Source organism: Lepisma saccharinum, chromosome 22, assembly GCF_977018435.1.
Source record: "Lepisma saccharinum chromosome 22, izLepSacc3.1, whole genome shotgun sequence".
NCBI lineage: Eukaryota > Metazoa > Arthropoda > Insecta > Zygentoma > Lepismatidae > Lepisma > Lepisma saccharinum.
In genome coordinates, this window is record NC_139250.1 from 7799029 (window position 1) to 7871117 (window position 72089).

General features: G+C 37.6%; 1 protein-coding gene across 1 annotated transcript; it reads left to right on the forward strand.

The window, feature by feature from the left end:
- Nucleotides 1–17733: 17733 nt before the first annotated feature.
- LOC146004661 (knirps-related protein-like) lies at nucleotides 17734–53456 on the forward strand. Its single transcript, XM_083143574.1, has 4 exons — nucleotides 17734–18163; nucleotides 36334–36463; nucleotides 41098–41175; nucleotides 49959–53456. The coding sequence occupies exons 2-4, from the start codon at nucleotides 36452–36454 to the stop codon at nucleotides 50925–50927; spliced, it is 1059 nt and encodes a 352-aa protein (XP_082999700.1). The 5' UTR covers nucleotides 17734–18163; nucleotides 36334–36451; the 3' UTR covers nucleotides 50928–53456.
- Nucleotides 53457–72089: the final 18633 nt, after the last annotated feature.

The window sequence follows — 72089 nt, forward strand, 5'->3', positions numbered from 1 at the left end:
GAGAATGTCTAGGAGTTTCTCACTCTCTAGGTAGGGGACAGTCAGAGTTTATCTCGTTTATCACTCTATAGGAAAGAGCCTCGGATTTTCTCACTCTTTACGTAGGGGACGGACAGAGTGTCTCGTGTTTGTCACTCTGTAGGAAAGAGAGCGTATCGGATTTTCTCACTCATTAGGTAATGGGCAGAGAGTCACGCGTTCCTCACTCTGTAGGAAAGAGAATGTCTAGGAGTTTCTCACTCTCTAGGTAAGGGACAGTCAGAGTGTATCTCGTTTTTCACTCTATAGGAAAGAGCCTCCGATTTTCTCACTCTTTACGTAAGGGACGGACAGAGTGTCTCGTGTTCGTCACTCTGTAGGAAAGAGACTGTCTCGAATTTTCTCACTCCCTAGGTAATGGACAGAGAGTAACGTGTTCCTCACTCTGTAGGAAAGAGAATGTCTAGGACTGTCTCTCGTTTTTCACTCTATAGGAAAGATCCTTGGATTTTCTCACTCTTTACGTAGGGGACGGACAGAGTGTCTCGTGTTCCTCACTCTATAGAAAAGAGAGTGTCTCGGATTTTCTCACTCCCTAGGTAATGGACAGAGAGTCTCTCGTTCCTCACTCTGTAGGAAAGAGAATGTCTAGGAGTTTCTCACTCTCTAGGTAAGGGACAGTCAGAGTGTATCTCGTTTTTCACTCTATAGGAAAGAGCCTCGGATTTTCTCACTCTTTACGTAAGGGACGGACAGAGTGTCTCGTGTTCGTCACTCTGTAGGAAAGAGAGCGTATCGGATTTTCTCACTCCCTAGGTAATGGACAGAGAGTAACGTGTTCCTCACTCTGTAGGAAAGAGAATGTCTAGGACTGTCTCTCGTTTTTCACTCTATAGGAAAGATCCTTGGATTTTCTCACTCTTTACGTAGGGGACGGACAGTGTGTCTCGTGTTCCTCACTCTATAGAAAAGAGAGTGTCTCGGATTTTCTCACTCCCTAGGTAATGGACAGAGAGTCTCTAGTTCCTCACTCTGTAGGAAAGAGAATGTCTCGAATTTTCTCACTCCCTAGGTAATGGACAGAGAGTCACGCGTTCTTCACTCTGTAGGAAAGAGAATGTCTAGGAGTTTCTCACTCTCTAGGTAGGGGACAGTCAGAGTGTATCTCGTTTATCACTCTATAGGAAAGAGCCTCGGATTTTCTCACTCTTTACGTAGGGGACGGACAGAGTGTCTCGTGTTTGTCACTCTGTAGGAAAGAGAGCGTATCGGATTTTCTCACTCATTAGGTAATGGGCAGAGAGTCTCTCGTTCCTCACTCTGTAGGAAAGAGAATGTCTAGGAGTTTCTGAATCTCTAGGAAAAGGACATCAGAGTATCTCTCGTTTTTCACTCTATTGGAAAGATCCTTGGATTTTCTCACTCTTTACGTAGGGGACAGACAGAGTGTCTCGTGTTCCTCACTCTATAGAAAAGAGAGTGTCTCGGATTTTCTCACTCCCTAGGTAATGGACAGAGAGTCTCTAGTTCCTCACTCTGTAGGAAAGAGAATGTCTAGGAGTTTCTGAATCTCTAGGAAAAGGACATCAGAGTATCTCTCGTTTTTCACTCTATAGGAAAGATCCTTGGATTTTCTCACTCTTTACGTAGGGGACAGACAGAGTGTCTCGTGTTCCTCACTCTATAGAAAAGAGAGTGTCTCGGATTTTCTCACTCCCTAGGTAATGGACAGAGAGTCTCTAGTTCCTCACTCTGTAGGAAAGAGAATGTCTAGGAGTTTCTCACTCTCTAGGTAAGGGACAGTCAGAGTGTATCTCGTTTTTCACTCTATAGGAAAGAGCCTCGGATTTTCTCACTCTTTACGTAAGGGACGGACAGAGTGTCTCGTGTTCGTCACTCTGTAGGAAAGAGACTGTCTCGAATTTTCTCACTCCCTAGGTAATGGACAGAGAGTAACGTGTTCCTCACTCTGTAGGAAAGAGAATGTCTAGGACTGTCTCTCGTTTTTCACTCTATAGGAAAGATCCTTGGATTTTCTCACTCTTTACGTAGGGGACGGACAGAGTGTCTCGTGTTCCTCACTCTATAGAAAAGAGAGTGTCTCGGATTTTCTCACTCCCTAGGTAATGGACAGAGAGTCTCTCGTTCCTCACTCTGTAGGAAAGAGAATGTCTAGGAGTTTCTCACTCTCTAGGTAAGGGACAGTCAGAGTGTATCTCGTTTATCACTCTATAGGAAAGAGCCTCGGATTTTCTCACTCTTTTCGTAGGGGACGGACAGAGTGTCTCGTGTTTGTCACTCTGTAGGAAAGAGAGCGTATCGGATTTTCTCACTCATTAGGTAATGGGCAGAGAGTCACGCGTTCCTCACTCTGTAGGAAAGAGAATGTCTAGGAGTTTCTCACTCTCTAGGTAAGGGACAGTCAGAGTGTATCTCGTTTTTCACTCTATAGGAAAGAGCCTCGGATTTTCTCACTCTTTACGTAAGGGACGGACAGAGTGTCTCGTGTTCGTCACTCTCTAGGAAAGAGACTGTCTCGAATTTTCTCACTCCTTAGGTAATGGACAGAGAGTAACGTGTTCCTCACTCTGTAGGAAAGAGAATGTCTAGGACTGTCTCTCGTTTTTCACTCTATAGGAAAGATCCTTGGATTTTCTCACTCTTTACGTAGGGGACGGACAGAGTGTCTCGTGTTCCTCACTCTATAGAAAAGAGAGTGTCTCGGATTTTCTCACTCCCTAGGTAATGGACAGAGAGTCTCTAGTTCCTCACTCTGTAGGAAAGAGAATGTCTCGAATTTTCTCACTCCCTAGGTAATGGACAGAGAGTCACGCGTTCTTCACTCTGTAGGAAAGAGAATGTCTAGGAGTTTCTCACTCTCTAGGTAGGGGACAGTCAGAGTGTATCTCGTTTATCACTCTATAGGAAAGAGCCTCGGATTTTCTCACTCTTTACGTAGGGGACGGACAGAGTGTCTCGTGTTTGTCACTCTGTAGGAAAGAGAGCGTATCGGATTTTCTCACTCATTAGGTAATGGGCAGAGAGTCTCTCGTTCCTCACTCTGTAGGAAAGAGAATGTCTAGGAGTTTCTGAATCTCTAGGAAAAGGACATCAGAGTATCTCTCGTTTTTCACTCTATTGGAAAGATCCTTGGATTTTCTCACTCTTTACGTAGGGGACAGACAGAGTGTCTCGTGTTCCTCACTCTATAGAAAAGAGAGTGTCTCGGATTTTCTCACTCCCTAGGTAATGGACAGAGAGTCTCTAGTTCCTCACTCTGTAGGAAAGAGAATGTCTAGGAGTTTCTGAATCTCTAGGAAAAGGACATCAGAGTATCTCTCGTTTTTCACTCTATAGGAAAGATCCTTGGATTTTCTCACTCTTTACGTAGGGGACAGACAGAGTGTCTCGTGTTCCTCACTCTATAGAAAAGAGAGTGTCTCGGATTTTCTCACTCCCTAGGTAATGGACAGAGAGTCTCTAGTTCCTCACTCTGTAGGAAAGAGAATGTCTAGGAGTTTCTCACTCTCTAGGTAAGGGACAGTCAGAGTGTATCTCGTTTTTCACTCTATAGGAAAGAGCCTCGGATTTTCTCACTCTTTACGTAAGGGACGGACAGAGTGTCTCGTGTTCGTCACTCTGTAGGAAAGAGACTGTCTCGAATTTTCTCACTCCCTAGGTAATGGACAGAGAGTAACGTGTTCCTCACTCTGTAGGAAAGAGAATGTCTAGGACTGTCTCTCGTTTTTCACTCTATAGGAAAGATCCTTGGATTTTCTCACTCTTTACGTAGGGGACGGACAGAGTGTCTCGTGTTCCTCACTCTATAGAAAAGAGAGTGTCTCGGATTTTCTCACTCCCTAGGTAATGGACAGAGAGTCTCTCGTTCCTCACTCTGTAGGAAAGAGAATGTCTAGGAGTTTCTCACTCTCTAGGTAAGGGACAGTCAGAGTGTATCTCGTTTATCACTCTATAGGAAAGAGCCTCGGATTTTCTCACTCTTTTCGTAGGGGACGGACAGAGTGTCTCGTGTTTGTCACTCTGTAGGAAAGAGAGCGTATCGGATTTTCTCACTCATTAGGTAATGGGCAGAGAGTCACGCGTTCCTCACTCTGTAGGAAAGAGAATGTCTAGGAGTTTCTCACTCTCTAGGTAAGGGACAGTCAGAGTGTATCTCGTTTTTCACTCTATAGGAAAGAGCCTCGGATTTTCTCACTCTTTACGTAAGGGACGGACAGAGTGTCTCGTGTTCGTCACTCTCTAGGAAAGAGACTGTCTCGAATTTTCTCACTCCTTAGGTAATGGACAGAGAGTAACGTGTTCCTCACTCTGTAGGAAAGAGAATGTCTAGGACTGTCTCTCGTTTTTCACTCTATAGGAAAGATCCTTGGATTTTCTCACTCTTTACGTAGGGGACGGACAGAGTGTCTCGTGTTCCTCACTCTATAGAAAAGAGAGTGTCTCGGATTTTCTCACTCCCTAGGTAATGGACAGAGAGTCTCTCGTTCCTCACTCTGTAGGAAAGAGAATGTCTAGGAGTTTCTCACTCTCTAGGTAAGGGACAGTCAGAGTGTATCTCGTTTATCACTCTATAGGAAAGAGCCTCGGATTTTCTCACTCTTTACGTAGGGGACGGACAGAGTGTCTCGTGTTTGTCACTCTGTAGGAAAGAGAGCGTATCGGATTTTCTCACTCATTAGGTAATGGGCAGAGAGTCACGCGTTCCTCACTCTGTAGGAAAGAGAATGTCTAGGAGTTTCTCACTCTCTAGGTAAGGGACAGTCAGAGTGTATCTCGTTTTTCACTCTATAGGAAAGAGCCTCGGATTTTCTCACTCTTTACGTAAGGGACGGACAGAGTGTCTCGTGTTCGTCACTCTGTAGGAAAGAGACTGTCTCGAATTTTCTCACTCCCTAGGTAATGGACAGAGAGTAACGTGTTCCTCACTCTGTAGGAAAGAGAATGTCTAGGACTGTCTCTCGTTTTTCACTCTATAGGAAAGATCCTTGGATTTTCTCACTCTTTACGTAGGGGACGGACAGAGTGTCTCGTGTTCCTCACTCTATAGAAAAGAGAGTGTCTCGGATTTTCTCACTCCCTAGGTAATGGACAGAGAGTCTCTCGTTCCTCACTCTGTAGGAAAGAGAATGTCTAGGAGTTTCTGAATCTCTAGGAAAAGGACATCAGAGTATCTCTCGTTTTTCACTCTATTGGAAAGATCCTTGGATTTTCTCACTCTTTACGTAGGGGACAGACAGAGTGTCTCGTGTTCCTCACTCTATAGAAAAGAGAGTGTCTCGGATTTTCTCACTCCCTAGGTAATGGACAGAGAGTCTCTAGTTCCTCACTCTGTAGGAAAGAGAATGTCTAGGAGTTTCTCACTCTCTAGGTAAGGGACAGTCAGAGTGTATCTCGTTTATCACTCTATAGGAAAGAGCCTCGGATTTTCTCACTCTTTACGTAGGGGACGGACAGAGTGTCTCGTGTTTGTCACTCTGTAGGAAAGAGAGCGTATCGGATTTTCTCACTCATTAGGTAATGGGCAGAGAGTCACGCGTTCCTCACTCTGTAGGAAAGAGAATGTCTAGGAGTTTCTCACTCTCTAGGTAAGGGACAGTCAGAGTGTATCTCGTTTTTCACTCTATAGGAAAGAGCCTCGGATTTTCTCACTCTTTACGTAAGGGACGGACAGAGTGTCTCGTGTTCGTCACTCTGTAGGAAAGAGACTGTCTCGAATTTTCTCACTCCCTAGGTAATGGACAGAGAGTAACGTGTTCCTCACTCTGTAGGAAAGAGAATGTCTAGGACTGTCTCTCGTTTTTCACTCTATAGGAAAGATCCTTGGATTTTCTCACTCTTTACGTAGGGGACGGACAGAGTGTCTCGTGTTCCTCACTCTATAGAAAAGAGAGTGTCTCGGATTTTCTCACTCCCTAGGTAATGGACAGAGAGTCTCTCGTTCCTCACTCTGTAGGAAAGAGAATGTCTAGGAGTTTCTGAATCTCTAGGAAAAGGACATCAGAGTATCTCTCGTTTTTCACTCTATTGGAAAGATCCTTGGATTTTCTCACTCTTTACGTAGGGGACAGACAGAGTGTCTCGTGTTCCTCACTCTATAGAAAAGAGAGTGTCTCGGATTTTCTCACTCCCTAGGTAATGGACAGAGAGTCTCTAGTTCCTCACTCTGTAGGAAAGAGAATGTCTAGGAGTTTCTGAATCTCTAGGAAAAGGACATCAGAGTATCTCTCGTTTTTCACTCTATTGGAAAGATCCTTGGATTTTCTCACTCTTTACGTAGGGGACAGACAGAGTGTCTCGTGTTCCTCACTCTATAGAAAAGAGAGTGTCTCGGATTTTCTCACTCCGTAGGTAATGGACAGAGAGTCTCTAGTTCCTCACTCTGTAGGAAAGAGAATGTCTAGGAGTTTCTCACTCTCTAGGTAAGGGACAGTCAGAGTCTCGTGTTAGTCACTCTGTAGGAAAGAGAGTGTCTGGGATTCTCTCACTCTCTAGGTGAGGGACAGTCGGAGTGTCTGGAGTCCTATCTTCGTAAGGGGCTGTCAGAGTTCCTAGTAACTCCCTAGAAAAGAGTGTTTCTGTGATTTTCTCACACTCTGGGTAACGGGTTGCTTTCCTAACAGTGTAGATAAGAAAATGTCTTTGATTTTATCACACTCTATGTAAGGAACAGTCAGAGTGTCTCTGATTTCTTCACCCTCTATGAGAGTGTCTCTAGCATCCTTACTGTTTAGGAAAGGTACAGTTAGTGTGCTGAGCATTTTTAACTCTGTAGTAATGTACTCCCAGAGTGGCTCATTGAATAAAATCTTGATAAATCCAGTAACGTGTAAGTATGAATGACCTGTGTGAAGGAAGTGCTGGCACGGAAGGGGTGAATGACATGCGCAAAGAATGAAATGTATGGAAAAAGGGGGGTTGTAGGGTGCAGCATACCATGAAAACTTATTGGTTTTAAGCAAGCTAAGGCTCTGCCAAGCGAAGGCTCAGCAGGATAGTGACCTTTATATGTAGTACAAATAGGAAGCAGACGTACCATACTATAAAGATAGGAATTGGAAGGCCATGCAACTGAATTAGTGCTTGTTTGATTTGATTTATTTTGCTTTGCTTTTCTGCTACTATTGGCAAATCGCGAGGTTGAGGATGAGTGATGAAGGGGCACTCACAAAGAGCATCCATGCCCAGGTCCGTATTCGAACCCAGACCCCTGGCGTCTTATTGAGCTGTGTTAACCACTACGCCACGGAGGTCGGCTGAAGGAGTGCAACCACCACCAAAACACAACAGCAGAAAAAATATATCATGTTCTTCTGCTGTTGCCCTCATTACCACAACACCGCATATGTATCCACACCAAAGAGGAACATCCCACGTCAAGAAGCTCCCCCATCGACAAGGGCCACCCACAAACAGGGCCGGACGTAGGAAGAAGGACAAAACAGGCTCCTTTCAAGAGGACCATCTCGGAGCACCACGCACCCAATGCAGGATTCAATTAGAGCACACTTGAACCCAGTTTGCACCCCCCACGGCTCCGCCCGACGTGAGACGTTTCAAATCGAGAGGACGTTGGGAATAAAGAAGTGGTCCATTGTTATCCATGGGAAATGCCTCTCTCGTTCTCTTAGCGTGCCCAGGAAAAAAAAGAGAGCTCACATATTCTTTATCTTGCATATCCCGTCTTTGCATATCGTGAGCGCGGTTGCGGCTTTATTTGCACAAAAGCTGCGAATCTCGAAATGGCATAGCAAACAGCCGCTTTTCCCGTGCACGATGACAATTGTTCTGTTGTTTTTGCTTTCCTCAAGCAAGTTTTGTCGGGAAAAAAGAGCGGAGTTTCATATACTGGACGCCGACAATTCACACAATAGGGGCTTGTTCCAAGTCAAGGGTAATGTAGATATTTGTTGGGCAACAACTGCAAGCAACAATTAGTCTCATTCATATGAAACGCTTTACAAAAATGAGGAGCAGAGTTTCAAGGTAGAGCTGGAAAAAGACATCAGATACGAGGGTAAGTCAGTATATAAGTCGCAAAATGGGATGCATGTATAGTCGACGCGCTAGGTACGTTAACGACCGGCTTTGAAGTCCACGGAGCGCGCCCACCACCTGCAACAATCACATTCAACGCACAGTGTTGCCACACATCTACTCTACGCCACCTTGTCCCTCCGCGCACAAGCACCTTCCCACGGTCTCCACGTTGAAGTTGCAAAGTACGGCAACAGCGTATCCGCAGTCATGTGACGGAGACTCCACGTGGAGTAGACGAGCAGAATGACAGCTGCGCCCATTGGCTGAAGGTTGAGTGTGATTGAACGAAAACAACTCGCCCGCTATTTATCCCCGCCAACGTTCGTGGCGGCGGCTGTCTTCAGTTCTTCGACGTTAACGTAAACGCGTGGACTATACATACATGATTTTTGGCTTATTTTTACAAATAACACATTTAGACACTTATCCCGTCACTTGATCTGTTCTTGGAAAAGGTTTCCGACTGCTCGTTGACAACGGCTTCATCATCACTGGGTGCTAAGTCTGGGGTATAAGGGGGATGTTCCAAACCGTTCCAGCCAGAAGTGTTCAACAGTTTCTGGCCGTGTACGGGTGGGTATTGTCATCGAGGAGACGCCTTCGGGACGTACTACGAATGGACTGCTGCAGTTTCTGGAACGTAGCAGGATATGAGATGTCGTTTACAGTTTCACCAAGAGTCGTGCCACTCGTAACTCCCATTAGACTACAATATATCGGCGGTTGAAGTGGAAATTGTTAAGAGTTCCGCTGTCCTTATAGTATCCGGCGCGGTAACAGCCTTTATGGCAGTGGCCCTCTGTTGCCGCGCATCCCTACGAAGGAACCCGCGGTCAAACAACCAATTACGCCCACCGCTTGGGTAAGATGTGACAACGTTAAAATTCCCCCTCCAGAAAGCAGCCAGTAGGGAAACAGGATTCTGTCAAAATAACGGTTCTGCGCTGTGATTGCACACCGGTTCCTACGCAGTCCCAAGAATAGATGGAATGCTGTTTTCTCGGGCTTTGGGGATATATGGAGGGATTCTTGTGTGGTTGAAAATGGTGACGAAGAACGTCTTACCCACTTTATGTAAATTTTCCTATGCAGGGTATGTCTAGTGATGGACATTACTCGATAAATAAAACCATCGAAAAAAAATCGACTACCGAAAATTACCAACTGAAAAAATTAGTCTAGTAATATTAGTCGAATTGGTCGTTCGAGTAATATAAGTCGAATGATGATATAGAGACGAGAATGAGGGAAAATGCTAACCCCCTCGCCAAATGAAGGGGAGGTTCAGTCTCCTTATATATGTAGTTTGTGTAGTGATATTCAAGTGCCAAGCAAAGCAAAGCCAAGCGCGAGCAAGACAATAAAGATTGCGACCTGAAATATTTCGTGAACAACAACAAATATTGAAAAACTGCTTTTGCAGATATATAGGTATGAGAGGGGCTCATGAAATTAGTGGACACTATACGTTCAATTACGTAAGGAAGTACGATTTTCAACACAAACTTAGTTGTTTTTTTTTATGGAAACCCCATTTTATTTTCAGCTCATTTGAAAGTACGGAAAAAATAATTAAGAATGGCGTTTGTTACATTGTAATACGTCAAGTCGTTCTCAAGTAAATGTAACCTGAAGTTGACGCTTGAAACAAACATTCTCACAAGTTGATTCGTGTGTCGTAACATGCATATCCCCCTTTTGACGCCATTCGTGTATCGTAATAAACATGTTACTCTTCTGCATACTATGCGTTGTGCTTAGGAAAGTTGTTACGTTCCCAACAACTGCGGGTTGTACATAAGTAAACTATGACAAATTATCTAAAAGGTTCTGATACATCATTCCGAGTAATCAAATAAGGGTTTATTAAAAAGTATAAATTTTAAACATTCCGCCATCAGTTACATACATAAATGTTAGTACATTAACACCTTTCTAATTTTTAATTGGCGTTCATGTATTTACGTCATAATTTTTAGTACATTAGAACAATCAACTCTTCTCGTTTGGTCATAACAAATCTTTAAGTTTTCAACTTTGAAAGTTTGCAGCTTATACATTTTTCCTTCAAATTGATTTATCAAATTTATCAAATAAAGCAAGGGCTTAACAAAGTACACTGATTAACCAGACGTTTGTAATAGTGTACGTACGTCAGAACTGTTGCTGAGAAAATAGTATTTTCAGACTCTGAAAAGGCCGGGATGATACTTATCTATGGCAAGTGTAGGAGAAATGCACCACATGCATGCAGGCTCTGCCGACCGGCGTAGTGAGGGATGCGCCTTCACGCTCAACTTCAGGTTACATTTACTTGAGCACTACTTGACGTATTACAATGTAACAAACGCCATTCTTAATGATTTTTCCGTACTTTCAAATGAGCTGAAAATAAAAGAGGTTTCCATTAAAAGAAAACTAACTTTGTGTTGAAAATCGTACTTCCTTACGTAGTTGAACGTATTGTGTCCACTAATTTCATGAGCCCCTCTCATACCTATATATCTGCGAAAGCAATTTTTCAATATTTATTGTTGTTCACGAAATATTTTAGGTCGCAATGTCACATGAGACACCCTGTATAAATAGAAACAGTTGCAGCGATTGGGGGGCAGGGGGGGCAGTTGCCCCACCACTTTTTACCACTTTTGCCTTCCCACAATGCTAAACCTTATCTAGCAAGGGAAAGCAAACTGTCCTTGCCCCCCCCCCCCCCCATCAGTTTTGGAACCCAATCCCCGCCACTATATAAAAATAAATCAGATATGCACACATAATATTCTATCATTTCTTAAGCATTATATGAAAGTGGAATTATATTCAGCTATAAGATGATGGTTTGATATTGAAGCAACAAGTTTTAAGCTCCTTGATCTGTGAACTAGGCCACTCTATACATCAAGCTACATATAAACTCTATCTACAAAAGTGACGCTGCTCTCATAACGGCATTGACCTGAAACTAGACAGGGTACAGTGATGGAAGCAAATCCAATATGCACGACTCGTCCTCTCTATCTACATATCCCAGTTTCCCATTCGAATATGAACATCAAGAAGTCCATTATCCACTCTGAGTAATCAAGAAGTAATGGACCTCAGTATACCCTAAACACCTGTCGGCAAGGTTCGTAGGCCTTTGTGTATGTACACACACCGCTCTCTTTCGCTTTTTAGCACCTGCAGAAGTGCATGCGCTGCTAATCCCGAAGTCACGTGTCGCAAGCAGGAGCGTGATCCAGATCTAGTTTGCGGGTTTCTTGCAGAGCTTTCGATTGGCCATTAATGCATCAGACAGTGATGGCTATCCGTTACGGTAAAATTTCCCTCATAGAAGGCAAACATTTCCCTCTTTCTTAAGAATAATCCCTCTGAAGGGCAAGAATTTCCCATCTTCTTAAAAAATATTCCCTCTGAAAGGTAAGAACTTACCTTTTCTTAAGGAAAATTTCCTCTCAAAGGTAAGAATTTCTCTTATCATAAGAAAAAATCCCTCTCAAGGGCAATAATTTCCCATTTCTTAAGAAAAATGTCCCCTCAAAGGTAAGAATTTCTCTTTTCTTAAGAACAATTCCCTCTCCAAGACAACAATTTCCATATTCTAAAGAAAAATTCCCTCCCGAAGGGCAAAATTTAAGGTTTTAAATGAAAATACCCTCTGCATATTAGACTATATTATTAACATTTATTTATTTTTACTAAAATTATTGTAATTAATAATGTTTATTAAATTTACTGAAAAGTAATATGCACTTGTAAAAGTAGTCTAACATGACCAAATATTTACCTACAATACATTTTTAGATGTTAAAGAGGAGGGGGAGGGTTAGTGGGGAACACACCCCCTTCCAATTGGACTAACTTTTCTAAAAGCAGAAAAAGAAATGCAGGAAAATATGGAAAATATAAGGCTGACTAGTTTGAATTGATGTTTTAAGTCCACTTTATGCACAGATACGCTAATTGGAACTGGACCTATAGTTTTAAGTGGGATACGAACCACCAGGTATCGAATCCGGGACACCTTGATTACAAGGCGACGACGTTACCACATAGCCACAGGACTGACTAGTAAGAAATCACATGATCCCGAATCTTAAGGTCGTACGCCCCGTTACGAAAATCCTGGGTACGCCACTGTCAAAATGTCAAAAAGCACTTCATGGTCCTGAAGGCTGGGTTTACATGATTGTAAATAATAAGACCAATATATAATAATATTATGGTTCTTCACTGAATGGTGTGGTTTGTTTCACTTAGCTTTCTGACACTTTTGGCTAATCACGACGATGAGGATGAATGATGATGTAATGGAATTGATGAAGGGACACTCGCAAAGGATACTCTGAGCTAGCAGTTGGCGTAGTGGTAACTAGAGATCCCGGGTTCGATACCCGAAGGATGCACATACTGGTTTGGATCCCAGTTTAAACTGTAGGTCCATTTCCGATTAGCCTCACTGTGCATAAAGTGGACTTAAAACACAAAATCAATCAATCAATCATTCAAGAAAATATCGTCACAGACGATACGATATTTTTTTCCGTATCGTGATATCAACGATATATCGTCTCCACGATAAATATCGCCAAATATTGTGACGATATATCGCCAACATGATATATATCGCCAAATATCGTGATGATATATCGCCAACACGACATATATAGCCAAATATCGCAACGATATCGCCCACATATCGTGACAAAATATTGCCAAAATATCGTGACTAGTGACTTTGGCCTGTCTCGTCTCGTGGAAATGGTGTGAAATGCTGTCTCGTCTCAAAAATATTCGTTTGTCCCGGGACACATGATCAATCTCGTCTCGTCTCGTCTCGAATTTTTAAAAGCCTGTCCCGTCTCGTCCCGTGGTGCAACACTAATCGTGACGATATATCGCCAAAATATCGCGACGACATATCGCCAACATGATAAATACATCATCAAATATCGTGACGATGTATTGCCTACACGATATATATCGCCAAAATATCGTGACGTTATATCACCAACACGATATATATCGCCCAATATATCGTGATGATATATCGCCAAATATCGCAACGATATATCGTCAACAGGATATATATTGCCAAATATCGTGAGGATATATTGCCTACACGATATATACCGCCAAAATATCGTGACGATATAGCTCCAACATGATATATATCGCCAAAATATCGTGACGATATATCGTCTAGTTGATATCGCCTGGACGATATTTTTTCAATATCGCGATATATCGTCCAATACTAGTTCCGTTTAGTCTGTCTGTGTATAAAGTGGAGTTACAACAAAATATATGAAAAAATAAAACAAATAACACTCAAGCCTAGGTCTGCTGAACACATTCTTGATAGGAGCGGTGTCTCATCCTGGATATGACCACCGGACCACAAAACTATGATGCCAAAAAAATGGAAAAAAAAAAAAAAAAAAAACGATTTGGCGATGAATCCGAACCGAAGTGAAAGTGATTTTTCAAAGTCTCTGTTTCAATCCTATGTTAATGTTTCTTACCGACTGACTTTCACTTTCCTGGCTGCCCCAAAAAGCAGCTCATCCATCCATCCTCATATTGTGCTCGGGCGACCGAAGGAAAGAAAAGAAGACAGGCCAGAAGGGGGCAGAGGGGGAAGATGTTGAGTAAGGAGTATGGAAGACGCGGAGGAAGGGGGACAACACAATTATCCTCTGTTTTCTTAATACGCACAGGAAGCAAGGGTCAGTAAGCAAGAACATGGTTAGGGAGCAAAGGTGTCTGTAACGGCCTCGCGTTTCCTTCTCTGTCCACTCTGAACGAAGTCATTTCTTGCTCGCGTTTGCCCATTTGTTTCTTGCATTCTACGATCTCTATGGACTTCTCCTAGTTCTTTTCTTCCAGAAAATCACTCGTGGCGGGGCCAAGGATGAGCCACAGTGGGCCATGACCCATCCTGTTAAAATGTAACATGAAATTTCATGATATAAAATCGAAAGGAACTGAACACATAACCTAAAACGTGTCAATTGAGACATATTTTGAATTCAATAACACGTTAACGTGCATAAACTACATATGATGCACCTTTTAATGTGTCAAAATACACATAGAAATATATAAAATAATATTTTTATCAGATGAAGTTCCGTGTGATGCTCTAAAATGCATCAATTGGGAAAATCAGACAAGATCATTTCGAAGATAACAAACTTTAATGCATCAATTGACACAGCAATTTTGTTATCTTCGAAATGATCTTGTCTGATTTTCCCAATTGATGCATTTTAGTGCATCACACGGAACTTCATCTCATAAAAATATCCTTTTATATATTTCTATGTGTATTTTGACACATTAAAATGTGCATCATATGCAGTTTATGCACGTTAACGTGTTACTGAATTCAAAACATGTGTCTCAATTGACACGTTTTGGATTTGGATGTGTTGGGAACTTTTTTGGTTTGGACAGTCTCGGATCCACAGGGAGGGAGACCGCGCCTCCAAACTATACTCTGTCCATGTTATCTCTGGAGCAAGCGAACGAAAACATGTGTACGCGAAAGTAGTGACGCGAGACGGCTATGAACACGTGAGAGGGAATGGGAATGCGTGGAGGGGGAAAGCGACTGCAATTACCAGCCTTCGCAGCAGCGCGTACTGCTTCGCTCTGCCCATTCGAGTTCCCCCCTTCTCTGCCGCTGTGCGCGGCCTTGGTCCAGAGATAACCGGGACAGTGTAGCAGACTTTTGGATTAATTATTATGCCTAATATTTTTCAAGACTCAACTGTTCTGTCTTTTATCACTAAGTTTATCAGCCTCGAGAATATTTTTCATGATTTAAGCCTATTTTTTGCTCATGATAAGATAATCGGAACTGGACCTACAGTTTAAATTTGGGTCAGAGCCATGCTTCAAACGGGAATCCAACCCAAGACCCCTGCAGAAAGTGAGGTTTTCTTCCTTTTATCATTCACTTTACTCCCCATGTCTGATCGTTCAGTTCACAATGGGAGGAATTATGATAATAACGACAATAACAATAATCTATTCCAGCCATGGACTCGCATTAAAAAAAAACACGCTAATTTCTAGAACATATTGGCGCCGGCTAACAGAATCATATATTATTTACGTAGTGTGACTTAGAATTGATTGTGGGTGAGGTGAAATACTCAACTGAATTTCACCCCTCCCAACTGTAACTTTTGGATCCGTCACTGGGTTTGGAAAATGTAACAATAATGTGCATATCTTTGAAGATGTGCTCCCCCCCCCCCCGCCGATTTTTTTATAGTCATCCATATATATATATATAACAATAAAATAACAATAAAAATGGGTGTAAATTAAAGGATAATTCTTATTTTCTTTCTTATTCAGAAAACAAAAAATACAGAAATTCGTGTAAATTTATAGTTGACTCTTGTTATATTTATTCTGAGAAATTCGTGTAAATAAAAAAAGTGGCTCCGATTGTATTTCTTACTAGCTGTTTGCCCGGCGTTGTCCGGGTATTTATTTAGCTTAATGTTCTATTAGACAGGAAGATAATGAATTCTAACTATAGTGTAAAATTTGGAGTTGAACGGCATTCGGAGTGTCACTATTCATCTTAGCGACCCCGACAACTATGGATTCCACACTAATATCGGCCGTTTTCGATTATTTTTACATGTCACCCCCTCCCAGCCCCACCCCCAACTAGGGGTGCCAGGGGTGTCTTACCCCTACAGTATATATTTCCAGATTGCAAGTGATACGCGTATCAAGTTTGGTTGAAATCGCTCCATGCCGGAAGAAACACAAATACACACATTTTTATATATTAGATTTAGAAAACAAAATTTATCCAAGAAATGCCCGTGAATTAAAAGTTGATATTTATTTTATATTTTATCGAGCAAACAAAATATCAGACAATTCATGTGAATTAAAAATTGACTATTTCAATCTAGATGATCTTTTTCTGATTTTTTGGGGGTCTGATTGAATTGTCAACTGTGTAACTACATGATTTGTAGTTCAGGTGAAGTTAATCTAAATGATTTTTTATATCAATTAAATCACAATTTGAGCACTTATTTTTTTTTTTTCATCTTTAAGTTGATATCAGTATTAAGCTCTCACACTCCGACACCACAGCTGCCGTTCTATTGCTTTCAAAGACCTTTACAACTGATGGACAGCAACCAAAATCTCAATAGCATAACATACCTTCAAAAACTAGGTTGTAATAAAAGAAACTAAGTTTTCAATAACATATAATTGCCGTGTTAAAGTGCTGCATTTTCAAGTTCAAGATATTCGTGCTGAAACTAGTGCTTATTGATTAAATAACATACTTTGAATATAAAAATATTTTATGTGTCCGTGATAATAAGTGATGCGTTCTTAAATTCAGAATATTAATGAGTGTTGGGACTATTGTTCATTCACTAAATTACATACTTTGCATATATAAATATTTAGCGTGTGTATGTCTGATAAAGAATGTTCGACATCTTTCTATTGTCTTCTCTTCTCAACTGACTTCTATGGGTGGGTTATAATGCATAAATATTTTTCTTAGTGTAGTTATTTTTTAAATCAACATCATTAAAATAAATAAATTTAATAATACAGTAAACAATTTTACACTGAATTAATATTATAGATTTGATGTTATAAGACCATTTTAGGCATAGAAAGGCTAATCGGGACTGGACCTACAGTTTAACGTGCGATCCGAAGCACTATGTGCCTCCACCGGGTATCGAATCCGGGACAAAATATTATAGATTTATATCAGAAAGGGACATGTCAATAAGAATCAGTATTTATATAATGATTCTGGCCTGAGGAAGCTACAATGTGCTACATTATTGCAGTGACTAAAATCTAATTTAAATGTAATTCAAATTGTCAGTTTTATGCCATAATAATAAAACTTTATTAATACTTATGTTAGTATGAACTATTAAAAATGGAAATGTGTTTACAAATAAGTTTATTGGTTATGGACTCTCAACTTATAGAATAAGACTTTATCGAACCGCGGACTCACAATGGTTGAGAACCACTAGTCTGCGCGCATTGTAATAACGGCCCATGAGGCCGAAACACGCCTGCTTAAATAAAAATCATTCTATTCTATTCTATTCTACGTTCTACCCACTATTGACACTAATTTCATCTAGTCTTGAATGTTAAGAAAACATTTGTAACGCACGCGGAGGAAACTTTCATTCAAGGGTATGCAAATTTAAAAACATGATCAGCAATTGGTAGACGGTGGACCATTCTGCAAGGTTTCCTAGAAGTTCTGATTTCCATTCCAAGTAGTAGAGGAAACAGGCTCGGTGCAGCAGGACTGCAAAGCCTGTGACATATTTGCCGCCACCGTGGTTTCTCCTGTTGTTGTGGATTGTTTTTCCAAGGCATTACAGATTCGAAAGTCGTGGGCATCACACAAGAAGTCCTACTTTTGCGCCCGAGGCCAGAGATGTAAGTCAATAAGCAGTTTTAGATTGTGCAACTATCATACCTCCCGAACTGCCTTCGGGTAAACGCTAAGGATCCATCGGCCGGTGTGCGAGAGACTGTCGGCCTCTGCCAGGTCTGTTGGAAAGAAGGGGAAGAGACCTTCCCCCCACTCCTTTCGCGGCACTTCCCCTTTTCCGAAAGAAGCCAGAGGATCTCTTGGCTTGGCAGCGGCGTTAGCTCATTCTGGTGCTGGTCCGTCGCGCGCCAAGATCGTCCGTTTGCCGCACCAAAGCGCTCGCGAGGAACCACGCTAAACAGCTGGACGGGATATCGTCAACACCAATTCTGATTGGCGGTGGACATAAGTGCTTGTGGTAGACGAGTGATACTTTTGTTGTTGTTGTTACGGCCCCAAGAAGCTTCTGGACACTCCTCCATTGCCGATTCTTTTGATAGTGCTTCCGGCGAAACAAAACAAACGCCAACTCTATGCACTTGTGGTGGTTGTCTAAGTGAACTAGTGCCAGGACCATCAGCTCTTTTGGTGCTGATTTTGTGAGTGACTGACTGCAATGGTACAATGACAAGCGGAAGGGACCCAACATCCCCCGATGCCAATCGCGAAGCCGAAGGCCACGGTGATTACAACGCAGGAGAAGAACTGTAACGTAAGGTAATTCCACAAATCTCCTCTAACTTCTAAACACTTAAACGGCGGGAGGGGGTTAAAAATCACCCCTATCTTCACCGTTTCTTGTAAAATAACCATCCAGTTTTTTTGTTTCTTTCCTAGAATTTTATGACATAATTCTTCATAAGATGGCATATTGAAATCTACAAAATATAATTTCTTTCTGTGTTTCATGTTATACCCCTAGAACAGCGGGAGGGGTCAATTTGACCCCTGTAAATTTTCTTATGCGTGCTGCAATATCAGCGTTAGGTTGTAGTCCCCGTGTCATCCTGTCTTTAGCATGTTTACACTTGTCATAATGTAGGTAGAGTTCTTGGACAGGGAAGGACGTCTCCAAACATGCCGCAGTTTCTCGTGGTGAAATGTTTTGTTCAGTTGTTGATTATTTTTTATATGTAATTAAAATGAATCACAAACCACCTAAACACTGATTATAATACATAAAGCACAGAAAATAATATAAATTAAAAATATGTCCCATTCTAAAATAATCAGAATTTTTAAATGAATTTCTTACGAAGGGAGCATCATCAGAACCTTCGCCGTTTTAATGAGGGTAGGAATGCGATAAATGTTGCAACATGACATTGTATCACTTTTCCCTAATTCCATGTTCTTCTTCTCCATCGATGTGACCACACACAACATGCGAAAATGCATGACCAAGGATGAAACCAGCATCCTATCATTATTCGGTAGCCACCTCTCCTTTTCTTTACAAATTGGAATACATACTAATTCAGAACACTTAACCATGTAATAGAAGTTTCTCAGAAATCGTAGCTGCCAAGGTCATGCCGCGCACGACTAAAAACAGGAATGAACGATGACATTTTTTTCTTCTCTCTTTCTGGACCATAGCAAAAACGAAACGGGCGAGAAGAAAAGATTTTTCATGATGTTTCAAAACGAGAGTCGTGTATCCGTTCAGGCTAATAACATAAATAACAGCGGGGTTGGATAATGAGGTTGGTTCTTTGCACTACACAATCTTCGCTTATTTTCCGCTGGTGTGGGGCGGGGGGAAATAATGTATATCCTGCAAATATTTTTGTCCGTGAGTGAACTCCGGTTGTTTTTGTGGGAGAATTCTTATAAACTTTTCGTGCAAGTTGAGGCATCTCAGCACAGCATTCAGCGTCTAAATCTAATAGATTCAGAAGCCAGAGCCTCTTTTTGCCGGATTCCGGAGGCCCCATGTTCAAATACCGAAGCCAAACATGGTGACAAAGTGATTTTTCTAAATCTCTTTACGTAAATTCTGTTTCGTCCAATCCTTCCTCCTCCAGATTAGTGCTAATGAATAAAATTAATTCACTAATCAGCCTATAGAACCTTTCGGTTAGAATATAACAAAAATTTATTGAAGTCCGGTTCAATTCCTACTGCTGGCATATTTCAGTTATTCAGGTTTCACTGTTGGTTCAGTTGCGGTGAGCATATCTACTCGTATGCTTAAACTATATTGGAGAATTAGCAATTTTATTTGTATAAAATTAGATATTTATAGTCGCCAAATATTTTTTTATTTCTATTACTTATATTAGAATTTTTTTGGCAGAAAAATTGCGAATCACATTATTACAATACCGCGATATTCATAATATGCATAGTTTCGTAATGGTCTGTGATAAAAAAAAATGATCCTGGTGTGCTGAAAATCGTTTTAGTTATGTAGAACAAGTGCGCATTCGTAACATCGACAAAAAGATTGTGAGCAAACCAAAAATTACACATTTTCCACTGTGTGGTTACATATTGATTATAAAATTAATTTCTGAACTCGTGTTTTAAAGGCATTTTAGCCTGCATGAGGACTGAAGAAATTGGGGTGATTTTGCAACGCATCCTGAAATAATTAGAGGTTCTTGCGTTTATACTTACATAAATACTTGCCGATCAGTTAGCAATCTGTGTTCGCCAATTACCCTTACACTTCAGTCATGACTCTCCCTGTTTGCGCATATGTTTGTACATAAAAGATACACCTAGGAAGATTTCCCAGACTAAACTTAATTTCTCAACAATTTTGATAAATTTGTTAAAGTAAATTTGCTGTTTCAATTTTCCTCTTTATCGAAATATAAACAAAGTAAAGGAAATTGTTTCTACGTCATTTCATGTGCATCAGATGATAGAAGGGCATTTTTTATTGTTTATAAAATAATTTGAATGAATTTTTGTACATTATTTGTAACAGCAACAGAAAGTATCCCTTCCCGTTTCAGTTCTTGTACATGATAATAAAATAATTAATTGACCCGCATGTTACAACTTTCCAATAAGATATATTTTTCCTTATATACTCGGATTACGTTTTAAAATAATATAAATATTCACTGCTATACAAAGTTGGTCACGAATTGCAACGAAAAATTTCATTGTACATTCTGAATCAGGATTATATTTTTGGGGCTTCTCAAATAATTTTGCGAAAGTTAAAGTTTTAAAGCAAAGTTTTTATTTGAAAATAACCCTATCTTATTTAACAATTTTAAACTGAGCTCAATAACTTTTCGTGGAAATGCAAACTCACAAATCTAAGTTAAACATTGAGCCTGTTAATGAAAATAATAAAAAGATAGATCAACGTTGAAATTGACTTGAGCAAAACCATTATGACAAGGATACGAACAAGAGGATAGAATTGTAAAGGTTAATTCCTTATCTGATTGTAATTTTTTTGTTTGCAGAAGAGGCTGTGTAAAGGTTTGAGAATCGTAGGGACAACATGTCTATTACTAGCATAATTTATGACAGACATTATTTCTGCGCACTACCAAAATGCTAATTTTGTGTTTCACGCCAAATTACTAACAGCATTTGATTGAAAATACTACAGAATTAGAATAATTACTTAGTATCAACATTTGGCATGCCTTGTTACTCATGAAATTTGATATATTTTTTACTAAATTATGCAAAAAAACAACAACAAAAAAAAACACGAAATTGCAAACATCCATTGTTTCTTTATATCTACATAAAATGTATAAAACTTGAGTAATGTTCTAACAGTAAACTAAAATTTATAATTCTTAAGTTTGCAATTTTTTAATAACCTCCTCCTATCCTATCACACAAAATCTAAAATAGCATTATACTTTATTCCTTATATAAAAAAACTGTAAATTATGTAATAATATAAAGACAACAGACGAAATTTCGAACTTTTATTTTAAAAACATATAAAAACAACACAGTTGAGCCAAAGAAGAAAACAAGGTTTCTTCTAATCTAAATCTAATCGTCATGTTGTAAATTCGCAGTTTGCTATAAAGAAGCGACTGCAATGAATACAATTGCGTTCAACCTGAAAGTTCTGAGAATGTATCCCGCTTGCAAGAAGTATGCTGATGTTCTAAATTCTAAGATTCGTCTAGAATTTCAACTTTAGTAATCAAGATAATTGTTATGTTGATTAAGCACAACTGTTATTATACAGTTATTTCTAATGGTTTCGTGATACCGGAATCGATCCTCTATCAAAACTATCCGAAGAGTAAATACAAGCCGCACGATTATTCTTGAAATTCTGAAATGATATAATTTAGAATATAGACATGACACAATTGAAACAAAATTGACATGTAACAAATGACTGCAGAAGATATAATGTATCTTTATAAAGACATTTCCAAATTTCTATTTCGATGCATTTAGAAGAGGGAATGAGGGTAGTCAATGAGATTTGAGGATATTAATAATTAGGGAGCGGAAGTTGATGACCTAAAAAATATAGGTATATGCCCTATAGAATGTCCTAAAAATGCGAAAAATGACGTAAAAAATGCAAAAAACGACCATTATTCGTCTAGAATTTCAACTTTAGTAATCAAGATAATTGTTATGTTGATTAAGCACAACTGTTATTATACAGTTATTTCTAATGGTTTCGTGATACCGGAATCGATCCTCTATCAAAACTATCCGAAGAGTAAATACAAGCCGCACGATTATTCTTGAAATTCTGAAATGATATAATTTAGAATATAGACATGACACAATTGAAACAAAATTGACATGTAACAAATGACTGCAGAAGATATAATGTATCTTTATAAAGACATTTCCAAATTTCTATTTCGATGCATTTAGAAGAGGGAATGAGGGTAGTCAATGAGATTTGAGGATATTAATAATTAGGGAGCGGAAGTTGATGACCTAAAAAATATAGGTATATGCCCTATAGAATGTCCTAAAAATGCGAAAAATGACGTAAAAAATGCAAAAAACGACCATTAAATTTGTTAGTTTCGGGTTTAAAATTTAAATGAAAAGGAAATTAAACAAAATGCAATCTCCTTATCTGATCTTAAATTTGAGTTTGCCCCAGACGGACACCTGGAGGTTTCCCCGGGCACAACAAAGACTGTCACCAGTTCAGCATTTCTTTTGTTCGTAAATTGCAATCCTGCGAGACATATACTTCACCTTGGTGAATACACTCGAGAATATAACCAAAATGAAAGAAGTGACAAAATATGACGAAACAATACACCGAATATTGCGAAAAATGACGGGAAAATGCCGAAAATCGGGGAAAATGACCTAAAATCTGAAAATTGTCGAAAAATGCAGAAAAATGCACTTTAAAATTACCTATTTTGGGTTCTAGACGAAGCGTAATATTGTGTATATTTAATGGGCATCGTGTCCGAGATGTCAGAAAAAAAGATGACATGACATTTCATCAACTTCCGATCCGTGTTAATAATTTTTATCCGGTAAAATAAGTATTGTAAAAGCATTTTTGCTTGTTTAGTGTGGCAACTCCTTCTTGGAGAAGTTGATGTAAATTGTATTATTTTCGTTTTTGACTCTATTTATACTTCTTTGTATATAAATGTTATTTTAAATTTACACACAGACACACACACACACACACACACTCATATAAAATAATACATACTGCCCTACCTGATGGCATAGTGGTAAAGCGGTTGTCTTATAATCTAGGGTTCTCGGGTTTGAACCAAGACGGAGGAACATTGCATCACTTAAAACTGTAGATCCAATTCCGATTAGACTATCTTGGCATAAAGTGTACTTGAAATAAATATTAATAATACATTCATACATACATGAAGTCTTAAAGTGCTTAAAACAATAAGGCAATAGCAGTAATGCTCATGTACAAAAAGGGAAACTGAAAAGTAACTTTTCATTTGAGTATCTTTTGTTTGCGACCTTTGGAAAACAAGGTCACTATATTTTTAAGATGAAAATAATTTGTCTATTAATTTTCCAAAATGACGAACGGTATATAACTTTTTAAATTTGATTCTAGATTCTAATAAAATTTTCACCACTTCCTGTTTATTAACGTGTGTACCATTCAATTTTTCAATTTCCTCTAACTTGTAGTGCTGTGTTTAGACTAGTAATAGCGCAAAATGCCAGATAAACATTTCTACAAACTGAATGCAAATTTCCGGTACGTAGCAATGTCTTTCAGCGGCCTCCTAAGCAGCAAATATTGAAATGTTGAACTTATTTATCGCACTGTTGGGGTTATATTAACGTTCAACTTACATGAACAATAGTCAATCGAAAAATAATTCACCATTCAGTACTGAAATATTTGTTCAATGACTTCGGTTGGAACTAAGCAAAAAGAGCTTTATAATCGAAGGCTCAATAGAAAACTGTTCATGGTATTATTGTGTTCACAGAGATCATACATGCACCTAAGATTCTATTTTTTGAAATAACCTATGGAGACGAATAATAAAACTTACTAAAACGGCAAGAACAACTAATAGATTTCTGCATTATTCTTTAAATTTGGTATGTTGATTTTTGAAACAGTAATTTCATCATATTCTGGTTACACGTTCTGAACCTGCTTAACTATAAGAGTAGTAAGTAAATAATGTTCTATCCTAATTAAACATAGAACTGATGTTTCGGCTCTTTTACGTTTTAAATTACGCAAATATAATAAGCCTAAACGGTAGGTGTAAGAGCGACTTACTCCATTACAGTCACAGAAAAATGTAGAAAGAGGATTATGAGGAATGTCGGAACCTAATCTTTTACACTTAATATTCCAGAAGAGAATAAGGCAAATGTAATGAATTCGTTCCATATGCTCTCTATTATTATTATTATTATTTAAAAAAATAATAAATATTTCAGGTGTGCTTAGGTGTTAGGCGCAAAACTTCAGGATATAATTTCTTAACAGGAAAAACTGTAATAATTGGGGTTCTTCTCACTGTAAAAACACAATAAAAAATTTATTGGGAAAGTTTTCGAAAATATTGTTTCGACGAATGACAATAGTCTAAATTTGTGAAAAATTAGATCTTTTTCTGATTCCTCTGCATTTGCTATTTAGATATAAATAGACCTGCTGTCTAGACCACTGACGTATGTAAGGTGAACCTGATGGTATCCGGGTAACAAAAGTGGCTTTTGTCTATAAACAACCTGTAAAACGAAGGATCAAAATGGTTATTACGAAATATTTTAATGTATTCCGCCCCCTTTAGAACGTATCTATCTAGTTTTACAAATCCAGCCCCCTCTGAAAAAAAATATGCACACGCTAGTGGCCTAGACTGTGTCACTTATCTAGACAAGTTTTGGCAAAGTTTGCTGTAAGTCAAAATGTCGCAGGTACACGATAAGAATCATGAGCCTCGCGATGTGGGGAAGCAGTTGACCTCACTGAAAGTTAGGTAAAAGTTAATTCAGTTACGGATGGACGTTAAAAAGTCCGTCAAGAAAATTTCAGTTAATTAGTTGTGCAGAAAAAATAGTCGAAGAAAAAACAAAGTAGCTCAAAATGAAGAAATCAGATCAGAATTTTGATGATTTCATCTTCTTTTAGTTGATCGAATTGGTGACCCAGCGTGTTAAGTGGTCGACTTTCGAGTCCCCGTGTTCGATACCCGGCCTGGACTTGGATGTTTCTTATAAGAGTCCCTGCATCTAATTACCAGTTATCCTCATCGTCGCTATTAGCCGAAAGTGGCGGAAAAGCGACCCTAAATATCAAAAGTACAAATACAAATACTCGTAACTTCTAAAATAAATATGATTGATTGATTGAATTTGAAATTTTGAGTGCGTCAGCAGCTTGTTTCGAGTTTTCTTTCCTGAAGCTCTTATTGGGTCAAATAAAGTGCACGAACATGGTGATGGACATTTTGCACGGTAATACTCATGGATCCCACTGTGCTTTGTAATATTTGAAATCATAACTTGTTTAGTACACAAGTTAAAATTCCACGCATAAAAACAGTTTAACGTTGTTAAAAATTTGCTGTTGGCAACGCTTTAGAAGTTAATGTTGTTAAATTAATGATGATAAAATAGTGTCTCAGCTCTCAGCTGTACATATTATCAATACTTAAGATTTTGCACATCTTCAATATTCAGTTTAGTTGGTAAAACACATACACACCGTGGATTTCAATTGAAAAATACAGTACTGTGAATCTGAGACCAGGAGCATATGACGTACATCACGAATATAAAGCCTCTTTGTTGCTCATTTTTGACATTTCAGGCATGTCTACATTTCTTGGAGATTAGCGAAGTAAACTCACGGGTATAAGCGACATGACGTATGCTACAGTTTGGCAATGAAAGAACTTCTGAATGTACCTACCAAGTGGTTTTGGTGGTATGGGGAGGAAAAGATAGAGAAAAAAGAGGTTCCCAACTTTGTGTTATACGGCGTCCAACCCCTTTCCATAACTAAAATATAACTGTAATGTCGGAATACTTGGATTAAAAGCTGAGGCTGTAAATGGACACTCAGCACACATAAGGACAAGACACAGGAAAACACACACACGGCCCTACAGTATATACTGGTCGTAGACGCCAGAGCTGAAGACAATATGAGAATGACTAAGTATTTCACTGTATCAATTGTTTGAAATTATATTTTAAAAAATACATTTGCTTATTGGTGTATTAAGGAGAAATTTCTTCAAATAAGATCAACAATAATGTATTGCAATAATACTAATACAGTAAAACCTCGTTAATTCAGACTTAGCTAAATCCGGACAGGCAAAAGGCAAAGGTTTTAAGTGTGGCTAGAAGTCAACAAGAGAATTTCCCAAAGAAATGAACTCTGTTTCCCACATACTTTGTACTGTACTGTATAGTGTATTTAGGCCTATGCCGTTTAAATACACCATAATAAACGTGTTTTGTTGCTATAAACGGAGTTTCAATGCTCTTTTAACTGTTCTTTTAGGTTATTTCAGTTAATCCGGACTTTCGTTAAATCGGTTAACTTATCCCCCATTAGATTAACGAGGTTTTACTGTTCTTTTACATATATAAATCGATTTTTACATCAAAGACTCGATTTCCTTTCCTGAAGACGCCCATCACAACTGAATTAGCAATATTAAATGACGATTCAGACTGCGATAACATTGAGGTCGAATTCTGTGGCTCTCATAGCAGTACTCTTTCTTCGGTTTGGTCCAATAGATGCGTGCGTAATAACCAACCGCTTCTTCCTCCATGAAAGGCGAGGATAGAAGGGCGATGAGGCGCCGACATCACAAAGCTCTCCTCGCTCCTGCAGGGATAATCTCATGATGAGATGCGAAGTCAGTCCGGGAAGTCGAGGAGGCGTATGTGGGACAGCTTGAGCATTGTATCCCTACACGGCAGATGTTGAAGCATGCGTCTTTTTCAAATAACTTGTAGCCTCTCTTGGACAAAATCTGGCAAAATTTCAAAAGCTCAGTACGGAAAAACGGCATGACAGTACTTTCATTGTAAAATACAAACTTTCTTCAACGTATCGTGTAAAGAAGAATATGTCTTCTTAATGACACTCCTACGCCTAATGTTCGAAGATAGAAATTGAGCCAGAAAGTACAAGATTAACAGAAATATAATTTAAAATATCCCTCCTGCGAACAATTCGCAAATGGGTAGCCGGACAATTGCGATGAACACAGAAGTGAAATGGCGAGTGGACAATTGCGATGACATTTTAAATATCCTATCAAATTGAAGGGTGACTTAACACCCCGTGCAATACCTCTTACAAGAGAATTAATTATGTGAAATATTGATATTTTCGAATATAGCAGATTCCTCTTACACTTTTTCCAGGCTTGAGATTGGCAAAGTAGCTTGTGAAAGTACTTTTAGGTTACGTTATGTTAGGTTAGGTGCACCTGTGGGTTGCAATTGTGCTACCATTAATTTGTAAAACGACCTTCACCGTCAAAATTATAGCAATTATCAGTGATTCTGGCTTCATCGAAATTGTCCGCCATCGCAATTTTCCTAGATTCCGCAAATTAGTCAAAAGTGGCAGAAAAGCGAAGTAAAATATAGCAAATCAATCAAAATCAAACATGCGAACCATCTGCTCCAGGTGTATTTTCTAAAGTTTGCTAACCCAGCTTCAAAGTTCGCCGTAGAGAAACGCGTCAATAAAAATTAGATCTGAGTCGATGTCACTTTTGAACCGAAACCCATACTCTTACCGACTTCCACTAACACCGAAACCGATGCTTGAAAACTGTAACAATTAAAAGTTCAAAATATTGATTAATATCATTGTGTAAGTATGCAATAACATCCATCAACCTGCTTTAAGATATTTGAGAATTAGGTATATCAAAGTATTAAAACACAAATACAAAACCCATTTTTCCCATAATGCTGGTGCAAAAATAAGATGAAAACTTCAAATTTTGCATAGTTTCTCGACTCCGCGAAAATGCACTGCATTTTTGCAGACCTCACGAAAGACGAAAATACAGGAGAAGTATCTGCAGGTATCGGTAAGTAAATTCCAGCCGATACTTTCCGATACCGATAGCACTGGTATTGGTTGGTACCGATATATCGGTATCGGCTCGGCCCTAATAAAAATATCATAGTCATAAAAAAAATCACTGATTTAAATCACTTTAAATAAATAATTTACAGAACAATGTACATAAGGATTTTGTAGTTATGAGAATCACTTTTGGTGAAAGTACATAAATCTTGTAATCATTTAATGATGTTTATTTTGTGTTTGTTAAGCTCTAAGAAAGAAAAAGAAAGGAAACAAAATATATATGTACTGAAGGTATGAAGCTCATACGAAAGGAAATGTAATAGGTAAACTGGAAACACACGTAAATTTCTCTTGCAATAATTTTTATGGGCAAAAAGAGCAAACATTTTGTGTAAAAAAATATACAAAATACTAATCTTGGTAAACAGTAAATAGTGTTATTATCAAAATACTATAAACATGGCAGCTGATATTTTGCAAACTATAATTAAAGAAATTGCCAAAATTCAGCTACAAAGACTGTAAAAATATTTTAAATTACAATTATAGACTACGTCCAGAATGTTTTATTTTCAGTAGAAGAAAAGTTACTGAAATTATTATAGTTTCACTAACACACTCAACAAACATTTCTATAGTAGGTTCATATATTTAATTGAATTGAATTGAATTGACTTTATTCCTGGGCAAGGTTCAGCTGTTGCTGTCTACTACCTAACCCCAAAAAGTACAGATTAAAATAAAAATCAAATAAAATTCAAGATTACAAACAATTTAACAAGAAAGTACAATATAATAAAAATTGAATAAAATCCCATACAATAGAACAAATTAAAATTAAAAATAAAATAAAATTCAAGATTACAAAGAAATCAAAGAAGAAAGTACAATAAAATAAAAATTGAATAAAATCCCATACAATAGAACAAATTAAAATACGTAGACATTAAAATAAAATTCAAGATTACAATGGAATTAAACAAGAAAGTACAATAAAACGCAATAGGAATAGAATCATATACAATGGAACAATATTAGCAGTGACAGTATGAGAAGCAGAAAAATGTATATTTACATACATTTTTTATTTACTTTAATCAAACTGTTCAAATACTTTGCAGGACTGTTTACTAGAAAAGCCTTTCTATAAAAAAACATATATCTATATGTATGGTGCCAAAAACCATACTAGCAATTTTAAGAGTGGTTGTTAAAAATATTTAAAAAATCCGATTTAAATAAAAAAAATCATGAAAAATGATTTTTTTAAATAAAAATCATTACTTTTATCCACCCTGGTCACAATAGAGAATTGGATCTAACGAACATATGATGAAATATGTTTCTCGTCTGTCATCTTGAAATCCGTTTCACTCGAACACGTTACAAGACTACTCCCCTACTACTGTAATTACATTACTACTGTAATGTCCAATCTTGTTATGTTGTAACTTCAATTTATTTCCTTCTCTTTTTTTTTGTTTGTTATTATTTGTTGTACATGAAACAGATTTTGCCGTCAGTTTTAAGTCCAATTTATGAACAAATAGGCTAATCGGAACTGGACCTACAATTTAAAGTTAGATCCGAACCACTATGTATTCCACAGTGTATCCAACCCGGAACTCTTGATAATGTTACGGCGTTGCCATTACCATGAAATTCATGTAATTCCAGGAATAAGCAAAGCAAATAATAATTTGAATTTGAATTCATTACTCCATATAAACCATATACATTGTTATTTGAAGGGTTCAGTACAGTTAATATATATAAAAAATATAATTACAAAATTTCTATAATTTACAATCTAGATATTCACTAACACTATAATATTCCTTATTAACGAATAGCTTTTTTAATTTGTTTCCAGCATCGAACAGGCTTCAACATAACGAAAGCTTTGCAAAAGTCACAAATATGAAACAAAACGGCCGATGATAGCAAGCTGACTTTTGGGGGAGGGAAGAAGAAACCGTAGAAAGAAGAAAAAATAAAAGATACAAACAAACACGATCTGCTTCGCGTCAAGTGTAATTATTTGAACACGAAAACCTCCGAAGCATTTTCCACGATGCCTTCGATTTTTCCTCGCCTCACGGTTTGTCCGTCACGCTGAGAAGACACTCGGCTCCAAAATATTCATCCGAAACATAATCTACGATCACGCCCGATACAAAAAGCTTCCATAATTGGCTTTCAATGTCGAGGAACGCCAAGACCAGACGAAGGAAATGATATTGTGGAAAGAGGAAGGGGGTGGGAAGGCGCTCGAGTTTCTCGTGGCGACGCTGCAAAAAAACGGGATTCCATTATTTTATGGATTCCTCTCCGATTCTGGATTTCCTGGAAGAAATTGGTGTGCTAGACTTCTTCCGCAAGTATGCCGATATGCTCTTGGAATTTAGCTAGGGATTTCACGACTATGTGCCGATACTGACCGCAATTGGTCTATTGGTACCGTGTATCGGAATCAATGAAATTAGACTTTTAAACCCACAGGTGTATCTTAGTGGGGGCAAGGGGGCACTTGTCCCCCCAATTTTCAGGTTTGTTAAAATTTACAAATTAAGGATACTTTTGTTAATATCCTAAGATCTAAGGAGCTAAGTAATAAATAATAATATTTGTGATTTCGCAAGTGTAACAGTTATTTAGCAAATAATCCTGGACACTATTGCTATGGTCTTTGAAAATTTAATACAAGAGTGCATATGCAGTGCTGTATTGATCTGCTTAGTGGCGTACCCTGGATTTTATTTTGCGAGGGGCTAACGTGTTAATCAGCCTACAACAAAGATTCATAATTTCAAAGCACAAATGAATTTGTCCAAAAACTCTCTCTTTCACACACACACACGCACACTCACACATTGCATTAATTATATATTAATCTAATTACATGATTAGGGTGGCCACTCTAGGACCTTGATAAAATTCTTCCCGGTTTTCAAGTTTAACTTTCCAAATATTCAAGGGTACTAGCAAATGTTTTCTCCATTTCAAGCTCTCGTCACCCACACACACAAATATATTAACAATTTAAAGAGTCTGTGAAAAATTTAATGTATTAAAAATTTCTAATTCATTCAATTAAACGGTGTATATATATTTATATATTTCACAAACTCAGACTCGAAAGATATCTACAAACATAAGTCACAAATCTTATGGAATGTACCAATATAAAAAAAATTGTAAATTGTATAAGAATTTCAAACTAAAATTTACCAAATCAACTTCAAGATAGCAGATTGTTCTGCAAAAGACACTAATAAAGTAAACGGATTGAGAGAATCCTGATTAATTTTCCACGCAGCTTTCTTCTCCTTCCTCGATAAAAATAAAAGCTAAACTGTGAGAAACTTGCCTCAGGGCATTTATAAATACAGTAAACCCTCGTTAACACGAATCCCAAGGGACCGAAAATTCAAGAGTTCGTGTTAAAAAAATTCGTACTAACCGGGAACTCAAATTTTATTGTTGCAATACAGTTCTTTCTACACGTTAACCATTTACAATACATATTATGTATGTAGTCATAGAAAACACTAGTACAGTACTACAGTAACTAACTTTTAAAAAAGTACTCACAGGTCATTTTCTGGTGAAAAAATTGCTTTATATTGCGCATTCGCAAGATATGATAAGACCACTTCATAAGAGCAATAATGCCTTGATCCAAAGGCACTTGATGTTACTCCTACTGGCTATGTTTTAAAGAATAGAAAAACATATTTGAGCACATTGTTGATCTGAATCTGTTGGTTACAATACTGTATAAGTTGATTGTTGATAAGATGATAGAGATTGTTGAGCGATTTCTTACATGACCAACATTTTGTTCATGTTAACCGAGTGTTCGTCTTAAGCGAGTTTGTGTTAACGAGGGTTAACTGTATGTATAAATTCAATTTGATTTGGATTAATAAGAGTTGCAATTTTTCATGTCAACGGAGACAGATGCACGCAGTAGTATTCACGCATAATTCCCGGAGCTAATAATTCAAGTATAATTCCCGGAATTTCGGGTAAGTAGCCACCCTGATAATATATAATTGCATTGAATCAAAGCAATTCATTGACTTTATTTATTTTACTTTGTTACCGAATGACAAAGTTATAATGAAATTGTTTCATCTCCATTACAGAACAACTACCTAATCTCATTATTAAATTCCAGTGTTCTATCTGGTAGGTAGTACATTCGCACTCTCAAATCAACGTCAGTGTTGCGTGTAGTTGTTCTATCTGAAATTCAGTAATTAATTACATCATGAATACATAACTAAACAACTATTTCTTTTAGAGAGGCTTCAATAGGCTATATCAGTCTTTGCAATGATACATACTTTCAGTACACCAAGACCCAATCTCGTATCATGTCTAACTTTAAAGATCTCTCCTGAGAAAATGAAAAATTGGACATAGAACATTTACATTCTCAGTAAACGAAATGTCAAATTAGGTTTAAATTTGTTTGTTATCCACTGGGGATCTAATGAACCACTTGCTGTCCAAAGTTCATCACGTTGCAGGAAATGTTGAGTGTTCCGTCGCTCGAGAAAATAAAAGAAATACATCAAATGACTTTCCTATCAAAATTTGTCAACGGGAAAATAGATTCTCCAGCTCTACTCTCACAACTAAACTTTATGTTCCAAACGCTAAGCCAGAACCCAGAAATAACCTCTTTAAAATATCGCATGGAAAAACCAACATGGCAGATATGAAACCCCTGAGGAAGATGTGCAAGTTCTTCAACTCAGGCTATAGTAAAAATCCTAGCATCAATCTATTAATATTTAAAACTCATTGTATTCTCTGAACACTGTATATAACCAGGACACAATGAAGATTGTTATGTTAGGTGATAATCCTACCCTATAATCTATATTTTTATCTTATTTGTCACAAAATACTATTTCAATTTCTCTGTGTCTTATATGTGCAATTTACTATTCAACATCTCTATTACATTACTACTATTTAGATGTATATAAGCTGATTTCCTCTGAATTATTTAGATTAAAATATAATTTTAAGCGCTATATTTTCAAGCAATGTATGAAATCAGTCACGTTTATAAGTACGCTGTAGTTTGAAATGTCATATTCTTCACATGGTTTTGTACTGTGTGTTCAAAATAAATAAATAGATATAATTGATGCCAGGGCCTGGTGGTTGAGACACACTGGTATTGTCAACCTCTGGCAGGAGCTCAAAGTTTAGTTCCGTCATTGGCGAGACATCGGTCGCGAAATGACGAGCTTGTTGGTCGCTGGTGCAGAATGAGGCGTAAGAAAAAGTGACAAGCCCGTCAACCGTGCTGGAGGAAAGAATGATCCAGCAAGAAGTCGCTGGAATATTATCATAAGCGACCGTTACTCCAGGCGGCAACATCTGTGCGTGCGGTTGCAGGCTCCATCTGCGGTCGAGCCAAAGAAATAGAAAAGCGATTGTTTTACAAGACTTGCCATCTAAAAATGGATGTTTCCTTCTTCCTGTATGATGTTCTGACGCTTCAGTAGCGAGCGTCTTTTTCTTCTCTGCTCCGGCGCAGGTTTAGGGAGCTTAGCGAGAAGTGTCGCTTGGGAACGAGCCAATTAGCAGCAACGTTTCAAATTGGAGTGGCATGACAGACCGCACAAGCCTGCGTTCCATTGGTGAAATCCTCAAGGACAAGTATAACCTGTCGCTTCGGTGTGAATACTTCATCACATCGAAACGACACGGTTTTAGGAAGCTTTGAGCGAGGGAGATTTCACGCAAGCAACAAGCGAAACGCGACACGTGTCGCTTGAGGATTTCACGAATCTAACACAGACTTCTTCGGCTTGTCATGAAATATTCTTCACACCGAAGCGACACCAGAGGGACGACACATGACGCTTGGAAGCGTACTCTCAGTGATAAATGCAATCTTTCAAACGGAAGAGACAGGACACACTGGACGTGTTGCTTGGATGTCGCTCATGCTCGGCCGTTTTCTCATTGGCTTGCATAATGTCGCCTCAGCCTGTTTCTCGCACATGAACGGCGAATATTTGCTTATGGACTGAAGGAGTCTATATCGCTTGTCGCTTCGGTCTGAAATCTCTCTCACACCGGAATGACAAGCGACACCGTCACCTCCAGTCTGTAGCAAGCAAAAGAAAAATTCACTGCAGCATTAATGTGTAATTTGTCGTGTCGGTACGAAAAGTTGCATTATCTTCTGAAGGTTCGTTTCCATGCAACACATGTTACTTGTCGCTTTGGAGTGAAACCACCCTCACTTTCCCAGTGGCATAGCCATGAGGTGAACATGAGAATCATTTCGCCCATTTGAAACAGACCCACCCCATGAAACAATAGGACTGTTGAAAAAATCGACACACCAAAACTTTTATCGATGGCCGGTTTTGGCAATACCAAAATATCGATACACAGAAAAACAGATATTTAGTTTTTTTCAGCATCCCAATATTTTTCTGTATCCTCGGTATTTCGGTAGTCCTGATATTTCGGTACCAGTCCAAGCGATTAACTCCGATGCTCTTGAATTTAAGGAAGTTGACAGTACACCGTAGGTGTGGGGCAAAATAAAGGCAAGGATTGACCTGGTTCAGACTGGGGGATGGACACAAGCTAAACTAAAACGGGAGGACGGGAGCGTAGAATACCCGCTGTGCGACAAAGACGAGGCGAAATTTCACATTCTCCTCCAGTGCAAAGAAACAGGGGAGGCAAGACAAAAATATATCAAGGAAATAAACGAAGCTAACATTGAGAATATAATGACAACCGTTGTTAGGAGGGAGAGACCGAGAGGGAAGGAGGCGCAAATAAGGAATCTCGGAACTTTCCTACACTATGCCTGGGCAAAGATAGCGAAGAAGCTCAGTGGGGATAGCGAAAATGTGTGAAAGGGGGGCTACTAAATAAATAAATAAATCTGGAAAAAAAAAATTGGGAATCACTTAAGCCCCTATCACACGGAACTGGATTTCTAGTAGGAATGCCCTAGTTGGCGCTGAACTAACTTTCTAGGTAGCAATCATGGCCGCCTGGCTGACCGCTTGACTGGTTTGGAGGAATAGAACATGTTCTAATTGCTACTTGCTTTCCTCGACTGGAGTCTGTGGAACAGCCAATCAGAGCAAAGTTACGCCATGTGAAGATAATCTGTGAGTGTGCAAAGGAGCGTTTTTGTCTGTGGTTTCCGAGTGTTACTCCAGCAATGTATAACGCATACAGCATGAAAGGCGCGTTGAGTTACACCATCTATGCTGAGTGCACGGTGTTTACATTTGAAAACACTCAAATATTATTACATACGTGTACAGTAAACATTGTAAAGTATGTATTTAAGCAGCGCCATTGTTTTGTACCTAATAACGTTTTATACGAAACGTTATTCCTCTCGGTTGAATAGTTATCGGCTTTTAAAAATGTGAAGTGATACATTGTTTACATCTCACGCGGCCGCCATTACAACTTCCCTCGTATGGGAACAAAAGTCTATCGACAAGTACGCTGATAAGTATCGTGTGAGGCGAAAACTAGCAAATGGGTAGCCAGTCCAGCGCCAACTAGGGCATACCTAATTGAAATCCAGTTCCGTGTGATGCGGGCTTTAGGCAAGAGTTTAGTGATATACTGTAGTGAAACAGTACAAGTGTAGTGAAAGTAATGGAAGTGAAAGACGGTGGTTATGAACTCCCAAGCAGTGTGATTGTGGAAGTGGACTGGGAGGAGGAATGGTGTAGGAAAACTGCACTATTTTTTTTTTCATCCTTGCGTAACATACCTCTCATTCTTGAGTTGCACTTCTCTTTGTAGAAGGTAGGAAATAGGAAAGAATGGGCATACTTCAGCAGAATGCATTTCTAGCTACAAGAGAGGAAAAATGGAGGGGGAAGACGAAAATAGGCGGAGTCTGTTTTTGAGAAGATGCAAGTTCAATCTTGGACGGACAGTCGGTTTTTCAGCTTGGAAAGGGAACGTTTACTTGGGGAAATTGCAAGGAGATGGAGAGAAGAGTACCGAGTGAGAAGGACTTTAGGGTGAAAGTTAACTTTGGAACCATTTAACCGAAAATGTGTGAGTTTGCCATTCATTTAAGAGTTGTATACATTAACATTTATTTAGGTACCTCCGCAGAGATGAAGATTCAGCATAAGCGAGCAGCAATGAGCTAACATCACCCCCTATTAAGATCCCTACACCGGTGGTGTTGTACGCTTGTATGGTATGACCAGCTGTAAAAGCTCACACTTGAAAATAAATTCTATTCTACAAATCAGGGACTCATTTTGGTTAGGTGGGGACTCCAATTAACATATTCGTAGAGGTAGCAATGTTCAACTATCATTCTCTATTCTAGAAACCCTGATGGAGGATGGATACAGACAGCTAGAAGGAAATACTAACAACAATCTACGCATCTTGATCTCCTCCTAAACTACACCGAGCGTCCACTGATACGTCAAATAAATTCTTCAATGTATACATCTGTACGTACCTTAGCATATACATATACTTTATAATAATCTTTAGTAACCATTTAGTGATGTTGTTACTAGGTCCCAGTTTAAGAGAGTCTAACCTACATCCTAGTGTTGGTATGTGGGGATTATATGACCCCATAAGCGCTTTGATGAGCGCCAAGGAGCATAGGCTTAATAACCGGGTGATACAGAAGGGCCAGTCCCTCAGTGACTTACAACTAGGGATGGACGATATCGTAAATTTGATATCGCGATATATAGTAAAATAATATCGTCACAGATTATACGATACGATTTTTTTTTCCGTATCGTGATATCGGCGGTATCGTATCCACGATATATATCGCAAAATATTAGAATTAGAAATTATTTATTCATGGGCGAAGTTTAGCCTGCGGCTGCTCTACCACTTAACCCGCAAAATCTAGTACAATAAAACAAACAAAATACAATTACTACTATAACATAAGAATTCTATTACATTTTCACTTCTAAATATTTCAGTAAAAATAAAGAAAGAAACAATTTTACTCATTCACACACATCAAAATGTTCATCTTGGGTTCAAATCGGCTCAGTTTTTGTTTTGATTTCAACGTAAGCATGCTGAATCTAGTCATGTCTACTGAGGCTCTGTCCTTGCTCATGTATCGTGACGATATATCGCCGACACAAAATATCGTGTAGTTAATATCGCCTGACGATCATGGGCGTCCGGAAGGGGGGGCAAGGGGGGCCGTGGCCCCCCCCCCTGGAAAACGAAAGTGAACCAAAAATTACATATTTCACACACATAATTTAATTTCAGCCACAATAATGTGTGTTAATTATTGTACGAACATGATAAATTCAAATTTAAGCAATGTTTTTTGAGGGATGAACACTATTATTGGGGAAAATATGCCATGTTGGCCCCCCCTGGAAAAAATACCTTCCTTGCCCCTCCCTGGAAAAAATCCTGCGGGCGTCCATGCTGACGATATTTTTTCAATATCGCGATATATCCAGACGATATATCGCGCAACACTATTTGTAGCTTCAATTTGACTATAATTAATAAATAATAACAGAAATGGCACAGGGTGTAGAAATGCAAGGTACAAAATGTAAGAAAAAATCGAAGAAACGAACAAAAGTACAAGGGGTCAAAGTAGACTTTTCTTATCGCAAGAAAGGTAATGCATGAAATTACCAAATACCGAAAGCAGGCATTACGTTTGCACAGACAAAGGTGGGTCAGCCGCTGCAACTACCAATTGTCGCTCGTTGTCTTGTTTTCTTCGGACTACGTCTGTCTCACCGCTTCGGCCCGTCACAGAGACGGACATTCGTGGGACACGCTCGCGACAGCTAGACGACAGTGAAAGTGCACTCGGAGGGGCGGAAAGAGGGAGGGGAGGTTACGTAATGTTTAAAATAGACCCGGGTTTCCGTTTGGTTCCACATCAACCGGAGGCCATTTTTCCGCAGTTAATCTTCAAGCAGAAGAAGAAAAAAGAGGACAATTGCCTTGGATTGTTACCGCTGGGCTCCTGTGTGGAACTTGGGACCGAACAATAGCTGGGTGCACTTGGAGGGTGGGCAGAAAGAAATGCAAGAAGATTAGTTCAATTGATTTGATGATTGATTTGCTTTTATTTTACTTCGCTTCTTGTACCACTTTTGGCTAATTTGCGAAGATGGGGATGAGTGATGATATGATGAAATTGATGAATTGACACTCACACAAACATCCATGCCCAGGCCAGGATTCGAACCCGGGACCCCTGAACTTCGATTGACGGGTTACTTCAAAGGATGTTTGTTGGCTCTAGCCCATGTTCAAAAACTTGATTGAACCAAATTCCCAGCCGAAAATATCAATATTTCAATTTTACAAATTGAAGGGTGTTAAGTCACCCTTCAATTTGATAGAAGGTTTAAAATGTCATCGCAATTGTCTACCCGCCTTTTCACTTCTAACTGTGTTCATCGCAATTGTCCGCCTACCGTGGGGATCCATGAGTATTACCATGCAAATTGTCCATCACCATGTTCGTTCACTTTATTTGACCCAATAACAGCTTCAAGAATTAAAAGAAAACTCAAAACAAGCCGTTGACAACTCCTGCACCAGCCTACATAAAAATCCATTGCTTAAAACACATAGGATGTAAGAGAAAAATTAATGAAAATAGTCATGGACAATTTGCACGGCAATACTCATGGATACCCACGGTAGCCGGACAATTGCGATGAACACAGTAAGAAGTGAAAAGGCGGGTGGACAATTGCGATGACATTTTAAATCTTCTATCAAATTGAAGGGTGACTTAACACCTCGTACAATACCTCTTACAAGAGAATTATATGAAATATTGATATTTTCGGCTGGGAATTTGGTTCAATCAAGTTTTTGTACATGGGCTAGAGCCAACAGACATCCTTTAAAGTAACCCTTTTCCTCATATGTGCGAATACAGTTCCCAACTCTCCCGTCACGCTTCTTCCTTTTCTTACCTTCTAGATTAAGTTCCATCCGCATGTACTTATTGTTGGTGTCTTCTGCTTGGCTCTTGAGGCAGGCCAGAGCAACATGAATTTTTTAATGCGGTCTTCCAAGCCACCTATTTATTTTGTTGTTCCAACCTTCTACAGCATGGCGCCTTGGTTAGGTTAGGATAAGTTATGTTAGGTCCTGATAGTCGCAATTGTTCTACCATTAATTTGTAAGATAACCGTGATTTGTCCGTGATTTTGGCCTCATCGCAATTGTCCGCCACCACAATTGTCCGCCACGGCAATTGTCCTAGATTCGGACCCCACTATACCATGATAAAATTCATAATTCCCGGTTTTCAAGGCGAACTTTCCATAAATTCAAAGACACAAGCAGACGTTTTCTCTATTTCAACCTTACGTATTACCGCCTCTCATCACCCCCGTACATACATACACAAATATATTAGCAATATATATATATATATATATATACCATTTAATTTAATTAGAATTTTTGGATACATTGGAATCACACAGACCCTTTATATTGCTAATATATTTGTGTATGTATGTATGTATGTATATATATATATATATTTAAAATATTTAATTTAAGGCGTGGAGTTTACATTTGCTATTTGAAGGGCTCGGATGTAAAACATGGTAAGTGACATTTTGGTCATTTCTGAGTTCATTAAGCAAAAAGGTTATTAGAAGGTATTCTGTAGATAAATTGTTTTTGTGTTGTTTACCAATTTCAGAAGGCTTCACTCAGTCCAATGCAAATTGTATGACATAGCAATTTCACTCGGAAATTGAAGGATGGCACGTTTTACTTCGTAACTCAAAAATAACCTAAATGTCACTTACAATGTTTTACACCCGAACCCTTCATTTCACATACTAACACTCGAAAAATTACAAAGACTTCACAAATATTACGTTATATATTAATCTACGAAAAATTGTTAATTGGATAAGAATTTCAAACTCAAATCTACCTCATGATATCTTATCATGGAATAATCTTCCGTCTGTCAGATACTGTTCTCAAAAGGACTCTAACAAAGTAAAAGGAATTAAGAGAGAATTCTGTTTTATTTTCCAGGCAGCTTTCTTTTATTTCCCTCGATAAAAATAATACAAACTGTGAAAAACATCTCAGGGCATTTAAAAATATGTATAAATTCAATGGGGTTTGGAATAACGAAAGTTGCAACTTTCCACGTCTACTGAGAGAAATTCGCGCAGAATTCAGGCATAATACCCAAAACCAATAATTCAAGAATAATTCTCGGAATTCAAGGAATTTCCGGTGAATAGCCACCCTGCAAATTTCCCTCTCCTTTTGAAAAACCGCTATGATTTTCGAAAATTTATAAAATATCATTAGAGCATTCATGTGAATCTTCGTATCTTCGAACAAGTCCGTCGACCCCCTCTGAAAATGTGTTACTTTTATTATTAATTCATATTCTACTATTTAACACAAATAATATTTATTTCTCTCCATATTTTTCAAAATTCCAAAAATTAAAATTTTAGGTGAGAGGTCACACAATATAAACTTTACGAGAAAAATATCCCAAGTCTTCCCATTATATAAATAATAATAATAAATTTAGAATAATATTGGTTTATTTTTATTAGTTTGTAATATTATTATTGCATTATAGCAATTATAACCGTGGTAATAATTATCATTGTTTTTATAATTTGTACTATTAGAAGTTTTATCGCTGCGATTGACCGAAAGTGTCTGAAAAGTGACGGAAAATAAAACAAATCCAAATACCTTTTTGCATAAGTGGGACTGCTGTAATTTTACAAATTGTTTACTTATAAATTACATTTTTTCATGGTAACATTTAGTGAATAGTACATAATGCACTTTTCTTTTCAAATAATATTGAAATATTTAGAACAAGTGTTTATTGGAGATTTTTGTTGGGGTGAAAGTTTGAAATAATTTACGTTCCGAAGTACAAAGTGTTAAATTGCACAATTCAGGTTGAGTTTTTAAAGGCCGCTCTTGTTAATCATTGAACTTAATTTACCAGTAGCATTGGTCTCAATAATCCTGACCACTTACACAGATTATAAATGTCGTGGGAGTACAATGGACAGTCTGATTTGACATCCGTATGTTTACTTTTCAGATGAACCAACAGTGCAAGGTGTGTGGAGAACCAGCTGCCGGCTTCCACTTCGGTGCGTTCACATGTGAGGGATGTAAGGTGCGTAAATACCTTTGCGTAGCAATCAATTAAGAAACACAATACCATTCCCTGTATTTGGAGAGATACTTTTTAAAAGTAACAGAGTTGTTAAAAAAACCTCAGTAACTTTAACATTTATACATAGACTTAATCTAGATATACTACAGATCTTAGAAACCGTTTCATGCATGTTGTTCTTTATTTTTGATGATGTTCGTGTAAAATTTACACTAATTTTCATTAAATATAACGAACTTAAAAATTTAAGTAAGAATTGAAAATATGGAAGTAAATCATATATTTGAAAAAATTACGTCATCCAAAACAAATGGGATCCATGAGTATTGCCGTGCAAATTGTCCATCACCATGTTCGTGCACTTTATTTGTCTCAATAAGAGCTTCAAGAATTAAAAAAAACTCAAAACAAGCTGTTGACAACTTCTGCACCAGCATACATAAAAATCCATCGCTTAACAACACACATAGGATGTAAAAAAAATTTAATGAAAATAGTCATGGACAATTTGCATGGTAATACTCATGGATCCCACTGTACATGTCAAGATCGACAAATGTAGCTTTTTAGGAAAATTGAAATTTCGTTACTATATTCTTACTCGAAACAAATGTATATATGGTGATTGTAATTTTGTTGATATATTTTTGAGTACTGAAACGCCAAGAATAAATTAATTCTTTGATTTCGTTAATCACTACCTCTAGAACATTGTAAAATACGCGGAACAATGTTACACAACTATTAAATCTTGCTGCCAGAATTTTTTACAGATATTTCTTATCCTAAAATGTCACCCAGATCACAAATAGAAAAGACTTTACAATGTAACATTCCATTAACGATCACAGATATGTGATTGGTAGTTTTGCGCATGATCATGAGTTGTTTCAAATTTAAGTTTGGACAACGGGATAATATCAAACACTAACTAATGTGTTAGTTATTTGATCAATTTATAAATATATAAACCATATACATAAATTTAATACAATTCAAACATTTTTCAATAGTAGGAAAGTAAAGTTGCATTCAACATTTTTTGAGCGAATGATGACCTACCGTCCTAGAATGAAATGAAAAATAAAACAGTTGAGCATCAATAATTAAGAGGCGAGCAACACAAAAAGTGACCAAATTATTTCTCGCCCTTCTTAACCCTTCGAGTAACAAGGTAAACATGTTACGTAAAGTACCAAGACTGGGTCATTTTGACCCAGGCACTATTTTTTAAAAGATACATTTAGTTGAATGCAGTGAGTTATAATTGGGATGTATATAACAGGACAATGTGCCTTATCGTATCATGTATTACAATACATGTTATATACATATAATACAATAATATGTATTGTCTATATGAATGTAAATAAGCACATACACATTTAGTGTGGACACAAGAGATGCAATTTTTAATGTACTCTATTAATAGCAGTTTTCTTTCAAACAATACTTGAAATATATTAATTCAAAGTTAAAAATATAAACATACAAATATGATGTATCTTTTAGAAGAAACTGACATCACATATTCCTTTCTGATTACACTTGACAGTTATTGCAGAGCGGTTCGCTGATATAGTGTGCTTTGCATACAAACTTATTTATTGGTATTTTATATACCAACTTTAGTGAAATGATGTGCAAAAGTAAAAACGCATGTTGAATGAGGAATACCTATAATAATATGCCACTACGGCTCTTTAAAATAGTGAAATTCATAAAAAAATGTCATCTGGGTCAAATTGACCCAGTCTTGGTACTCGAAGGGTTAAATGATTGGAACAGTGAAAAGAAAAATAATCGTGTAATGTGTAGATTGGAATGCATAAGTATTCCTAGGCATATTGTCTATCACAATGTTCATTCGCTTCGCTTTAAGCAATGCTAGCTTCAAGAATTAAAACAAACCACCAACGTATAATATAGGATGAAAAAATGAATGATAATATTGGATAATTTGAATGGTAACATCTATACTTCCCACTGTACTGTTGATACCACCAGTGATATTGCTTTGGCCTATCACTCTTTAAGGTCATATTCGTAATGTCATGATATATGAAGCTTAACCTAGTTTAATATTAATTGCGGATGGTGTCATTGAGTTGAAAGAAAGTACCATCCTGCTTTAGTAGATCGTCAATGACACGTTAATATATATATCAGTATGTCAAAGTAACTGGGCTGTGTGGAGTACATCATTAAGCGCAAGATCATCCGGTATAATTTACGCTTGATTACTCTAGATCTCAGTGTACAGGTCATGATACTTTCATTTGTTTTTTGTTGCACTGTTGGAAATAAAAAAGATGCGATAAGATGGTTGAAGTCATGATGGAATACATACAAGGCACGCTCTTTGGTTCAGTGATTACAAATAGCGGTTAATCTTTCTGTGACGAAATTATAATATTCATATGTACATTTGTAATAAGCAAATGTTTTGTTTGACGGAATTCTTTTTCAACTGTAAGTGAAGAGTTTGGTTTGTACTTAACCATGTGAGGTTTATTATTAGCGAAAATTAATTATAATGATAGTAAAAAAGAAGAGAAGACTTTGCTCACAGTTCACACATGCAACACGTATTATGAGATATGGACAAGCGTATCTGAAATAAATTTGCTGTTAAATTTAATAACAGTTACCTTTTTAAGTATCGGTAGTAACTGTACCAAAATTAGCTACATTTCAAAAAGAGTAACTGTAGCTGAGTTACTGAGCATGGTAAGTGTAAATGAGTTACGCTTAAAATTAACTTTCTTGACGTCGCGGGGGGAGTAGAACAGCGTCTTCTCTATTTCTAAATTAGCATCGTATATTTTGTCGTTGAGGGAGAGCAAATATTTATGATACTCGGTAAAAGTAGAACATTTGTAATAATTAGCATTCCAGTACAAGGACCGAAGGATAGAAATGTGTTAGCTCAAAAATAATAATACAAAATGCAAGAATTCAGCCAAGCTTGATTTTGCCATGAGAGAATTTTTACATATATTTTTTTGGGGAGGTAACATATCAAAAACATCCTGAATGGTAAAGTAAAGTGTTTAGATAGTCAAATGATATATCATAATATCATCTAACAGTAATATCTTGATCACACGTAGTACTAATGCAATTTTGCAGACAAAGGAAGCTCTGATGCCTGGACTCACAGGCTAGTATAATCCTCTATGCGGATTGTGTTGTGTCGTCTGCATACGTTTTTGATTGTCGCTTTCATCTTATTACCATTCATCTCCATCGTCGCGATTAGCCAAAAGGGGAAGAAATGCGACATTAAGTAAATGAAATCATTGATTTGGTTCACTTTACTTTGCTTTTCTGCCAGGCTAATCGCGATTATGAGGATGAGTGATGATATGATGAAGGATACACAAATTGAATCTCGGGATTTTAACCCGAGACCCATGGCGTCGTACCGCGCTGTGATAACCACTCCGCCACTGAGATCGGCGTAAACTAAATCAACCAATAAAGATATAACGAAAGCATTCTAAACAATACAATGGTGCTATTATATGTATTCAAGGAAGTATTTAGGGTGGGGTCCGGACCCCCCCCCCCCCACTCCGCGAAAGATTTTCCAATTACAAAATCAAATAATCCAAATATTCTTGTTTAGTATTTCTTTGCATTATCGAGGGTAATTTATTTCCGCCAAACTTACTGGAAGGCAAAGATTAGATTGGGATAATACGGCTTTGAAGGAGGAAGAAGAAGATTTATGCACACTACTATTTATGATAATATGCATAAAATATTAATCTGGTACTTTACTTTTCGTCAACTGGATCTAGCAACCTTCTTTGTATTCAATGCTCTATCTATTTGACACTAATTTCCTTACCAGAGCAGTTGATTTTACAGAAACCTCTGTGATCTGAACTACACGTACCAATAATAATAAGTACGTGCTGTCATATATCTTCTCTAATACCGTCTTTTTATCTATTTATATAATAATAATAACAATACAAAATTAATTTAATATAATTATTATCATTTAAAGATTTATGTGATTATTGTTGTTATTGTTATTATTTCTGAGATACTTTTTCGTACCCCCGGAATATATTTCTAGATACGCCCCTGTATGTATTCTATGTAGACATACGGGATATGAATCTAAGTATATAACAAATTCGACAATATAATTCGATAGGGAAGGTTTCTGGAATAAACAACTGAATTGCTTTCGAGAGGTTTTAATTGTTAATTTCTGAGCAAGTCACCGAGAATGTTACGCTATGAGGTTTAGAGACCTTAAGATGGCATTAGCAATTGCCCAAGACCCCCCTTCGTAATTAAGAATTCCCGCAGAGATCTACCTCGCTGATTAGAACGTACACTGATGCTGGACCAAGATCACTGAGATCTGTGCGAGAGCGGAAACGAGCTCTTACGCTGTGCTGGACACGAGAGAATGGTTAAGAAAGGGAAAAGAAGCGGTATGTGTGTGTGCATAAGGCCGTACACACAGCGAGAGATCCCGAACAATGGAACCGAAAAATTATGCAAGCAAACGCGAAAATGTTATGTAACCCCCTCCCTTACCGCACGCCAGTCTCTGGACCAGAATGCCTCGCTTGATGTGCACTGACCGACATAAAAAAGAGCGACTCTCCCTTGTGAATTGTTCCAGTTTTTCCATTCTTTTTCGGTTCAGCAATGGTGGTCATTGAAGTTGCTTATAGATTACCGACAAAGCAGAGACTCTTAAACCCGATGGAGCCACAAAAAAATTGTATCTTCCCGGACAAGGTCGGAGTGATTAAGAGGGACCATAGGGCAATGCAATAAATCAGATACCAAACAGACCCGATTTGTTCAATAGCGACTTCTTAGTGTAATCTCTTAATGAATGGCTCCTGCACGGTAAAGAAATCAGCTTGCCAATATCTTCTAGTGATGCTCGTATCTCTTCCGAATTAGGGTCATATCGAAAAAACACAAAGGTCAAAATGTTACTGGAACGAAGAACCGAACCGACACAAGCTCTATCATGGAATCCCGACCAAAGTTACATGCCAACAAATGCCATTGTAGGATGGAGCATGATGCACTTGAAATCGGAACGAATTGTTGAAAAATGGAAACGTTCACAAATTCTGTAAACTTGAACTCTCTCTCAGAAACTTAGTTTTGCAACCTAGATTCAAGGTTGTTCAAAGAAGACATTGGCTAGTTTTTCTATTTTTTGTCAAAAATTGTAAAATTGCTTTTCTGTGCGCGATTAAGAAATGAGTTTGCTCCAGGCATAACTACTTCTAAAATTTATTTTCTTTAAAAGAATGCATGAACTTTGCAACACAAGTGTTAATAACTATTACAGTTAGTAAAAATACATTACATATGTGAACAATTGTTATACCTAATCTTGTCAGTACTCCATCTAACTCCAAACGCTCTTCCATGATGGTCCTTACAGATTGGCACAAAATGACAATTGTACGTATGTAGCCACTGACGAATAGTTGTACCGAGAGGAAGCTTATAAGAGTGTATGTCATTAAATATTGTCATTAATATTGACAATAAACAAATATCTGAGCCTCATAAACAATAAACAAAATTCTCAGCAGCTTAACCGAGAAGCAAAGGTGAAATTTCCGCAGATAGGTCCGTTCGAGTTATTCATCATGATTATATGATACCAAGTGAAACTCTTACTTTCATGAAGAATAATGAAGTTTTATGCGATTAACTAACTTATAGTACGGTAACTCCAACGGACCCACCTGTAGGAATTCCACTTTGATTTCTTGATTATACTGCTGAGAACTTTATTTATTGTTTATGTTAATAAGAACTTTGTTAATTGCTAATATTACTGAAAACTATTTAATGAGGCTAACTGTGAGTAGCCTCATTACAGCGATTACTACAATTAATTGTCAATGGTTATGACTTATTCAAGATATATGTTTTTTATTATACAGAAGCTGATGCAGTACCTTATTACCTTAGTACCAAGGTTAAAAGAAGGACTTTGTTTATTGTTTATGCTTGCTAGAACGTTTTTCATTTATGCTTGTGAAAACTTTGATTATTATTTAATTGCTGAGAACTGTATTGTTTATAATGAGAACTTTGTTTAATGAAAATAACTGTAACAAGTCAGATTACAACAATTATTACAATTAATAGACAAGTGCTGTAGCTTATTTTACATTTCGGTTACTTATTTTTATTGCAATTGTCAATTCTAGGGTGTTCAGGAAAAGGCACATAAGTCACAAACTGCGTTTTTCTGTTACTTTCAATTACGTCACACTGAATCAATTATAGAATCTATTAGAAGCTTAATTTTATATTGGGCATGTGTAAAGACTCTAAACAATAATAATCCAACATTTATATCGTGTCTCTAAGGTTTGTTATTAATAGAATAAGCATAAACAACTATCTGCTGTAAAATTGCATGTTTTTTTTTTACTTTTTCCTGAACAGTCAAGAATTTTTAAATGCACAGCAACGTCATTAGTTATAATATCTGTAAATACATTACATGACTAACATTATCTAATATTTTGCATTACATAGTTATTGTACAAGTATAATAATTCTAGATACTTTGTAGCATTCAGAATAACAATTAGCTCCAAGATGGCGTAGGGGTAGCGTCGTTGTATGTAATCAACCAGGTTTGGATCCCGGGTGGAGGAATATTACCCAGTGTTCGGATCGCATTTTTAATTGCAGGTCAAGTTCCGATTAGGAAGAGGATTTCTATGGAAATCTCTGAAGATGAGAGTTACATTAGCTCTTGAAAGCTCGGAAGCTATCCGGAAATCACCTGGTTGATATCCTGAGAAAACCTCATCATCAAAAGCTTCAAGAATGATTTCAAGTCCCGATTAGTCTATTAAGAATAAAGTGGTACTCCTTTCTATCGATTTCGGAATTACTATTGGAAAATATGATGCGCTGCCCGGAAATACAATTTAATTTATTTATTTATTTACTAATTTATTGTATTTTACCTCGCTTTTCTGCCACTTTTGGCTAATTGCGAGGATTGGGATGAGTGATGATATGATGAAATTGATGAATGGACACTCACAAACACCCATGCCAAGGCTGGAATTCGAACCCGGGACTCCTAGTATACAATTGAAATGCAATTTTAAACTTTTTATACTCGAAATGAGGACTAGGCTTAGCCTTACAAGGAAGCAGTGACGTCATCAACAAGCAATTCGCGCTGCAATTTCGGAAAATTGAGAAATTAATTTCGCCAGTAGAACTTAGCGGGTTTTAAATAAACGGGCGAGGAAGAACGGTTAGAGATAAAAGCGACATCGAACGTTTTGCCCACCAATTACATTTTCGCGCTTGACTGGCGGTGCGCGAAGGGAAGAAAAGATACGCCCCCTCCTCAAGTTGGGGGGGAGGGGAGAGAGAAAAGTGAAATGATTTCGCGCGTTACGCTACCCTGCGTATACACATAATACTTGTTTCCGTAAACACGGGAAGTGCATGTGTGTATCGAAAAAGGATCTTCGACCTGACCCAGTGGTCCATATGGCAGCAGCATCTCCTTGAGAAGGAGTGAGAGTTTGCATCTTCGCCCAGCATCCGAAAGAGGAGTCCCCCTTTTCTTATCGCGTTTCCGTGGTCGCTTTGGAGGATTGGTGGTGGGGGGGAGTAATAAAAAGGTCCGAAGCGAGCACAGGAGATTTCTCTTTTTGTCAATAAGACCTGACGGAGGGGGGGGGGGGAGAAAAAGATGAACATCGCTTACTTTCACCTCTTTCGGGAAGTCTATTAAACGCTTCGAGAATAAGACCTCATCTCCTCAACTTCTGCTTCTTGCCTTTCACCCAAGCACAATATATAATGCCGAATTTGCATACGGAGGATCTTTTGTTAAGAAACGGTGACGGTTTGCAAGGCGTTATGGTGGATTTGTACTACACCAGAATAGGACACAGCAGTCGAATTGAATACCATGTCTTGTGCAATTGTACCATGAGTGAATCAGCAAAAGACAGCTTATATCACAGATTTCATCGTGTCGACCTCCGTGGCGGAGTGGTTAGCACAGTCCGCTACGACGCCAGTCCCTTCATCAATTTCATATCATCACTCATCCTCATAAAAATACAATCTAAAAATGTATGATCGTACTATAAAAATATGAGGAAGAAACATAATGTATATTTGAACATTGAAATATCGAAATACAGTGGGAAAGATTTAAAAAGAAAAAAATAAGGAAATCTGAAAGGCAATTCACACGTTCTAATGCACCGTTTGTAACAGGGGCAATACTTATTGTAACACTTAAGTGACAAAAGTAAATTGATACCTGCAAAATATACATTGGTTTGATTGTTATTGCACAATTGATAAATTATGTGTATATAGTTATTATGTTACCGTAAAATACTGACCAATTGTTGTAGCATATACAGAGCATCAAAGGCGAACAACTTTTATTAAAACCGTTTGTTTCACTGAGGCCACGTTTGAACTCTATAAGTCCTGGCATAAAGTACACTTCTTTAGTATATATGCTACACGCAAGGCTATTGACTGTTGTCACTGATATTTATTTTTTTCTGTCGTATGTTGTTGTGCCATAGTAAACTCCAAAATTAATTTATTCAAATATGTTTGCATCGTTTTGCATAATGTGAAAGAAAAACTAAAAATACTGCTAAACACATGTGTGCAGTTTATAAATGTCCGCACATATTTATAAAGCTTTCACAATGATTCAACTTCCCTCTGAATGTTAACAACCTTCTTTCATTGCTTTTTCTTTGCAGTCATTCTTTGGTCGGTCATACAACAACCTGTCTTCCATATCGGAGTGCAAGAACAATGGACAGTGCGTCATCAACAAGAAGAACAGGACGTCGTGCAAGGCCTGTCGCCTTCGCAAGTGTCTCATGGTGGGGATGTCCAAGAGCGGGTCCCGCTACGGGAGGAGATCCAACTGGTTCAAGATACACTGCCTCCTCCAGGAGCAGGCGAACATGGACCCGACTTTCCAGAACAAGGCGGCGGCGGGTATGCTTTCCCCGGACCCCGGAAGGGACGCTCGTCTGCTGTCCCAGGGACTATTGCGCCACTCCAAAGACGACGCTGACGAGTATAAGAACTCGACGTCGCCTTCTGTCAGCTCTCCAGAGTCCCACAACTCCGACTCCTCTGTGGAGGTAAGTGATAGTCGCCTGGCTCTAGGCGCTGGTGCGATACACCGCGGACTATTGCCGAAGCCGAACGGGTCAATACCGGGCATGGGTCAGCTCTGCGACCCCAAGGACTTCTTCATGCCTTTGCCCTTCGCGTCGCTGTCCTCCCTAGCGCCGGTCATCCCGCCCGCTTTCCTCCCTTCGGCGTTCTCTCCTCAGAAATTCCTCTTTCCGACACCCGCGAGTTATCTCTATCCCCCTAAAACCAACGACCTCTACAGCAAACGCTTTTATCTGGACGCTATACTCCAATCCCAAAAGGCACCCAGGGAATCCCCTCCTAAGAGCGCGTTCAGCCGGGAAAGTCCCGAACTTCACGCCGAAGAAGAAGAAGAGGAAGTCGAGGACGATCAAGACAACCCAATAGACCTTTCAATGAAAAGGATGAAGTTCTCGAACGAAGTGAAGCAAGAACTAGATGAAAAGGAGGATAACAGTGAAGTGAAAAGAGAGCATAAGTGTTGTGACGACAATGATAGTGCAATAAAAAACATTCAGGAGAGAGAAGGAACGCCTTTGGACCTAACGACGAAAACTTGAAGCGAAACCTTAAAGACTCAGCCACAGGTGTTCAACTGCATTAGCAATGTTCAGTATCTTAAATTGGGGAATTATGATTTAGTTAATATACCAAAAAAAATAGTGAGTTTCACAGTGCAACTCTATTATCGTAGCTCTACAGTAAGTCTTCATAGTGAAGAAAGACAACCCATACGAGGTTCAGTGATACTTATAACGAACTGCAAAGCAGACTGTAGTATTTACAACTTCTAAGGAAGTAAAAGCAAAATTGTGATGCTAGGGGTTATTAGAAGAGCTTTCATGTATTGTTAGTGTGCTCTGAGTAAAATATTCTTTCACTTTTTCCCTGTTTTCGTCAACCGCAACGAAAGCAATGTTCAAATCAGGGCATATGTGAATAAAAGGGGTTTGATGTGTATTACACGTTTAAGGATGGGAGAAAACTGTTACAAGTACAAAGTTTCAATTGTTCACGGTAGCGGAAATGACGAGACAAGTGTAGTGGAAATTGCAGAAGTTTATTGTACAGTGGGATCCATGAGTATTACGGTGCAAATTGTCCATCACCATGTTCGTGCACTTTATTTGACCCAATAAGAGCTTCAAGAATTAAAAGAAAACTCAAAGCAAGCTGTTGACAACTTCTGCACCAGCATACATAAAATCCATCGCTTAAAAACACACAAGATGCAAGACCCGGTGGAGGCACATAGTGGTTCGGATCCCACTTTAAACTGTAGGTCCAGTCCCGATTAGCCTTACTGTGCACAAAGTGGACTTAAAACACTAAATCAAACCAAACCAAACATAGCATGCAAGAGAAAAAATAATGAAAGTATTCATGGACAATTTGCACGGTAATACTCATGGATCCCACTGTACGTTAGAGTGGTATCGACATCCCAGAAAGTATACAGAATTTGAAATTACTTCAAACATAAACAATAGTTTGTTTTCACTGATCACATTTAAATAATTATAAACATATTCAAATATTTAGCGAAATATTTCTGGATTGGCTCTGATTTATGCTGCTTTACCAATTGGTAATACTGTTTCTTTACAATTTTCTACATTTTCTTACAATCAGAACTCTTTTGGTATAGTAGATTACATAGATAATAGAAATAGGCAAATTGCCCATCACTATATTAAACGACTTTATTGAACAGAATGTTAAGTTCAATAGATAAAAGGAAAATGTCACTGAGGAAAATAACAACAATGTCTAGAACAGAATTAATATCCCATTACTTAAAAACACAGACACGATGCAAAACAAAAGTGAGTGAAAATAATGATGGACAATTTGCCTAACATGAGAAAATAAATTAGATTCTAATTAGCAATAAAGAAAAGTTGTGATTTTCAAGTTAAAATTATGGTAAAGATAATGGAAAAGTAACATAACACACATATGTCACCGTATTGTGTAAAATTTAGACCTTGTAGAGTAATGATCAAGCATTATTTGAACGTAAGTCCATCATTTTATGTTCTGTGGTAGAATTTTCTACATTGAACATCTGAGAACTACACACGCATGACAGTCATTTCCGCTACTGTTAGTTAGAATTTGCTAGTCGTCATCGGTTTGTTTTCAACATATGTTGAGTGGAAATTGTTATGATATAACTAACTCCCCCACATTATATAATAAAGACAGCGGTTTACGAAGCAGAAATTCAGAAATCTCTGCTGGTCTGGGGTTTCTTGTTCTACGTATGGCCAGTATTTATGTGTTGCAAACACCAGACTATATTTTTCTAACTTATTATTTTCATTTCGAATGTATAGAGTTAATTGTTACTTTTGTGATTCCATGAACATTTCTGAATTTGTTAAAGAGTTTTAAGTAACTGAAAGTACTGTAGATAGAAGACATGGTTTCATTTTCTGATAAATGCAGTGAATCATTGAAGTGAATTTCAAATTGGTGTTCTTCTCAATAAGACAAGAAGGTAGCTACAGTTCCACATATAAAAGTAGGTGATAAATACATATCTTGTACTTGAAAAACTCAGTAAACCTGTAAATAATTTTGAGTACTGTGGTAAATTTGCTTGACCATTTTCAATTAGTTCAAATTCAAGACAAAAAACTGTAAATTATCAAATTGTTCTCAAGTCGCAAAACATTCTTCAAAGGTTAGCATATAAGTATTTCAAGAACTGTAGCAGCAGATATAATTCATTCATATGACCCGATGTAAGCCTTACTTTTGTACAAAGCTACTAGAAATATTTTTCTAGTGTTTTCATGTTTCTGAAAATGAAATTCAGGTATTTTTATTATTATTATTATTATTGATTGTGGGACCAAGGCCAGTTGGACCGAAATTGTTCCTATAAACTTAAGGAGACACTCCCATCGATTTAAGTGTTACAATTCTCATGTATCTCACTGATGTTCTTGAGAGAAAAGGAACAAATACTATTGGCTACTGTACTTCCAATAAAGGAAGTGTTATACTTCATTTTTCTTTTACATTTCTGTGTTGAAACATACCATGTACGAAAAATGTATAATAAAATCGATTTGGATAGACTTGTTTTCATAAAGAAATTACTTGTTGGCCTATATCTAATTTTTTTCGCTTGTGCATTGTTAGTATTGTAGAACTAGGTATTTCAATTATACTAGTATTAAGAACCAATTCATATTAAAACTCATCACATGGATTTAATTTCATGTTGAACAAATATATAAAAAAATTGAGTTTAATTGCATCATGTTTGTATCGTACATCAAAGTGTAAAACTATAATTGTTTATGAAAACTGCATTCTATACACACATATTGTACGTTCGTGATTGCCTCGTTAGTTACATAAATAGTTTAGAATAATGAATAATATTACCTACTTCCTTACACTACATATGTAATAGTGTGATTTAATTTTGTTATCTATGACAGAAACTCAAATACGAAAAGCATCCTCGTCTAAAGCATACAAAATAAAATTAGTGAACGCATCATGGTATATGATTTTTGCGTTAATCGATTGCAATCGTAAATAATCATTGTCAGTTTTGGTGCATATTTACTATGTAAATGTGTATTGCCAGAAATGACGTTGCAATTAATTGTACCAAGTTTGCACATTCGAAAAAAACTATATTTATTTCTTAACAAATTGCAAATTGGTTACGCATGGAAAATATAATAATTTGTATGTTCATTGATATATTCCGTGATGTCCTATATGTACAGTGGGATCCATGAGTATTACCGTGCAAATTGTCCATCACCATGTTCATGCACTTTATTTGACCCAATAAGAGCTTCAAGAATTAAAAGAAAACTCAAAACAAGCTGTTAACAACTTCTGCACCAGCATACATAAAAATCCATGGCTTAAAAACACATAGGATGTAAGAGAACATTAATGAAAATAGTCATGGACAATTTGCACGGTAATACTCATGGATCCCACTGTACGAAAATCTGAACAGGGCGAGGATATGTACTAGCCTGTAAAGTGTAACTTTAGCTTAGTTTGTCTAAAAGAGCGTTTCCTTATTTAAACGGTCCACCAATGTATATTTCACAGTACATCCTCATGTGCAGTATGTATGTAAAAAAAACGTATAACAAATTCTGGTGTACACATATTGACAACGTAAACAAGTTCCCATTAGTAATTACTTTATTAAGATGCACATTGCCTTTACGTAGCGTAAGTCTGTTTACAAACAAAAAAATACATTTGAATGGCTTATTGCACAAAGGGACCTGAGTCACATTTTTGAGGTATCGGAGTCACAACTTTTTCATCTCCTCTGTCTCTAGCAGCATACTGCAGGAGGGCGCATTGAGGGTTGCAAAATTAACTATTCATTATGCTAAAAATTTGAGCCAACAACAGCACATTTCTTTCTTACACTCTCAATATTATACGATTTTTCTTGTTTTTCTCAGAATTGTGCAAAAGTGACTCAGGTCCCTTTCTGCAATAAGCCATTCATTTCTGATTGGACACTGAGAATGTATCAGAAGAAAGACTATAGAATCAATCAATTTACAGCATAGTTATAGCTAAAAAATTTGAATTTTTTCGAGAATATTCGTACGACCTAAATAACATTGAAACAACCCAAATGTTTAAACCTTAATTTCACTTTTTATGTGTGGATGTGCTACAGTATATTTATCACATTTAGGTAGCAGATGACTTCAGTTTTCGCACTGAAATAAATAAAAAGAATGTCTTAAGTTGCAAGCAGCTTAGACCCGGCCTGTGATGCTCTACTGTTACCCCCCTCTCCCAAGATAAATTACATAAATTGGTGTCAATAAATGTAAATACAATAAAGTTATATCGTTTTAAAGTAAATTCAATACACATCAGAAAAAAAGAATTTATCAGTAGATATTAGTGCAAAAGACAAAAGAAAAACACTATATATTTTATATAATTGAAATAAAAATGTCTGAAATAAGGAAATAATTATACTTCATTCGCTGTAGTATTTGCTATTATAAATTGACATCTGCTCATAGATTAAAACATTCAATTCCTCTCGTCTGTGATTGAAACAGACACAACTGCATACAAAATTACTTTTATTATCTTACATTACCATTTTCTATTATGTTATTTTGAATCTATCTTTGTAGTATACAAGGAATTTTCAACGTCCTTGAGAACATATTCATGGTTGACTCAACGGCTCAATGAAAAAGTACTGGTGAAGATAATATTAAATTTTCAGTGAGATTTTAGTATTTTTCATTGCGATGGATGGACAAGAATGTCACATGCTCCTCAAGGAATATTATGTAAGTAATATACACCAGAACAAAGGTTATATTGACAATCCTATTTGAGGATATTTGATACAAGTGGAATTCTTTATATATCTTGCTGTAGTACATGAAATGCGTGTTTCTGTGAATTCACAAATAAACTAAATTTTACTTTGTGGTTGAAAAAGGGGATGGTATACCAATCAAGGAAGGCGCTGATTGGTAATGTGGACTGCCACATTTTCTCTCACCGATAGAAAAAATAATTATCGCGATCGGTATTATAATAATTTATTGTTCATCAATGACAGACAATGGCGATTTTAAAAAAATAAAACAAGTTTCACGATATTTCCAAAAATTAATTGCAGTTATTTATAGGTTTTACAGAAAATTTATTTTAACTGCTCTACTGATTGACGAATATTATATACCTGTTTTATACATGATTTAAATATAATGTAATCATAGTTTTTACTATTTACAGTATTCATTATACGAATACTGTAAATATAGATTACAGTATTCATTATTTTTCTATACAAGGAAAAGCTTTTAAAAAGATAAATAAAAATTTAAAAGAAATAAAATTAAACTAAAATCAATACAGTTTGTAAACGTGGACACATACCATTGATTAACCATTAATCAGTATTCATTATATCTCTTTACTAATACAATAAAAGATGAAAAAAACAACTGAAAAATTAAATATTTGTGTGAAATATATGAATAAGGATGAGGTGACAGGTTAGTAGAAAGGGTTACATAATTTAGAACTGCATAATTTGTATTCATGTCCACATATTATTGCACGAATGGGAGAGGAAAGAAGAGTACAGGATTCTTGTTGGGAAACCTGATGGTAAGAGACCTGTAGGAAGACCAAGGCAAATATGGAGGGATAACGTTGAGATGGACCTAAAGGAAATCGGTAAGGATGGAAAAGATTGGATTGATCTTGCCCAGGATAGGGACAGATGGAAAGCTTGTGTTGCTGCAGCCATAAACCTTCGGGTTTAAGAATGCTAGAGAGTTTAGCATAGCGAATAATTTAGTTAGTTAATACATAATTTTGTGGTTGCCATTTAATTTGCAAATTGCCAGTGCTGCCTACTGGACGTCGATGGTACTGAGCCAGGCTACGAATCGGCGACCACCGAGTTACCAGACAGAAGCTGATCAAAGGAAACCGTTTCCTCACAGTTAACGGCGAGGAAAATATGATAATCGGAGCAATGAGCCTTCCTGAAATCCTCATACCGGACCACCATGGAAGGGGAACGAATAAACGATCTGTTATTTCTGTTAATTATGCATGATAAGCCCCGCGAAATTGTTTGCCAAATACGACCGACCCGGCTCAACGCTCAAAGGCCTCTTAGACCAGAGGTTCAGCTCAAGTTTCTCTCAGTCCGTCGTTACCTTCGTCAAAGAAACGGCATTACAGAGTCGGAACCTATATTTTGGGCTCATTTACAACAAGAACGTTCTTCTTAATTGGTACCAACCATGTCATCAGTGATTTAATCTTCTCAACAACCCCCCCCCCCTCCACATCTTTCCCTCCTCACTTGCTCCATCGTAAACTTATAGGCTCAAGGGGATTTAGGAAAAAAGTGTTTCTGTCGCCTTTTTTTCCGCTACTCTTTTTTTTTTATCAGCGGCAATGCCTGTTTGAAATGCGAGCACGGATACCAACCTCATAACAATTGCGCTAAGTTGTTGGATACAAATACGATCTGATCAAGAATTGTTGGATATTTTCCTGAACACATACTTCGCCAAAAAGTTATGCAAATCTTCCGACTGTAGCAACAAATTTAGAACATATTTGGCCAATTAGTACTGACATTTTTCTGGTTGTAACAAGAAATTAACAATACATATTTGGTGAAAATTTTCTGGTTGTAACAACGAATTCAAAACCCATATTTGGCCAAGTAGTGATGAAAAATTTCTGATTGTAACAAGTAATTAAACACACATATTTGGTGAAAAGTTTCTGGTTGTAACAAAAAAATTAAAAACACGTATTTGGTGAAAATTTTCTGATTGTAACAAGAAATTAAAAACACATATTTGGCCAAGTAGTGATGAAAAATTTCTGATTAATTAAAAACACATATTTGGTGAAAAGTTTCTGGTTGTAACAAAAAAATTAAAAACACGTATTTGGTGAAAATTTTCTGATTGTAAAAAGAAATTAAAAACACATATTTGGCCAAGTAGTGATGAAAAATTTCTGATTGTAACAAGTAATTAAAAACACATATTTGGTGAAAAGTTTCTGGTTGTAACAAAAAAATTAAAAACATGTATTTGGTGAAAATTTTCTGATTGTAACAAGAAATTAAAAACACATATTTGGCCAAGTAGTGATGAAAAATTTCTGATTGTAACAAATAATTAAAAACACGTATATTGTGAAAATTTTCTGGTTGTAACAACGAATTAAAAACAAATATTTGGCCAAGTAGTGATGAAAAATTTCTGATTAATTAAAAACACATATTTGGTGAAAATTTTCTGGTTGTAACAAAAAAATTAAAAACACGTGTTTGGTGAAAATTATCTGATTGTAACAAAAAAATTAAAAACACATATTTAGTGAAGAAGTGTCGAAATAGCCATTAAAACAAATATATTTGGGCCCCACAAAAAAATGAACATTTTCTGCTTGTAATAACAATTTAAAAAGCATATCTCTGAAAAACACGCGTGAAGCAAGTCTGCTTAAAGGTCTAACGTTTCCAGTTTTAAAACCATTTTTCTGTTTTAAAGCCATGAAAACCGAACTGTCGCAAAATTCACCACCACTCATGAATATTAATGGCTGAAGGTGGTACCTTTCCCGTTGGCCAGGTTGGCAACACTGAATGCAAGGCAAGGCTGTTGCAGTATGGGCCCGCCGGCTGGGACAAGAGGGCGGGGTACCTTCATTTGGTGTTTTTTCTTTTCTTCTTTTTGCACCTGGACACGTGCCGACTGTGTACCAAGGGGCAATCGGCGTCAACAAGAATTTCAACTCTTACGATACAACGAACAGGGCCAAAAAACGAAAACAAAGAGAGAAAAAAAGTCACATGCTTGCTTCTTGTGTATGGTCCGCAGCCCTGTCATGTTGAGCGACTTTTAGTGAACGCGATAAGCACCTTCATAAATCCCCCCCTTTGGAAAGGAAAGGGCTGTGCTGATTTTTATGAAGCGGTCCGCATTCCGTCCGTTCCTTGCCGTCAGTGTCCGTTTCCGTGGTCCGATTACTACCCATGCCGCTGGCTGTTTAGAGGCAGGCGCCCGCGTCTCGTGGCTAAACGGCGGAAGTGATAAGTTGCTGACAGGACATAAAACGATTCGCTTTCGTTTTCTATTCTCGGGTTATTAAGCTGAATTGGCTACACTGGAAATCGAACCAATTCCCTTGGCATTTTCTGATTTAGGATTCCACTCAAGGATGGATTTAAAGTAAGGGTGGGCCCTTATCTAGAAATATATTTCAGCGGGGAGGTACGAACCAAGTGCCTCATTGATTGATCGAGTTGGTGTTCTAAGTCCACTTTATGCACAGTAAGGCTAATCGGGACTGGACCTATAGTTTAAAGTGGGATCCGAACCACTGTGTGCCTCCACTGAGTATCGAACCGGAAACCCCTTGATTACAAGGTGACGACGCACCACTAGGCCCACCTAATAATAATAATGTTTAAATTTAAATACAGTAAAACCTCGTTAATCCGGACTAATGGGGGATAAGTTGTAACGAAAGTCCGGATTAACTGAAATAACCCAAAAGAACAGCAGAAAGTGCATTAGAACTCCGTTTATAGCAACAAAACACGTTCATTATGGTGTATTTAAAGGGCATAGGCCTAAATACACTATACAGTACAGTAAAATGTTAAGCAATACTGTACATTGCCTCTTGCATGTCCGGATTAAGCAAAGTCCGGCTTATCGGGGTCCGGATTAACGACGTTTTACTGTAATTATATTTTAATTAGGGCTATGCCGATACCACTTTGAACCGATAACGATACCGATGCTTGAAGACTGTAATAATTAAGTTGTACAAAACATATTTTAATCATAATGTGTAACTATTCCAATCTAACTAAATATAATTACATGAATCAATTTACCAAGATTTTTCCTTTAAAATAGTTTAGAATTACATCAGAATATTAAATTACATGTTATTTTATTTTTAGAAAATCAGTTTTTCTTACACAAAACTGATGCAAAATTAAATGAAAATAATTATGTTGAAATAAATTAATACTAATTAAAATATATAAATTAATTCATATATTGATATTATTAGGTGAATATGTAAAAAGACGGCGTAAGAATAGAGATATAAGAGCAGGTATTTATTATTAAAATTTAGTTTAGTTTAGATCGGCAAAATTTGTATAAAAACAAGTGCCCTGCCAAAGAAATTAATGGCAAATAGGTAATGAATTAAACATTTATTGAATATCAATAATCAATACCAGTTGGCGAAAAGTAAAGTTCCTAGTAATATAATATGCATATTATCATCATGAAAATAAATGGACGAGCATATTACATTATATTCAAAAACAATTATCGACATGTATGTACCCGGAGCGTATATTCTAGGCTACTTAGGCTATCTGCGAAGCCTGAAATCTAGAGAATAAAATACAGGAGAAAAATCCATCAGAAATTGTAAATAATATTATTTATATCAGTGAGATGATGATGCTGATTCTGGAGTTGGCAACCTGATTTCTTATGAGTTGGCAACCTGATTTCTTATGAGTTGCCAACCTGATTTCTTATGAGTTGGCAACCTGGTTTCTTATGAGTTGGCAACCTGATTTCTTAGGAGTTGGTATTTTTTTCTATTCATAGCCTAGGATCACGTGACATACTGAGATAGCCCAGATCTTGGACTGAGTATACGCCACTGGTATGTACATCGCAGTATATTCAAAAAAATATTGTCGAGTTCATCCTAATTCATAAAGAAAATCAACGGGTATATTACAACATGTTAAAAAATATCCTATAGGGAGGATACGTTCCAAAAAGTAGTCTAAATCAGGAAATGCACCTTGAATCCATTGATTACAAGGTGATGATGTCACCTACAACCAGTGATCTCACCACGTTACGATTCCATCGTAATTAGCAGTAATTCTCACTCCCCATAAAGTTTTATCGCTTCACATGTAAGTTTTCAACTTCGATAATTAGTATTCTTGAAGTAAATGCAGCATTTGCGAACCAACTTACCTCAGACGCAACGTATTCTAATTTGCTCCGTGTCCTGTTCCTTACGTAAAAATGGTTCAAGGCATTGATGGTTATCCTCTAGAAACTGGGATCCTGGTTGGGTTCAATGACGTTCCAATACATAGTATTAAGTTTCACGAGTTGATTAGCATCGTTAACCGCTGCTTTCTCTTCATTTATTATGATCAACATATTTGATTATGCCCCTTAACAGGAACCAACAACTCTGTACCCTACACGAAGCTCTGTAAGTTGCTTTGCTGTGCTCTTTCCAAGAGATATTCTAAGATTGTGAACTATACAACATTATCACAGACCACACTGCTTTCTTTGAAATTTAGGTTTTGTTAAACGATCTCGGAGAAATGTTTGTGTCGATTAATTTCGTTCTTGGAATGTTACAATATATAGCAGATACAAGGCACATGCTAAGTATAGAAACTTACTTCATGTACGAAATTTTAATTAAAGAACATGATATTACTGTGGTGCAATTGGATATCTTGATTTCTGCTGTTTAGCGTCTCTTTTCTGCCACTTTTAGCTAATAGCGATCATGAAGACGAGTGATGATGTAATGAAATTGACGAAGGGACATTCACAAACAACACAAGAGACGGAGGGTTACAATTGGGATATCAAATAAGTCCAGCACATGTGAAATTCAATGACAGTATTTCATTTTGTGATTAAGTGACGTGCAATTAAATGGCCAAGGACGAATGCAGGGGAAGGTCCAGGGGATCCGGACCCCCCTACTTCCCGAAAAACTAACCAAATCTAAAGTTAAATTTTTAAAATACTTACTTTCTTTCGTAGGACAACTGTTTTTATGAAAATGTTAGTGATCTAATTATACATGAGCCTTTCTTTATCTGTTCGTGCAATAACAACAGTATTAATAATTATTAAAGTATCATTATCATTATTTTAGTCTCATTAATCTATTGATTATAAACGTTATTATTGTTATTATTACTTTAGTATTTAATTATTGTTATTCATAATTATTATTATTAGTAGTAGTAGTAATGCATGCGTCCTCCTCCGTGCCCGTGCGGTCTAAGGCACCATGCTTTGGGCGGCATGGGTTCGATCCCGGGTTCAGTCTCCGGGAATTTTCGACCTGTGCATAGGGCCTGTGACAACCCACCATCGTGAGGAAATTGGGGACCACCCGTCCCCCTAGTCTGACTGCAGATCTCCACGCCCCCCTGGTGGCCCGCGTGGGAGGGAGGCCCAATATTGGGCTATAGCGCTATAGGATTGTTATTAGTATTGCATGCAAGACACTTGGTTCGGACCCCCCCCCCCCGAAATATTTAATTCTAGATACGTGTCTGTGAATGGCTTAATATTTTTTTTTTGTGAGATTGTGACGCAAGTGGGATAACAACTATGTTAGCAAATGTTCAATTCCCTAAAACAATATCATTTTAAATTAAATAATTTTACTGTAGGATATGTAATTGGGCTAACAAATATGATTAGCACAGATAGATTCATATTCAATGAAATTGTTTTGCGAGTTGCAATTGGAATATTAGATTAGCAAATGTTTGATTCGATGTATTACTTCCTATGAAATGAATTTACATAGGATTTACTTGGATAACATGTATGTTTAACACTGGTTATTGAATCGCCAAGAACATGTAAACAAACCAGTTGCAAGAATTTTGCACAGTGATTCATTGAACAACTGCTTCTGTAATGCCAAGATGCATGTGCATTGCTTTATACACCAGACAGCGTGCGGCACATATGGCGAACAATGTAGATCCAGCATAACGTGTTGTAATTGTTACATTATGTACCTCAGTGCATTACAAAACCTTGAACAACAGGTTACCTTGCCTTCTGGTGGTTGCACAAGCACTTACGGTAGGAGAAGAGGGAGGGGTGTCCAATTTCAGCACCGTACCAGAAGCTACGGAAGTTAGAAAGACCTTCCTAGTACATCACTTGCGAGTACTTTCTGGTCTTGTAATTAAATTTGGGGCTCTGGAAACTCCAATTGTTGCTTCACACATTATTCTCATGCTTCTTTCTTTTCCTTCGGCTGTCCAGAGCTTTGTGGTCTCCAGTACCCCGAAGGCAGGAAAGCGAACACTTGCCTGTTTATGATTAATCTTTTGGACATGGGCAATCGTGTGGCGTGATTCTGTTACTAATTGCTGTTTAACAGCTCAAAGAACTCTAACCGCTGGCATCGCCTCGTGCAACTTGTTCTCCTATGTTATTCCTGACTGTTTCCTGGTTCGTTTTATGTCGTTATTGTAATTGTCTTGTGAGACTTTGAGTTCAAGAAACGTATCACTTGTTTTCCATTCTTCCGTCGGCTAGTGCTGTTGTCGGGACTTGCCAGGGAGACCATGCTGAATGAAAGTGTCATGCTGTTGTTCTTAACACGTTTTCCCAAGCTGCGAAACATTTCGCCATATACCGGGTGGCCACAATTAAAGTTACCTAGCTCAGAGCCCTCTGTAGCCTGTTTGAGGCATCGTAGAACTCTGTAATTTGGTGAATCCACTATGCAGACCACGGAGAAGAGGATGGCGATAAGAGAAATAGTTCAATTTTCCGCCACCAGATTGAAATGTGGCACTGTACTTCCTTGATGGGTTGTAATAATGACGTACACTGCTTCAATTGGTTATGGATTTGCCTTTACCTTGCAATCTTGCAATAAACGAGAGATTGTTTTCACGCAAATTCCAGCCACTAACAAATGTCTTTCTAATTAATAGCTCAGCTAAATCACTTATGTTTTTCAATATTCATTATTACAGCGCCACATTTCAACCTGGTGGCGGAAAATTGAACTATTTATTTTATCGCCATCCTCTTCCCTGGTCTCTGTATAGTGGATTCACCAAATTTTAGAGTTCTACGATGCCTCAAACAGGCTACAGAGGGCTCTGATTTGGGTAACTTTAAGATGCCGGTACGTAATGGCAATTGGAAGAAGCATTTTTTGAAGCTGCAGAATTAAGGTGAAGCATGTGTGTACAGTCTCCAGGTTTTGAAGGCAAGTTCTTCGGCAATGGGGGTTACTACTTTAAGGAAGGAGTTTTAGTTCAACCTCTTGAGGTCCGCCGGTTCATAACGTGGACCAAGGCCTAGATACTTCAGGAACCCTTTCACTGTAGGCCCAGTCCCATTAGCCCAAATAAAAAATTTGCCTTGGATATGCTTCGCCGAGAAACATTCTGTCGCCTCCCCACTCATCCGAGTCTGGCCGACTTCCGTGCAGGTGGTCAGCGCAGCTCGCTACGACACCAGGTGTCCCGGGTTCGAATCCCGGAATTGGCATGGGTATTTCTTGTGAGTGTCTCCTTATCAATTTCATCATATCATCACTCATAATTAGGGAGCGGAAGTTGATGACCTAAAAAATATAGGTATATGACCTATAGAATGTATTAAAAAATTGGAAAAATGACCATTAAATTTGTTAGTTTCAGGTTAAAAAGTGAAATGTAAAGGAAATTAAACAAAATTCAGTCTTGCTTTAAAAAAAGGCACCAAATGATACCACATGCACATTCAATTAAAATATGCAACGAGGATTTCCAATGGAAACAACCGAATATTTTTAAGACAATTTTATAAAAAAGTCGTATACACTGAATGAATTGGTGTAAAGTGCATTAATTTCCAGGATCTTTGCCTGGTGATGTAGTGTGGCACTGTAAAGAAAAATAAACCCTGCGATATATATATATATATATATATATATATATATATATATATATATATATATATATATATATTATATATATATATATATATACCTATGTTCTCGTTGGTGAAAAGACTCATGAATATTACCAAAATGAAAGAAGTGGCAAAATATGACGAAACAATACACCGAATATTGTGAAAAATGATGGAAAAATCCCGAAAATCAGGGAAAAAGACCTAAAACCTGAAAATTGGCAAAAAAATGCAAAAAAATGCACTTTAAAATTACCTTTTTTGTGTTCTAGACGAAGTGTAATATTGTGTATATTTAATGGGCATCGTGTCCGAGATGTCAGAAAAAAGATGACATTTCATCAACTTCCGCTCCCTACTCATAATCTTCGCAATTAGCCAAAAGTGACAGAAATTCGAAGTAAAATAAACAAAGACAATCAATCGTCCGAGTCTGACCTTCACATCCACCATCCACTTGGAATGGATAAATTTTCATCACAACGATCAAAAATGGGTAGGAAATTGCACAAGAAAAAGTATCTTGAAACTGTATTCAAGAGAAATTTCCTTACCTGCATCTTTACGGTGATGGCTGCATCCCTGTAACCGACACAATTTCCATCGAAGACTTCGATTCCGGCGCACTCAAGTCCGTTTTACTACTCTTGAGGGAACCGCCACACGGAAAGTTGCCTACAAGGGAAAAAATTATCATGTGTAACAAATCAGTATTCACAGGCCGCGTGGTTCCATATGCACATAACACAATTTTTTTTCGAGAGCATGTAGCGCCGAAACAAGGCTTTGACTATAACAAGGTCAATTCTTAAACAAAAATAACACTATTTTTATGAAACACAAGAAATTATGAAAATGAGACACGGTAGCATTGTCCATTGTCCTAAATAAAATATCAGTTCCAAGTTTTACGGAATATATATTTCACTTTTTAAAACGCACCATACTTAATTGTATGAAGTAGACTTTATTCCCCCCAAAACAACACTTTTCACAATTCAAGTTATCAAGTTTTTACAACATTAAACCATACTTCCTACTTTAAATTTTCTTCCTTCTTCATTACTTTTGGCTCACACCGCGTATTATTGCAATTTCTAGCCAAAGTTGCTAAGTTCAGGTACTATTATATGTATATGTTCCAAACTGTTGATGAATATCTTTCAGTTTGTTCGAAACACTATTGACTTATTGAGTGTTGTAGTCCATTCTGTTCTTATTCTATAACGACTTTGCGAGGTCTTCTGGATTTAAATTATCGCTGTTTAAGGTTTCTTTAAATTGTTTAATAAATATTTCAATAAAAAATATAGTAATTACGATAGACACCTGACTTCCAAGATGTGGGCTAACGTCAGCATTAGCCGACGTCATCAGAACGTCAGAGAATGTTCTTTTGGAAAGAAAAAAATATGAAGCGTATGCTAAGTTACAAACATTGCAGAATATCAACAAGAACTATATATTTGTCAAATGCTGGGTAATGACGTATCAACCAGTATAATATAGTCCAGCGGGAAACGATGTATCAAAGAGCAAAACTATAAACTGGACGTTTATTAATTTACGGACACCAAGAATGCAAAATTTGTATGATGCGGATTTTTTTTCTAAACGTAATTTTTCAGAATTCAACCTATCGAGTTTTTTCAACACGAAATCATACTCCCTACTTTATATATATAAAAAAAATCAACAAGACAAGAACCCATCGAAATTCTCAAGATGTATAGACTCAGGTACGTCAATAGTTTCTGACGTCATCAGTAGTACGTTATATTTTTTAAAAAAAGTCAAGGGTAGGCTAAGTTATAAATGTTACAAAATATCCACACGAACTATATATTTGGGCCTCCCCGATGGCGCAGTGGTAGCGTCGTTGCCTTGTAATCAAAGGGTCCCGGGTTCGATACCCGGTGGAGGCACATAGTGGTTCGGATCCCACTTTAAACTGTAGGTCCAGTCCCGATTAGCCTTACTGTGCATAAAGTGGACTTAAAACACCAAATCAATCAAATCAAACGAACTATATATTTGTCCAACGGGAAAGGACGTATCAGACAGCAGGACTAAGCTGGTCATGTTACAACTTACAGGCACCAAGAATATATTGTGTTACCAGAGCGTTTGGCCAGTTAAAGCACGGAGCCGATCTCAAATCTCCTGCGAGTTTCGCTGCAGGGGATGGACCAGATATTACGCTCTCCAGCAACTGAACGCTGTCATCCCGTAACACGGGAGAGAGCCATTTATCTTTGATAGTTGCGCTTCCATTTTTTTTCTTTACTCTCATTCTCTCTCCCGTCCTGCTACTTGAGATGGTAACTAATGACACGGGGATGCCCTTGCAGGTCGCTTCTCTGCAATCTGTCGCCCAGATGCTCCCTGGACCGTGACGCCGAGAGGGAAAATGCAGAAGGTGTTACCTGTCATGTGCCTCTCTGGAACGGTCGGGCGTCTTGTGTTACGTAAGCAGTGACACCTGCCTTAGCTCGATATCTGCAGAGGGAAGATGCAATCGCCATTAGGGCTTTCTCTCGATGGACATTTTTGGAACGCTCAGTGGTCAGTGTGATGTGACACGTTTGTATTTTTTTTTTTATATTTTAACTTGCTTTTCCAGGTCCTTCTCTGTAACGTCGCGGCCTTGTAGTGAAAGGGTCCAGGGTTCGATACGTTGCGCAACAGTGGCGTATACTGAATCCAAGATCTGGTAACTATGTCACGTGGTCCTAGCCTATGAATAGAAATAAATTTACCAACTCCTAAGAAATCAGGTTGCCAACTCATAAGAAATCAGGTTGCCAACTCATAAGAAATCAGGTTGCCAACTCATAGGAAATCAGGTTGCCAACTCATAGGAAATCAGGTTGCCAACTCATAGGAAATCAGGTTGCCAACTCATAAGAAATCAGGTTGCCAACTCATAAGAAATAAGGTTGCCAACTAATAGGAAATCAGGTTGCCAACTCATAAGAAATCAGGTTACCAACTCATAAGAAATAAGGTTGCCAACTCATAGGAAATCAGGTTACCAACTCATAAGAAATAAGGTTGCCAACTAATAGGAAATCAGGTTACCAACTCATAAGAAATCGCGTTGCCAACTCCAGAATCAGCATCATCATCTCACTGATATGAATAATATTATTTACAATTTCTGATCAATTTTTATCCTCTATTTTATTCTCTAGACGTCAGGCTTCGCAGATAGCCTAACTAACCTAGAATATACGCTCCTGTTGCGCAGGCACAATTGCCATTCGGATCCCACTCTAAACTATAAGTCGCATTGGCTACTTTTTTGGCCGCCAGGGCAGTCGTCTTTTAAAATCCCTCTCCTTCGAAAAACCGCTAACATATTCTAAAATCTGAAATATTACATCAGCTACAACTCCTTCAAGAGTAATCATGTGATTTGGAAAATTACATCAGCTTCAATTCCTTCAAGAGTAATCAGGTGATTTGCTTTCGCTGTTGTCTAGATATCAATAGTTTAATAGACTGACGTGGACAGGAAACTACAGGGTGAGCAAAAAGTCCCTGACCACCCCTTATAAAATGAAAGGGAGTGTAGATTGCAGCAATTGCTCATGGTAGTAATATGTTAGTCATAGGGGGAAACTTCTTGATGCATGTCATGACAACGTCCGCCATCTTGGATCCAACTTCATTTCTTTAAATGGAAGGGGGGCATGTGGGGTATCGTTTTGGGCTAGAATTTCACTAGGAATTCAGTGGTGAAGTCAGATATATGAAAACGTAATTACGTAATAATCACTTTATTATTCCTATAACTTCCTTATCATTAAAGTTTTCATAGATTTCCCCCGCCGTTCTCTTACTTCTCCCAGGTATTTCCCCACTTGCTGCCCCGTTTCTTTATTCTGTCGTCTACCACTTCTATCACCTCCCTCTCTGTTAAGTTTTTCATCCATTTGTCCCTTAGGTCACGTGTAGAAGGGCAGTTCGGTAGGATATGTCCGTCCGTCTCCTCCCCATCGCACAAAGATCATATAGTTTCCCCTGCTTCGTTTCTCTTTCTTAATTGTTTCCATCCCCCTAATCTGAACCATGACAGAGCGCCTCTTTCATTTTTTCCCACAACCTGGATATATTTCGCTTTCCCCCATTCTCTTACTCTTAGCTGTTCCCTGATTGTTTGGCAGTCTGCTATTATTTCTTGTAGGAGTGTTCCGTATAGGACGCCAAATTAGAAAATTAAATAAAAATATGGAAAATGTCATGAAAATAGTTATATTTCACATATATGTAAGCAGTAACATCTCAAATTTACGTATGAAAGACAATGTCAGGCATATGTCCGCCCCTACTGAGTCTGCATGCATTTATACGCTCCACAAAATTATCGATAACCCTCTCGCAGATGTCTGTCCCGATGTCTCCAATCACCCGTATGATTTCCGCCTTCAGCTCCAAAAGGGTTCGTAGTTTGTTGGCGTACACCTGTGATTTCACAAACCCCCATAAGAAGAAATCACAGGATGTAAGATCACACTCCACCTGCCAAAACCCACACCACACAGTCGTTCTCAGCGGATGGATGGATTCCACGCTACTGGATTTTCGGAAGGAAACCACAACAAACGAGTCCAAACAATTGAGGCTACATTAATGGGCATGACAACAGATGTCAGCATTGGTAAGTACAGGTCTGCCAACCTCGAAACAAAACAATAGCGCTCGATTCAAATTCGGCGTCCTATACGGAACACCTTTTATATATGATGGTTCCAAATATGTGCTCATTTAGTACGTTTTACATGTAAAATGTTTCTGATGAAATGTGTATTTATTTTTTAAGGAAAGCAACCTAACCACACTAGCTGAGCTTTGCAAGTGTTAGATACGTCTACATTCTAATTTGGACGCCGCGAATAAATCTTGAAACACTGAGGGTGCCGTGAAACGCAAACGTTTTGGAACCTCTGTCTTAAAATATAAAGGAAATGCTCAGATTAAGCATAGCTAGGGAGACAAATTTATGGTAAATAAAAACTGAGGAGAGCGGTAAATAAAATGTTAGATCAGCGGTATATACCAGCGGTGAAAAAAAAGTTGGCACACACTTTTTCATCATGAGAGGAAACAACATACAAAAGAGCTATAAATTGATAAACTACTTCATTTTTATATACTGTACATATACACAAGTACTTAGCTGTCCAACCAAAAAGAACACATAAACACAAAATCACTTCATTTCTAAATTGCATATCTCAAGTGATTTATTCATTGTATGTATTTAAAGGATATCCTTGCTGTCCAACAAATAAAATAATCACTACTGCACATACACAAACACATGTTGAAAATCACATGATGACAAACAAAATTCATTCTTGACTGAACACAAATGACACCATTTTGTTTCCCTTGATGTGGGAGAACAGACTAATCTTATCGCTGCTACAGCTAGCAAGTTCAATGAAACTCGAAGTTGAGTAGACATTCGGGGGAAGAAAGGAATGCAGCTTGACAGGGAGCGAAGTTTTCGAATTAAGATTATGTTCATGGGAAATCCCAATTTGCAGCGTCTTCCTGATGTGAAACGTTCTTCAGCTGCAAGTGATAGGAATCTTAGGCAAACGTTTCGTTACAAATCGACAGTTTGCGCGCACAACCTCGATTGCCGGTTTTTGCGTGTTTTCTACTTATTTTGATATTTCACGGTTATTTCGCGAAAAAGCGTTCATTTCGTGGAAAAGCACACATGTCGCATTACTTCGCGAATAAAACTCATGCATATTTCATCATTGCGTGTGTAGTTACGTGCAGAATGTTCAAAATTTCATCTTTTTTCCACATTTCGCGATTTCGCGCATCGCGAAAATTCAATGTCCCTAAGTATAGCATACGGTCGATATAAATCTGTTAAGATTTACATTACAGATACTTAGAAATTGGGAAGATTTATGGCAGAGTGGAGCCAAACAAAGATTATAGTGTTGCCACAATTTAAATTCAATTAAAATTTCCTTCTACGATGTATTTTATTCAAGAAAATATATCCAAAGAGTGCCGAGGAAAAGTTCTGGTAACAGTTTCATACATCGGAGACACATTTCTTCATTTTTACAGAAGAAACTACTTACGGAAATGAGTTTCTCTAAGGTTTCCAACGTTAGTCGAGGTATTATCTTTCATCGTGGAATCTATTTGACCGGGAAATCATGTATTTTTCAATAGAAATATCTCACCGACACACAATTGCTATTGCTTTCCTACGTGAACCGGATGCTCCATACACCCTGTCAGTGTTTCCAACCCCCCTTTTTTCACTATGCTTGGTTAACCTAACCAAACCTTACCTAACCTTATCGGAATGGTTCGTGGGGCTATCCATGAATGGTTTGTGGGGCTATCCGTCAGTTACAAGTGCATAATGTACAATTTGCACACGTGACGAACACGATAGTAGGTATTTTTCGGTGAAGAAGGTTGGAAACACTGATATTCGAAAACAAAAAGCAGCTATATAATTCGCAAAGTAAGCGATATCGCATCGTTAGCACTTAGAAAAATGCGTTATTTTAGTAGAAAAAGTGTTTGTTTTCGTGTAAAAAGCATAATGGCACCTTAAACTATGTTCCGCAATACACAATTGCTAAGTACGAACCATGCGAAACACAAAATATCCGATTTTAATGTGTCTCCGATCTATGAAACTGGTACTAGAGTTCTTGCATACTATAAATAAAAGATCTTCATTTAATTACTATCGTGGCGACATCTCTTATACAGTTTTCAAATTCTTCGCAACAGATGAATTTTATCAGGTAGCAACTGCCTTTATTTTGTTCAAAGTTTCTTACGTTAATATTTCGAATTCTCGGCAATTCGGAATGAGTCCCAAACGACCAGGAACATGACGAAAGCACGCTCGACATTTGTTCGTGTGTCAAGACACGTTGCCCTTAATAACGAAGAATTGATGCCAGTGAAACTGGTTTGAGATTAGACAATGGGATCATGAGAGTTTGTTTTCTCCTTATAAGGGAGTAGCATCCTCGTTGGACAAATAGCAGGGATTCTATCATGTTTTGACCATGCTCCAGTTCTTTTTCTGACTCTATAATATTTTCTTCGGAAATGTCCTCGGAACGAAAGCTGTGTGCGAGGACCTTGGAATGAAGTGACGCGACATCTATGAAAGAAATCCTGAAGTAGCAAACTGCGTCTTACAGTTTGTTTTATGTACAAAAGGCACGCATCTACACGCATCTCTCACCATCCCCCCTACACAAATATATTAGCAATATAATGGGTCTGAAAACACTAATTCAATTCAATTAAAGAATATATACAGGGTGTAACAAAAGTCCGGGAACACTTTAAAGAAATTATTGTAGCCAAACGAGTAGCATTACAAAGTAACAAAGTACACCATTTTAAAGAGTAAAGTTGTAGGTTTTTTTCAACAACACT

Coding starts and splice junctions, on each gene's coding strand:
- LOC146004661 (XM_083143574.1), top strand. Junction 41,176..49,958: donor TCACATGTGAGGGATGTAAG/GTGCGTAAATAC, acceptor TTTTCTTTGCAG/TCATTCTTTGGTCGGTCATA.